Source organism: Cryptomeria japonica, chromosome 10 (assembly GCF_030272615.1).
Source record: "Cryptomeria japonica chromosome 10, Sugi_1.0, whole genome shotgun sequence".
NCBI lineage: Eukaryota > Viridiplantae > Streptophyta > Pinopsida > Cupressales > Cupressaceae > Cryptomeria > Cryptomeria japonica.
Window position 1 is genome coordinate 410,562,849 of NC_081414.1, and position 72,089 is coordinate 410,634,937.

The following is a 72,089-nucleotide window of genomic DNA, read 5'->3' on the forward strand; positions in this document are numbered from 1 at the left end:
TGGAGGGTTGTTTAAGAGCCACGTGGCGGGGTCAGGTGCTGACTGGATGTCAACGTGGCACTGCCGGAAGTCTTTGGCCGGCGGTGGGAGTCTGCACGTCGCCGGGCGGGAGGAGGTTACCGGAGCCGAGGGGCCGGCGGCGGCCGGAAGCAGGGAGGACGGGAGCTGCCGGAGCCGGCGGCGTGCAGAGTGGGTGGGGGAAACCGAGGCAGTGGCGCGACGTTCGGAGCGGCTTTGCAGGCGTTGGCGGCGTCAGGTACGGCTGCTCGGAGGTACGGTGGCCTTGCGAAACCTGCGACATGTAGGTGTTGTGTACGGGGGGGTCTTCGGACCCCCAAAAAAGCTTTTTTTTATTTTTTTTATTTTTTTGCGAAATTTTTCGAAATTTTTTTTGAAAAATAATTTTATTTTTTTTTTGTAAAAAAAATTTCGAAATCCGTACAAAATAGCCAAAATGGGGAAAAAAAAATTTCTCACCAAAATAGGTTGACTTTATAGTCGAAATTTATGGAAACGGCCTCCCAGATTCAACGGTGATGTCCAAATCGCTGTATGATGCCCCCCAAAAATGAAGATCCCCAAATCCGAAAGTAGAAGCCTTCCACGATGTCTCCAAAAACTGATCAATGAAGCCCCAACAGCTCTGATACCATGTAGGATTTTGCCAAGATCAAGGGCACAATGAAAAGCATAAAAGAGACAATAGAATGACAAGAACAAATTGTATTCTCATCAATATAAAAATGATCAACTGGATTAACCAATACAATGAATAGAGCCCTGCTTATATAGGCAAGGCCATATGGATGTATGAGCACACAAATATGACATGTGGCTCAATGAGAAACAAGGGTAGGTAAGAAATACTAAGGGTAGGTAGGAGAAGTAATATAATATTCCACAAGAGGTGGATGACCCACCGAATGTGGAGTGTAACAGCAAAATAAGACCACAAAAGGTGGAATTTCTCCTACAAGCTCTATCCCTAAGTACACACTTCCCTAAGTGTCTCAAATCCAAACTACGAAGAGATGCATTATCCTAAGTTAACTTAAGTAAGTGTAATAATATCCAAAATGAATATTTATTTACACCAACACTTCTTGTCATGAGTTAATTAATAACCCATTCATCTGCATTGTAACATCTTGCACACTCATGGAGACATATTAGACGAATTTTGGATCACATTTATTTAACTAAAATAAACCAAATATCTACTTTATATTCTACCTTAATCAAGCTAAAGAACTTTCAATCATTACTCAAATCCACTTTTACAACAATACACTAAGAAGAAATAGATGATTTTAATGGGTTAAATATGAGACAATTTATGGTCTCGTCAATACAAGTGACTAAAATAGTAAGATAATATACTGATAACTTAACAAAACTGAGACAACAAGTGCAGATTTGAGAATGGAATTCTATTGTGCACCTGTGACCAAAATCTAAGCTCAAATTGGTAGGACCAGGGTGTCCAACACCCTGGTCCCAAAGATTGGGTTGAGTTGCAAACTGGGGGGATGAAATCTGAGACTGCCTGAGAGCTTCCTGCCAAATTTGAGGTTGACTAAGGAGGACTAGGGCATTGGGTTCCCTATTCTTGGAGGAATAGGGCGTCGGGCACCCTGGTCCAGGCACTTTCTGCTTAAATTTGGTTGGATACTCTATCTCTGGGTCTTGATGTTGTCTTGATCTTCCCAGCTCCACTGGATACTTGTAACTGCACACAAGAAGGAAAGAAAGGGGGTTGTGGATAGGGGTTTACTTTAGGTCAAAGCCTATGTTTAGAAATAACCCTAATTGAAATGTAAATTGAACTTGAACTAAATTGGAAAATCTTTCCTTTTGAGAGCAAGGTTGAATTGCTTAAATGTAGATGATCATACCTTCAATAGGTGATGCAATTATCTTTAGGATAATTCCTTCATGTGTTGATTCAATAACATGATAAATCGCATAAAATCCATCATTAAATCATAATTGAAACATTATATGAAGATGTCTTGATGTAGTTTGTTGCTCCTTGAATCAAATCTACTCTCGAATTTTGTAAAATGTTAGCATAAAGTGTAATTATGAAAATGAATTGAGAGGGATGCCTTATATAGGGATTTAATAATTAAAATCACCATTAGGCAGACTTAGAATTGATATATTTTTGCATGATGCGGGATTTGAATTATAAAGGACCGCCAAATTATCATCCTGAAATTTGGGGGAAAAAGTTTAGGACTTGGTGGTGGTCACCATGGTCCTATCAAATTTTTTTTGAATTCGTAGGGATGCAAGAGAATGGAATTCTAATGCCGGATCCAACTCGGTGGCTCAAATCAAGATGTGTAGATATGCAAAATATGCTTTGAGAATTGAAAATAGGGTAAGATTAAGATTAAATTAGGATAAAAATAATAAAGGGCACACCTATAATTAAGGGCCCAAATAAGAGTGTGCTGATGTAATAAAGTGGAATAAGATCCATTGTATTAATTTAAATATTAATTTAAATCAATAAAGGTCCTATAATGTATAGAAGAAAGGGAAAGACTAAAATAGGTGCTAGGAGAGTGTGAAATTGGACACACTAGTAAAGGTGTACAATTTACGAAGCTACAAAAAAAAAAACACGCACCAATATTAACACCTAGAATTATTCGTAGATAACCAAAGTATCTAATTGACATTTACTAAAACATTTTGAAGTGAATACCTAATAAAATTCCCGAGCGCACTTGTAGAAGAATGACTAATAGAATATGAAAAAATATTTTGAGACCTTAAATCAAACTGGAAGATGTCAATTAATTGTTGAAATGATTAAAAATTTGAATTTTAGAGACATAAAGAAAATTCTTGGCTTAAGATCATCCAAAACTAATAGTGAAGAAAATATAGTGAGAAATTTATTTCATGTGTATCAAGCAACTGGTTCAACATCGCACACCAAATATTTCAACGTTAGTTAACGCGTTTTTACGTCACCCATAATGAGCAAGGAAGTTAAAAATATTGTTTAATAAGAAAAACAAGTAAGTCATTAAAAATAAGTAGAACACTACACCATGCCTTAGGGAGGTGTGAGAAAATTGAGGATCCTAACAATAATTTTGTACGGGCATTCTTGGGTAGACTTCCATGCAAGGAAAACGTTGTTGTTGATGCATTAAGAGGATTACCTTAATTTTGTTGGGATGACAACACAATATATTTTCCCAATCGAAGAGACGTTGTTAGAAGACAAATTGGATCTAGAAATTGTGAGCCACATCTGAAACACTCTTTAGATATGACTCAAACACAATTTTATGAGAAATTAAAATGGAAAAAAAGTTTTTATGTTAAGATAAATCATGCACAAACTACATGTTGTAGAATGCATATTGAATTTTGCATGCATTATGATATTTATCATCATATATGTTGTACTTTGCACACTAAAACTGTTTTGTAAAAAAGTGGTATACAAGTACCTCCAAAGTCATCAAGAGATTTTATTTCAAATGTGTTATGTAAAAGAGATGATATGTTTGAAAGGGCCATGTGATACATGTGGTGGTTTGTAACATTTGCAATGATGTGTACTTTTAGAGAGCACACATGAAATTGGAAGGAAACTAGTCTCTTCTGGAAAATACAAGTCAGTTAAATATGGAATTAAAGATGGAAAAGAGTTGAAGAGATGTGAACTAGTGAATAAGATATATTTGTAGCTGAAATTATGATAATTTTTCAAGAGAAACTAGTTTATGACGATGTAATGCATACACATAGAGCTCGGTGGTTGGATGAGTGATTTAAATTATGTAAGGATAAATTTCCTCTTCCTACCATCATCTCTATTATAGATTTTGTTGATAATTATACACTAAAACCTCAAAATGAAGTGCAATCTTAGTATTACCACTCTAAACAAGTTACTATTTTTGTACACATAGCATTCATGCATGCACATGATAGCATGAAGGAGAAAAAAAAACACTAAGAGAGTATCACTTCTACATCAACGATGACCATAGTCATCTGATAGAGTTTGTGCAAGGATGCTTTCAACTTTACTATGATAATTTAAGGGAAAGAAATATCTTATACAACCAATATATCATATGGTTAGATAATTGCACCTCACAATTCAAGAATGCAAGGATGCTTTATTAGTTGAGTAGGATGCATGTGATGAGTGGTGTACAAAATTTTTGGAATTTCACTAAGGCTGGAAATGGAAAGGGAGAGCACGATGGTGCAAGAGCATGTGTAAAAAGAGCCCTTTCTAGAGAATAATTTAAGTACAAAAGTGGCACTGAATTGATGGATACAATAACAATTGTTCAATGGTGTAACTCCACAATGGGACCAAGTAATGAAGGTAAGTCTGTTGTTTCTAGATTTTTTTTGTTGGTATGCGAATCTTATGTTGCAAACTATGTAGATTGTTGTACACTTACAAGATCGAGTGACTTGCACCCATTTAGAAGTTCAGATAAAAGTTCACCAATTATTTATACAAGAGAGATTGTATTTTTTTCTCTTCATGTATGGATTTTTTGTGGGAAGAATGTGAATCACGATAGTGGGTTGACAAATGCTCTTATAGACCTTTGGTTCCCATTGAAACATATCAACTTCCCAAAGCACTATAGTTGAACCAAATCAAAGTATTGGTGGACTTTGACCATGTATATGATCTAGTGGAACCAAGTATTGTGATTTATTACTTAGTTGAATCAAATTATCAACTCATTTTATTATATTTTATATTGTCTTTGGTATTAATTTATCATTCAATAAAACATAGGTCATGTTTACATGGTTATTTTTTATAAGAACAATGAAGAAGGAACATATTACTTTGTGTGTCGTTGTAGTGAGGCAAAAAAAAATGACTACCAAAATAATTGATGGAGAGGGTATTGAGTACCCAGTAGGGTCTATTGTTGTCACGTTAACATGGCTTAGAAGGTACCCTATCAAGAAATCTGATGTTTGGTTGTTCGAGGACTTTGACTTACATAGACATATTCTTCATTACTCTAGCCTTGTTGCAACAAATATTCAGTTGATTAAATATCATGGTAGATCGCTTAATAATAATTCATGGAAATTTCATGAATCTAACTACAAAGCAATACTTGACACAATAAGGGTTAGAGCTAATCTACAAGGTTCACTAGATTGAATTTACACCAACAACAAGTATTCAGTGTGTTGGAGCATTACAATGAAGATTGATTCTACGAAAGGGTAGATTGATTTTGGAAATTTTGTATATATCCTTGGCTGATTGACTTATCATCTATTCATTGTGCCAATCGTTGTAGATTCAATTTTTTTGTAAATATAAACTGGTATAAACTGATTTATACCTATTTAGAGGCCAATTTTTTCATATATAAACAACCATGAGCTCATTTGTAACTATTTAGAGGCTAAATTTTGTATATAAATGATCATGAGCTGATTCATACCTATTTAGCCTGCCAAAGTTTGTATATATAAACATCCATGAGTTGATGTGTACTATTTAGAGGCCAAATTTTGTATATATAAACCACCAATTGATTATAAATGCATAAATAAAATTTTGTGATAAATTTTATATCTATGATTCTACTTGAAACTTTGCGATAAATTTTTTGAGAAAGTTTGTGATAAATTATGTGCTTATGTATGCAAATTATGATGACCGTGATAAAAATATGCATAGACTAAAAAATCTTATGCATATGACCTACTTATGTATGCAAATTATGATGATTATAGTGAAATAGATGCATAGACTAACACAACATATGCATATGATCTACTTATGTATACAAATTATGATGATTATGATGAAAAAGATGCATAGACTAACAAATCTTATGCAAATGACCTACTTGTGTATGCAAATTATGATGATTATGATGAAAAGATGCATAGACTAATAAATCTTATGGGTGTCTGCAAGAAGTTGAGTTAACATTTTGGCCAAAAAGTGGAAATGTTTTTCCTAGTTTTTAGAATTCGTTCTGTTTGACCTAAAAATTTGAAGCATTTAAAGAATGAATCTTGAAAAAACTCAGCACTAGAAAATGTAGTGCTCAAAGTCTAGTTTCCAAATATGTAATTTATTTTAATACCCAGATCTTAAAATTTAAGTTTGAATAGGCATTACTAAAACCTACAGTTTAAAAGTCATTTTTTTCAGGATCATACCATGCCCGTGTACGCCAAACATAATTTGACCTAAACGAAAGTATTTTTCTGAGTCCTTTTGGGAAAATATTTTTAACTCACTCACCTTTGATGAGGATATTTTTTTGTAATTGTTTTTTGCATTTTTTTTTGTTAATTTTTTATTGGGTATAATTGTTGTTTTGAAAAAACCTTGTGTACAACAAGCATAATTTGATGGAGAGGCTTGGGTTCATGACTCGGCAACTTATAAATATTTCAATGCCAAATGGGCATATCTCACAACCATGGCTTTAAACCTTCTTCAACACAAGCAAGCAACCTTTTTGAAAACAAAATTTTTGACACTCATCATCTCAGAATGAATAGGGATCTTCCTAGGGCTTATTTCAGAGCACCCCATCACCAAGACACATAGTAACTTCATGGTTTTCCCTTCACAAAACACATTGCCTTAAAGGCTCCAAATAGAAAATAAGGGTCTTACTAATCCCAAGACTCAGTCTACTTCAAGAACATCTTGGATCCTTCCAAACACAATATTTCAACACCTTAGCAACTCTCACAAACATTGAGTCCACACACTTCTTGTTCTGGTAGCGACAAGAGCCTACACAGAAAAAAAGACAGTTTTCGGGAATGAGCCTGTTTGACCCCTCAAAAGACCTTACTATTTTTTCTGGTAAAAAGAAAGTTTTGTTTTAACATCATTAGCCTTCCTCTCATCCAAATTTAAGATCCGTACTCTACCATACATAGTTGTACTAACACGTTTTCTAACTGTAAATTCTGAAAAATATTTTCTGAATAGGTTGCCTTCACAAAAATGATCATAACTTACTCATTTCTCCATGAAAATCAATGAAACTTGAAGAAAATTAAATTTAGTTCATGTAGCCAACAAATACAAGAGGTTTCATACCAATACCAGGTCGTATATGTCCATAAACCTTGCTGCAATGTGACCATTCATGTCTTTAACAACCAACAATGAAAAATAGAGTCCTAGGGCATCATAGTAGCATAGACAAAACTTAACATTCTGACTTGTGACCTTAGGATCTTCAAGAGAATACAAAAATGAATTGTTTCACCAATTCCTAGTCTTTCCATCAAATATTTTAGGAGAAATACAATTTTCTTATCCACTGTATACCCTCATTGAGGGTTTGGACTGTCAATACAAAAACTTCAATAACTCTCAGAATACTCCATGAAATAGAACAAACTTGGGCTCAAATGAAAGTAGATTAAATTATCTAATGTCTATAAACAATTGTAGAATGAAAAGATACCAAATATGATCAATTTTTTTGCTACTACAGTCACAGTTATGAGGAAAATACAGGAAGATAACTGATTTTTTTTAATCTTCTCCACATTTACGTACAATCCTTCATCCCTACACCCCCTCTCCTCCAAAATGACTCATACAAAGATGTTATTTAACCTTTTACATCCCTTTAAACCGACTCCAACTAATTCTAACCACCAATTTTGCATTTTTGACAACTTTTTGCATTTCTTGCATTGACAACTTTGCAATTTTTTATCAAACTTGACAACATGACTCCAAAAGTTATCCTACTTACTCCAAATAATATAGGACCTCTACCTTCAATCATATACATATATACATATGTGTATATATGTATATATATATACATGTATATATATGTGTAAATTCAACATTAAACTCAAGAGGACTAAATCTATGAAACAAGTCCATGACATGAAACAAACAAACTATGAAATAAGTATAACATGTAGGTCCTGAAATGTAAAATAAGTCCATGATGAAACTGTAACTACACGAAACATGTACTAAATCTATATCTAGCTTGGGTCCTAAGATCCCCTTCATGTTGAAATAGTATGTATTTACATTGAAAGAATTTAATACTTCCTAGGTCATGTCATAATTAATGTCTTAAGGGACCTTATTTCAGCTCTAGAGACCTATCCTAATAAGATTCTAAATACATGTCAGGTACATGTGTACATTGAAAGTATATAATTGAGGGGTCCTATAAATCAGCTAGAGGTCCTAATGAAATCCTAAATGTTAGTTACACATTTCAAAATTTTAAGGGGGCCATGTGATAATGAATGTCTTAAGGGGTCATGTTAATTATGTTTTAAGCCCAAGTCATGTGTGTGATAATGAATGTTTTAACTTGGGGGCACATGTGATAATTAATTTGTCTTAAGGGGTCCTAGACAAATGATAGAAGGTAGAGGTCCTAATTATATCCTAAATTTACTTTAGGTGTACATATACATGTTGAAAGTACTTGTAAGGGGTCATGTGATTTAAATTAATGTCTTAAGGGGTTTCATGTTGAATTAATGTTGAAACTTGTACATAAGGGGTCACTATGATATCTAATTAAGATGTCTTGTAATGCTCCTCTAGGTCGGCTACAAATAAGGAGGTATTGTGATACATTTTTTAATTAAGTGTTGATTATAATTGAGTTTAATTTAATTAATTATTATCACCTTGAGTAATTAATCATTGATGTTTATGCTTGTTTGTATAAAGATATTCAAGGAGTTAATTTAACACCTTACCTTTTTGATTAATAAATTAATATTATAGTTGTAAATAAATTAATCATTAAAAAATAATTTTGTTTAAATAAAGAAATTAAAAAGCTTTATTTATTAATTTATTCAGTCATATTTTTATGTTAAAATAAATTAATTGATTTTTAATTAAATTTTAGGGGAGTTTTCTTAATTGGCATGCTTTTTGGATCTTCTAAACATGTATGAGTTTTGGGGGGGGAAAACCCCTTTCATATTCTAAAAGATTTCTAGATTAGGGTTGTTGTTTTCTTCTTGGATTTTGGAGGAAGTTCTGGAGAAGAAAGATTTTTGCAGAGATGGAAGTTTGGGGGTTTTATTTTATGGGGTTGTTGTGCATTGTCGGGGGCTGGATCTAGGAGTTTCGCCAACAGGTTCATTACCAGGAAGGCGATTTAAGGTAGGGGTCAAAATTCCTTTTGTTGTATGTATTCTTTTAATAAAAAAGAAATCTTATTTGTCTTTTGGGTGAAATTGGTTTGAATTGCCGGTATTCTTTCTGGTAATTTTAGATGGAGTATTTTGGGGTTTCAATGGAAATATTAATTCTTGATTTTTATAGATTTGGGGAAATTTTGGAAATTCTATTGCAATTTGGGAATCTGGGAGGAGTTTTAAATTTGCAAATTTCTTTATTCCAATTTGTTTTCTCTTAAATCTTTAAATATGTATATTGATTTTTTTTCAGAATCTTTTTGATTATTAGATGTTTGCCTATAAATTTTGTGGTCGTGCGTTTCTAAATTCATTGTCGAAGATATAAATTATGGAGGTTATTGTGCTATCTGTGAATTTCATTTTGTTTCAAAAGTAAAGATTTTTGTTTTAATTTTCAATTATTATTGTTCTATGTGAAAATAAATTCACAGAACTAGTAATTTTTATCTATCTTTAAAATTGGAAGTTTATATGGTATAATGGGAAAAGTTCTATGTTGGTATTTGTATTTGTTATGTTATCTTGAGTTATCAATTTTAGTATTGTTTTAAAAAAATAAAAAATTATAAGTTGGGATTTTTAATAGAAAATGTATTCATTGAGATTCTTAATTTTATATTTAATTAATAAAATTTGGAATTCCTAGTTTTTTATGTTTTTAATTAAATCTGTTAAGGCTGAAAAAAAAATCTTGCTTCAGATTTTTGGGTTTGTGTTTTTGTTGAGGGGGGGGGGATTACCGTGGGCATCTACAGTGGTGGGAAGCCCCACCCACCATGGCACCCATGGTGGTGGGAAGCCCCACCCACCATGGCACCCATGGTGGTGGGAAGCCCCATGCACTATGGTAACCCACGGTGGTGGACAACTCCACCACCACCATGGGGAAGCCATACGGTGGTTGTGCTGCCACCGAATAGTTTAATATATATATATATATAGATCAATATTATTAGATTTGAAAGTAGAGTTATATTTGAGAAATATATATGTATTTTTGATAAATATAGGTATATTTGGGAAATTAGATACAATTTTTGATAAAAATAAGTGTATTTAGATTAATATAAATGTTGTTTCATGTAATTAGCTAATCATGTGGTTAAGATATTTAATTATGAAATATAATTTTATGAATTATAATAGATTCTAATAATTGAATGTAAATCACATGATTTATGAAATCATAATACTAAAGGAAATTTAAAATTTAAGGAGTATATTGGTGATGCATATTTCATAATTTTAGATTATGGTGCTTGGATTAGTATTTAGAGGTTATTTCTTTCTCCCAACTGAGATTAGTATGAAAGTGTGTATGTATTTACTCGGAAGGGAATTTTTGTTACCCTTGTGCATTGAATAGTTGCATTATTAATAAATTGATTTGATTATTTACTAAACAAATGATACTTTTAGACAATCGAAATCCTATGTCAATAGAGGAGGCTTTATTAGTTTATTTTATACTTGTTATGGTTCTTTTGTTTATAGAAGAGTAAAATTGTAGTTAAAGACTTTTTATGTTAAGGATAATGTGTATATCAAGATAATCTCATTAAATAGGTTGATAATAAATTTAGGAAGGGATCTAGATGAATCTTTGTGGAATTATGGTTCTTTAGTATCGGGTTAAGTATGCCTTGTTATTAGGTGAATCTGTACCTGAATTCTTTTTGGTTATATGTAGTTAGCAAAGTATGTAAACCTTTTAATTATAGACATGTTACCTTTAGTTTAGCATTAAGTAATGCTTGTCCTTAAGAGGCAAAGAGTGGATAGGAACCAAGAGGAAGAGTGCTAATTCTTTATGATAGAGGCTATCCTTTAAAAGCAATAGCTATCCCATATATATTCTTGTATGAAGATATTGTATTGAAATTAAGATTTCTTTTTGTAGAATTAGGTGTGAGTGTTTTAGTGATGCTTTAGATTAGTGTTGGAGTCATTGTTTTGGGACCCTTTGTGTAGTTTCATAGAGAAACTGTTGTATAACAACCTTTATATCAAGTTATCTAGGACTTTGTCTCTGTTTCACCTAAGTGGGTGGCAGCTAACGAGAGAACTGTTTGGGGTAGGAGGCCCTAGAAAGGGTTGCATACCCTCTTTTGTTATGATTTTTAAGTCGAACTACGAAGTCTCTACACATTCACGTAGGCAAGGTCATATGTGATGAGCCCCCGAGACTGTAGGTCTAGCACTTAGGTCTAGCTCTTCTGAGTTGTCTGGTCATGTAACTCTTCCTATGTTATATGTTTACCTTACGTGTTCAATGGAGATGATTGAACCAGTTAAAGTCATTGTATGATTTATCCCATTGAACATATATCTAACATTTGATAGATCTAATGTGCGCATTTAGTGGTGTAGGTTTGTGTGCAGGAACGTGTACCAAGTCAAGTCATGTACTGTACCAGAAAGAGAAATCTCAGGTATGAGGTGACATGTTTATTAGTTGTGTGTTGTTTAAATTATAATTCATTATGTTATAGTGTGTATGATCATATTCCTTTTTAGTAATGTTGTAATATGTTGTTTTAAAAAAAATGTTGCTACATTTTAGTGGTGTTCACTTGGGTAAGAAGTGGGCATTACATGTCTTAACCTGGGCTCATGTGTGATAATTAAAGTCTTAAGGGGTCTTATTTAGACTACAGGTCTTAATGAGATCCTAAATGATGCAGGTATTGAAAGTATATTATGCATTCCTTAGGTTTGGGTTTGAATTTCATTTTTTGTTTTTGTTTTTGTTTTTTTTATTTCGTTTTCATTTTTCGTTTTCGTTTTTTATTTTGTTTGAACATTTTTTATTTTGATTTCATTTTTTGTTTTGTTTTTGTTTTCATTTTTGATATTTTTTTTCAACATTTTCATTTTCATTCATTAAGCAAAAAAAAGAATTTTATAAAAAAATTGCTTACATATGAAAACCTTAACTAAAATTTTGAAAAAAAACCTACACTAAAGAATATTTTTTCATTTTAATTTGGAAAAAATATTCAATTCAAAACAATTACTTTTCATTTCAAAAAAAAAAACTAAATGAAATAAAAAAAATTCTTTCATAAATTTTAAAAAATACATTTAAAACTAAAATAAGGAAAAAAAGGCAGGAAGTGACCTACTTGGAAAGCTTGGTGGGTAGGTTGAAGCTGCAAATCAGGATCCCAATTAGTAAAAATGACCCGGGGTCTTTTTTTTTTTTTTTAAATATATTTTTAAGAAATGGGATCCCATTTCATTTTAGAACAGGATCCCATTTCATTTTGGAATGGGATCCCATTTCTAAAATCAAGCTTGAGATCTTGAAGCCTACAGGATCCCAATTTGTTTTTAGGCTCAGGATCGCGTGGCTAATCGAGATCTCGTTTCGTCTCACATGTGCTCTGCTCAATTTGCCCTTTTTTATAAATGTAAAACTTCCACATTAAGTGGACTCAACTTCTTGCACTTACCGTTATGCATATGACCTACTTATGTATGCAATTTATGATCATTATGATGAAATAGATGCATAGAATAACAAATCTTATGTGTACGACCTGCTTATGTATGTTCATGGATGTCATGTATATGTGTAATGATGATTATGATTATGTATGTTCACGAATGACAATTCATTAGGATTGCCCTAAATTTGTTAGGGTTGTCTTGGGTTCATTAGGGTTGTCCTAGGTTCATTAGGGTTGTCATAGGTTCATTAGGTTTGTCTTAGGTTCATTAGGACAACCCTATTTTCATGAATGTTACTTGCTAGCCTAGAAGAAAAGAAGATTTTCAAGACCAACATCTTCATGAAATTAGTTTGTGAGAGTTAGGGTGTGAAGCACATCCATGCCTAGTGTAGATGTTCTCACCTAGATGTGTTCATGCTAATGGTTCATGCCCATGATGAAGAGAACAAAATTTAGGTTACCTTGCAACTTTTCGTTGCATGCATCTGACAATTTATGTATTAAAAGAAAAACTATTGCCTTAATAAAATGGCTTTGAGTCTCAAAAATATGAGATAGATTATTGTAGAGGGGCCTCAGGTGACCCTGTAGGTTCAAATAGATCATTTGTATGTGACCCAGATTTCGAGAATTGGCATGCCAAAGTTCAACAATTTTTTAACCTAGGGCACTTAAGACATAGTGTTGCTATAGTATGACCTTGAACATTTAGGAAAGTTGGAAAGAAAAACAAGACCATGCTTAGCATAAACTTGCCTACCTGGACATGTTTGCGCTGATGGTTTGTGCCCATGATGAACATAACAAAAATTAGGCTATCTTGCACCTTTTCATTGCATGCATCAGACTATTTTTGTATCAACCAAAAAATTCCTTAAAACCAATAATCACATGCAAATACACAAGCACAACAAATGTGTGGTGGTAGTCGACACTATGAAGGCTCACCCTAATCACCTTGAAAAAAAGACCTATTGTGATACATTAAGGTCAATGTGAATAAATTGATGGACTATAGGGTCTACACCTCAACACTCTCATTTCACAATACAAGGGCAAGTTATATTATGAATGGATTGGTGATAAAGTGGTCTCACTAGATAGTCATGGGCACGATGTGTCCCCTACCTATCCTAAGTAGATCCTTTATCTCTACCCTTGACATCATCCATATCAAAATAATTTAAAATTTTATCAAGGACAAAGTCACAATAGAGTTTCCTCAAACAATATAGAGGCACTTCATTTTTGTTGCATGGGGATGGTGGAAACCCATATACCACCTATCCTAGAAGTTATATTTTAGTCCTTGGTGTTGGAATCGATGAATACGATTTTTTTGCAACTTGTATGCATCATTGATTAGTTTTAGGGTCTACAAATAATGCACATGAATAATTTATTATCATCATTTTTACCTTTCATTTATTTATATAATAGTTTTGTTGCTTAGTATAGGTGAACATTGTCTCTATATTTTTGTCATGTACTTATTTTCCCACTAACTAAATCTACGTGAGATATTATGAACTTCAACAAACATGCCAAGAGATTTTCAATGCATGTTTATTGCATTTGGAATTTTCAAGGTATCACTAATGTTTGAGGCTCCCTTTTATCATATTCATTTTGACCTAAAATATTTGCTTGAGCATTATGAGGATGCATAAAAAATGATAAATGACTTTAAAGGGGTTTATATTTTGCATTCTCTTCAAAAAAAGTTTTATCAAGTCGACTAGGGTTTGGAGATGTTGAGGGGTTAAAATTTTGTAAATATTAAAAATAAATAAATCAACTCAAATTACATCTTGCATATTATGATGGCATGATTCATTGCATCAAATTACTTTGAATTTCTCAAAATATTCTCACATAATAATGATAAAAAGAATAAACATTGTTTATATGGTATCCTTATTAATTTGACCTCCATAACCCTAAAATATAACTTTAGGGCACCAAATCCCAAGATGTGCAAGAGGGCAATATTGTTGAATATCATGCTTTGTGCAATGTATATGAATCTTAAGAAGGAGATAAACTAAGTAACAAACAATGAACACATTGTTAGGGTATATATATATAAATAAAACTGCATTATAATAAAATTATTATTGCTTCTCAAGATATTATTATTACATGTTAAAATTGTTACACACTATTAAAATTATCATTGATATATTATAATTTATTTCTAAATTAAAAAGATGATTAAAATACCATAATTGATCGAAAAATATAATTTTACTATAATAGTTATTATTTGGATGAGTATGTTTTGACCAAAGAACACTTTGGACAAAACATATTGGATCCAAAAAAAATTTCTAACTAATTAATCTACCTAGCAATAAACCTACTTGTTTAGCCCTCCCTTATTTTTCAAACCTACATTTTTAGAAAAATCTAAAAATACCTATGGGTAGGGATTGGAGCCTTACATTTGATTTGATTTTATTTATTTTTAATATTTTTTTTGCTATTTGGTCAACATTTGATTGAAAAATTAAAACAATATACTAAATTTTATGAAAAATATGTTGTAATTAAAGAGGGAATACGAAAAGAATATAATTTTTTTATAAACAATTAAGACAAAAAGAGGAGGCTTGAGACCTCTCAAAATTGTACATTTTTTAATAAATTTAACTTAAAAAATTATTAAAAAAATGAAAAATCTAAATAGCTAGATATATAGATTTTGTATTAAATACTCAAATTAGCTAAGTGAAAAACAATATCTATATATATTAAAAGTGGAGGTCCATTGATCTCATTTCTTAAACATTTTCTAGCTATTTAATTACATTGTCAGTTTTATTAAATTAGTTTTTGATAAAAATAGAAACATAAACTGCACTAAATTTTTTACATTTTATTAATTTATATAACTTAAAAAAAACAATTACCTTTTTATGGTTTAATTTAAAAAAATAGATTTGTCTTGACCATTTCCTTTTTAAAATGTAACACAATTTCATACTCTGCTTCCTAATGCTTTGAAAGTTGTTCATACTCACACATCTGATGTGAACAAATCATGGGATGAGTTGTGTAATTTCATCTAAACTATCAAGTTATAGAAATATGCATTAAGATTTTACTACCTCTTGTTGACGATTTTTCTTGCTACCTCCAACCCTAAGGAAATCTTAATACTCTAGGTTTGGGAACTAAACCCACAACATCCAACTTGAGCTATCAACGGGTTGAAGACAAGAAAACACAACATAACAAGGCATAATTAAACCTTCTTCACTTCGAGCTCTACCTGACTCAAGAGGGTGTTTCTATTTTGGACTCGCAAGCATGATAAACTTCTAAAATTTGTAGTCATGTAGGTATATGGTTGGTAGATATTTCTCAGTAGCAAAAGGGATTTTTTATATATATTTTATATGTATCCCTAATCCCACAATCTTTAAAATTCGACTGAGAAAATTGCTCATGCAATGCACAAAAGGTACAAGGGAATACCAAGCACGCATTCAGAAATCAACCCTTTGCGGTTCTAAAAGAAAAAAAGAAAGGGAGAGGAAATTTATTAAATGAATGCTCATGAAACATTTTCTAGGCAAAATACACAGTCCAGTGCACATCTAAGGGAACAAAGTTACACCCACAAAATCAAAGAACAAACCCATATTGCAAAATAATTTGAATTAGGGAATATTCATAATGCTAATGTCTGACATTAACATAATTCCATTGGTTAATTGCATTCAACTATTTTTGTTAATCTTGTGAATATTTCTTAAATCCACTATGATTTGCATACAGAATATAATTCCCTCCTTGAGGGAGACCCATAAGCGTAATCACACAATAATAGAAAGATATCAAGACAAACTAACATATCCTTAATACATTAGCTTAGATGAATTCAAAAAATATACAAGGACACGGTATCTGCAACATTAAAGCATTTTTTCCATTACTAATTGATATTTACAACATTGAAGTAATGTCCTTTTCTATGAGACTACTAGAAACCCTAAATTAGCAAAGTCCTGCTTCTACCCACCCAGAATGCCAAAACTTCAAAATCCCTTTTCACATCCCTGGTATTCCTTTTATAACGGTGAGGAATATTACAAGCTTCAGGCTACTTACATGTGGCTCTTTTTTCCTTTTGACACGTTTCAGACCAAATACATAGAAGAGGAAATTCATCACCCATTCAACATAAGACAAAATGGGCCAAGGGTAGAAGAATAAAATTTCAATTAAGTCATGATGCTTTGATTCATGTCATCATCGCGCCAGTGGAGAACCTTCATGACAAAATATGGTGGAGACATTCATCAGGCCAGAGGAAGAGCTCTACAACTCTACAGAAGAAACATCCTAAAAAATAGAGGACGAAAATACAGAGATAAAGGAAGTGCTAACAAAATGGAAGGAAAAGTTTATAGATGAATATTGTAAGCAGAGAAAGGGGCGCAACTTCCATACTCAAAATGAATTTCAGATGCTTAGCATCTAAGCCATTCACTCTCTGCCATCACCGCTCTCGTTCCCCTTCCCACTTCCTCCTAGTCATTTGATAATGAAGGGATGAAGATAGGTAGACCATGAAAGGTGTTTTCTATTTGAAACCACCTTTTGATGTCCCTTCTGTTAATACATGATAGCTTCGGTAAGATAAATGATTGAATGAGAGATAAATGAAGTCTCTCATTCAATCATTTATCTTATCGATAATTATGATGAATAACTTCAAGACTTCATTTGATAAACCATTCTTCATTTATATATGATCAATCTAATTAGTTCGATCAAAATGCTTAACTGTCAATTATCATTCTATAGCATAGAATCCCGATTTAATATCGGTTACATTATTTGCGTTCACCGATTATTAAATCGGGTTAACCATTGCAATTCAATTTATATCAATTAACTTATTTAATGATAAACAAACAATTATCGGGTCAACCAAACATCGATTAGTATCGATGTTAATATATGTTTGTACTGATTGATGTTGGGTGATACACCGATTAATATCAGGTGGCAGAATAAACATACACCGATAAGCATACATCGATTGTTATCGGGTGTTAATGTAAGCATACAACGATTGGTATCGGTTGGTAAATAAACACCGTGTATTATTATTATGATTAGCGAAGGGGCACGATCAAGTAATGTCTTGATCGGCCATGTCTAAAAGACATGACTGGTCAAGGCATTGCTTGATCGTACCCAGCTTGCTATATATATCAAATGGCATTTGTGAGAAAGGACATTGCAATTAATAAATGCTCCTCTCACCTGCAATACAAAAGAAGATAGTCAGATTTATATTTTAAATCGGTAATACATAGAACAAGATAATATCAACTAGAATATAACTTGCATATTGAATGTAAATTGAACATCATTTACATGGTATCAGAGCCAGGTTAAATCGAACCTGAGGTTGTTCAATTTTGCAGAAATTCAAGTCAAGAATATATTTATCATCACAATTATTTCAATGGCTAGCGCTATCAGATTTGAAGACAAACTCGGAGGAGGTGATGACTTCTCAACATGGAAGTTCAGAATTCAAATGATTCTAAAAGAAAATAAAGTCGAATCATTTGTAAAAACTGAAACTGTAGAACCTGAGACTAAACCTAACAAAACAACTTGGAGAGAGGGAAATGAAAAGGCTATTAAAATCACAGTTGATGGGGTAAGAAACAATATAATGCCCATCATAAGGAAACATGAAACAACCTTCAACATGTTCAAAGCACTTAAGCACTTGAAGATGCATTTGAGATATCTAATGCTAGTAGAACCTTGGCTTTAAAAAGAGAAATAAATCACATAGCCATGATCAAAGGAGAATCATTCAATGCCTACTTCATGCGAATATATGCCCTAAGGGATGAACTGGCAACCCTTGGATATGAGATCCAAAGCGAAGAATTAACACTCATTGCTCTAGATGGGTTGCCTAGCATATGGGAAACATTTGTCCAAGGCATTAGTGCAGGGGATGAATTTCCAAAATTCGATAGGCTAAAGGCTAACTGTCTCCAGGAAGAATCAAGGCAAAATAAGAAAGGGATCAAGCAAAAGAATATAGATGAAGATCTCCAAGTTCTAAATACAAACTCAAACAGGAAAAGCAAGCAGAAACAGTTCAGGAAGAGAAAAAATTGTCACGGCAAGAGCACCTTCAAGAAGGACCTTTCTCAGATTCAATGTTACAGGTGTGACAAATTTGGGCACTATGTTGCCAAATGTCCAGAAAGAGCTAAACAAGCCACATTTGCCAAAACAGGAAAATCTAAAAGGGAAGAGGACCCCGAGAAGTATGTACTCTATTCAGCACTCACAAACCAAGCATCTAATAAAGTTAACTCCTGGGTGATCGATAGTGGCTCATCCAGACACATTACAGGATTTAGAGAAGTACTAGACTCCATGAAAGAGGAGAATGATGAGGAAGTAACTATTGGAGATGACTCTACACATCCAGTCAAAGGAGTCGGAACCTGCACCATCAAACTAAAGTCAGGTGTATCATTACAACTTAAAGGAGTACTATATGTACCAGGCATCAAGAGAAATCTAGTCTCAATATCAGCACTAGAGGGCAATGGATACAGAGTGACCTTCATGGACAATAGAGTATTGTCTTGGCCAAAGAACTCATCCATCAAGAAAGCTAAAACGATTGGTCAAAGACATGGCTACTTGTATGAGCTATGTACAAAGCCCAACCTAGCCCTAATCCATGAAACTACAGATGCTAATGAAGTCTGGCATAGAAGACTAGGCCACCTAAATTTTAGATCTTTATCATCAATGGGAGACCTTGTCACAAGTCTACCTAAGTTAAAGCAATATCATTCAGGGGCATGCAAAGGATGTGCCCTAGGTAAAAATACTAAGGGTGATTTTCAGAATAGTACAAAAAAAACAAGTAAAATTTTAGAGTTAGTTCATTCTGATGTATGTGGACCTATGTTCGTACCTTCATTGGGGGGATTTTTGTATTATGTAATATTTGTTGATGACTACTCTAGGAAAACTTGGATCTACCTTCTGAAAAATGTAAAGAATCAGAAGAGATCCTTATTAGGTTTACAAAATTCAAATCACTAACGGATAACTACTCAGGAAATAAAATTAAAACCCTAAGAACTGATAATGGAGGGGAATACACATCAGAATTATTTAAAGAGTCTTGTAAAAATTCAGGGATTAAGAGGGAGTTAACAATACCTTATAACCCTCAACAAAATGGGATAGCTAAGAGGAAAAATAGGACAATCGTTGAAGCTGCCAATGCTATGATTCTTGATCAGAATCTAAATGTCAATCTTTGGGCAGAAGCAACTAGCACTGTTGTATATATTCAAAATAGATGTCCTCACTCTCATCTTGAAGATAAGACCCTTGAGGAAGTCTTTACTAAATCAAAACCTGATATTAGCCACATTAAGATATTTGGATACCCTGTCTATATTCATGTACCTAGGGAGAAAAAGATTAAAATTAGAGCCTTATGGAAAAAGGGGAATCCTTGTAGGATATAGTGAAACCTCTAAGGCCTACATGATCTATATACCTGGTCAAAAGAATATTGAACTAAGTAGGGATGTGATCTTTAAAGAAGACTTAGCCTTCAAAAGAGTCCAAAGCTCTCTAGACCCTTAAGTCTATATCCCACCCCTAGCATAGAAAGAGATCCTACTCCTAAGCTTCAGAGGGAGAATCTTGAGGAAACTATAAGTGAAACTCAAAGTCCACCTAGAGAAAACCTCAAGAAAAGACCACTATGGGCCACCAAGACTGTAGAAGAAGCTCAAAAGTTTGTTGCTCCTTCAGGGAGCTTCAGGGAAAGCAAAAGACCTAATAAATTCACTAGCTATGTTGCCCTTATGAATGATCTCTCTAAAGTCAAACCAAACAATGTATCAGATGCACTTGAACATCAAGTATGGAAGGATACCATGTTTGAAGAGTATCAGTCCATTATGAAAAATAATGTTTGAGAGATTATTCCTAGGCCAACTAAGAAATCTGTTGTTTCATCTAAATGGCTCTTTAAGATCAAACATGTTGCAGATGGTAGTATAGAAAAACACAAGGCTAGATTTGTAGCTAGAGGGTTCTCATAAAGAGAAGGAATAGATTATGAAGAAACTTTTGCACCTGTTTCCAAGTATACATCAGTAAGAGTTGTATTAGCCATTACAGCAGCAAAGGGATGGAAGGTACATCAGATGGATGTCAAGACAACATTTCTAAATTGTGAGATCTCAGAAGAAGTCTACCTAAAGCAACCTGAAGGGTTTGAAATTTATGATGTTGGGTCTCATGTGTGTAGACTCAAGAAAGCTCTCTATGGGCTTAAACAGGCTCCCAGGGCCTGGTATGAAAGAATTGACACCTATCTCTCAAGACTAGGCTTCTTTAAGAATGATGCAGATCCTAATCTCTACTACAAAAGAAATAAAGGTGATATGCTAATATTGATTTTATATGTTGACGACTTATTAATCATAGGAAATGATCACCTTATAGAACAATGCAAGAAAGATTTATCCAAAGAATTTGATATGAAGGACTTGGGACTCCTTCATTACTTCCTAGGATTAGAAGTATAGCAGAATTCTGACAACATTATACTCAACCAAGGAAAGTATACCTTGGATATTCTGAAGAGATTCGGAATGCTAAATTGTAGGCCTATGACCTCTCCTATGGAAACCAATTTACATAAACTTAAAGAAGCAACAGCAGAGTCACAACCCACTGACCCTACTCAATACAGACAGATGATTGGATCCCTAATGTACCTAGTAAATACAAGGCTAGATATTTATTATGTAGTTAATGCACTAAGTCAGCTTATGTGTGAACCTAAGGAGATACACCTGGTTGCAGTAAAACACACTATGAGATACCTACAAGGTACCCTAAACCTTGGTGTTAAATATAAGAAAGTTGATATAGACCTACATGGATTTACAGATTCAGATTGGGCTGGAAGTATGACTGACAGAAAAAGCACTTCAGGGTGTTGCTTCAGTCTAGGTTTAGCTATGATATCTTGTATCAGCAAGAAGCAGTCTTCTGTAGCTCAAAGCTCCACTGAGGCCGAATACATTGCAGCTTCTATGGCTGCCCGAGAAGCAGTATGGCTTAGGAAGTTGCTTGTGGGGTTGTTTGGAGAGCCTATGAAACCCACTGTTATACATTGTGACAATCAGAGTTGCATAAAACTTTCAATAAATCCAGTGTTCCATGACAGATCCAAGCATATTGAGATTCCATACCACTATGTGCGAGATATGGTAGACAGGAATGTGATCCAATTAGAATATGTTTGTACAAGAGATCAAACTGCAGATATTCTAACCAAACCTCTTTCCAGAGTGAAGGTTGATCGCTTCAGAAAAGGTTTAGGTATGATAGAAAGGTAATTTACTTTGTAAATCTATATTTGCATATCAATAAGATTTTTAATGTGTAAAATTCTTTGTCATTAGAGGACATTTTGGATTTTATCCCCTAGGTTCTTATCTAAGAGGTGACGATCTCTCAAGATAATGAACACTTGTATGTAGACATTATAAGGTGACAATCTTATAATGTCCAAACCAGCTATCATGTTGGATCTCTGGTGTATCATGGATGTGCCATGATTGTGTTGTGGTAAAACACTTGTATAAGGTGTTAGTGCACATATCACAACTTGGATAAGATGAGAAATTAATCTCTCATATGATTATCCTTAAGTATTGTGTGTTTAGGCAATACTGATATCACGTGCTTAGTTGATATCCTGTCATCGCAAGATTGACGTGATGGACATTTTGTATCACGGTTTTAGGTGATACTTCATATCATGTGATTAGGTGATATGATTTTCTAGAGAGTTAGATTGTGTAAAGAATGCTAACTACCATTTGAATTATGATGCTTGATATCTTATTTGCATTTATCTTACCTAGCTAAGAGGGAGTGTTAATGCATGATAGCTTCGATAAGATAAATGATTGAATGAGAGATAAATGAAGTCTCTCATTCAATCATTTATCCTATCGATAATTATGATGAATAACTTCAAGCCTTCATTTGATAAACCATTCTTCATTTGTATATGATCAATCTAATTAGTTCGATCAAAATGCTTAACTGTTGATTATCATTCTATAGCATAGAATCCTGATTTAATATCAGTTACATTATTTGTGTTCATCGATTATTAAATTGGGTTAACCATTGCAATCTGATTTATATCGGTTAACTTATTTAATGATAAACAAACAATTATCAGGTCAACCAAACATCGATTAGTATCGATGTTAACATATGTTTGCACCGATTGATATCGAGTGATACACCGATTAATATCGAGTGGCAGAATAAACATACACCGATTATTATCGAGTGTTAAGACAAGCATACACTGATAAGCATACACCGATTGTTATCGGGTGTTAATGTAAGCATACACTGATTAATATCGGTTGGTAAATAAACACCGTGTATTATTATTATGATTAGCGAAGGGGCACAATCAAGTAATGTCTTGATCGGCCATGTATAAAAGACATGACCGGTCAAGGCATTGCTTGATCGTACCCAGCTTGCTATATATATCAAATGGCATTTGTGAGAAAGGACATCGAAATTAATAAATGCTCCTCTCACTTGCCATACAAATGAAGATAGTCAGATTTATATTTTAAATCAGTAATACATAGAACAAGATAATATCAACTAGAATATAACTTGCATATTGAATGTAAATTGAATATCATTTACACCTTCGACTACCTTATAAGCTTTCAATATCCCTTCGGCTACAAAGCAGCCCACTGAAATATTCTCCAACCCGTGTCACAAAATTTGCACCTCGCGAACTCACAACTCTTTGCATATGGATATTCTATCTCTGAGACTACTCTCAAATAAATAGAGAGAGCCATTACTGTAATTTCATTTAGCCAATGCGCTGATTGTCAATCTTTTAAAAAGAAAACTTTGAATGCTCTAAAAATAGCCTATCTCTATATTGTCGCACATGTAAACCATTATTTTTGCTTTATGCCTCTTAGGAAAATAAAAGCCATTTACTAATTCCTCAACCGTCAATTCAATTATTCCTTCTAGAACAAATCTTGTACAAGCGATTTTGTCAAGATTTTTCCATCCTTTGATCACAAAAATCATGCTTCTATGTTCCATACACTTTAACTTCCCTGATGCCAACCTTTTCACTCCTATCCATTGGTTCAGGCAACACATATGGCTGCCTGCAAAAAATTTCTTGATATTTGATCCAAACACATGTCATCTCTTTTGCACCCTTTTCGAATCCCTTCATATCCTCAGCGTCTCTTTCCTTTACTCAAGAATCGATGGAGTTGTCCCAGACGCTTCGCCACGCACCGAGCAGACTCATCAGACCATCGCTAATTTGCTGACATAGCATCCACTTTCTTTTATTCAAGACTCGGTGAGGTGAAGAAAGAACCCTCAATGAGTATCAAGCACATTATCAATCACTCTCCTCAGATACTTGTCGAGATGGAGGCAAAAAATTCATCGAGTCCCGAGCCCTTAATCCTTTGTGGGGCTACTTGGGACTTGGTAAAATGAGGAAAACTCTTTCGTTGAGTGCTGAGTTCTTTTTAGGAACATCAAATGACCACCATATTGAATAACAACTCAACATATTTGAAAAGGGGCCATTGAAACTTGGGGCCCACACCTAATAGCTTAAGATCACTTGCTTTGGGTTTAAGGTTCTTAGACATTATGCGGATAATGGTAAGAAAATCATATTATATCAGGCCCTTTGGTTTGGTGGAATAACAACTCAACATATTTGAAAAGGGGCCATTGAAACCTAGGGCCCACACCTAATAGCTTAAGATCACTTGCTTTGGGTTTAAGGTTCTTAGACAATATGCGGATAATGGTAAGAAAATCATATTATACCAGGCCCTTTGGTTACTAGTTGAAAAGAGAAAACTAGGAACTAGGGGCCAATTTTAAGACGATCTGAGGGAAAACTTAAGTTACAAGTGACCAGACCAAAAGGTTAATGATAAAAAATCACACCCACCAAAAGGGTATTTTGAACTCTTACATGGAAGCTTGATTTCTTCATTGGATCTGTTTTTGAGGGTACTAACACCTCTTATTGCTTCTATAGAGTTCAAATTTGCCTCTTCAAAGGTATATAATGATTCTTCTCAGCACAAGAATTCATGTCTACCAAAATTAGTACATTTGGATGCCTACTTGAGAGATCTTTCATACTATTTGTTAAATCTTTCTTTTTAGATCTAAAAGACACCATTAAAGACTTGGTTTTCCTCTTTAATGGCAAAGGTCCAATAATTGAATCATTATCTTCGTTGGCACCTTTTCTATCTTATCCTACACATGCCTTTAAGATTTCACTAGTTGTACATGAGACACTTGATCAATGATTAATATTGACACAAAGAATGACAAAAATGTTATAGAGTTTATACTTATGTTTTTCTTCTCTTATATGCCTTCATAGATTGAGAAGATATTCTACATTCACTTATGAGCCTATCTCTTTCAAAGAAAAGAAATGTTGTTTAGTGAAAGTAGATCATCATTTAAATTTAAAATCATTCATCCATTATTTGTTCAAGGGGCCCTAGCTAGCCTCTCTCTTCACAATCTCTTTTCTTGGGGGCGTCTCTATACTTCTTTGGGGGCATCTTTGTACATAAGTATTTAACATTGTATACTTGTCAAGACCCATTTTTTGTTTTCTTTAAATTATACTTAGGCCCTAATATCTATAGGGGCCATTTTGAACAAATTTGACTACTTAGAGATGCTCATAACGAAAGATCAAATGACGCTAGATTGAATTGGTGTAATATTAAATATTACCTAGAATAGTTTATATTGTGAGCATAATATTACACCTATTTATTACTTGTTTGCCATAAGATATTGTAAGGAAGCAAAGGTGTGCGGAAACGCTTCCTACGCTAATCTTGAGAGGACGGTTATGCAACTTTCAACTTAAATATTACTAAGATATCAAGAAATGCACCATAAAGCATAAACAAAATAGCAATGAACACATAACACAATGATTACCGTGGGGAAACCCTTCTGGGAGAAAAACCCCACCCTCCAAAACTGGCACAATGTATTATCAAATCAAGCTGATTACAATACACTTGCAATGCAAGTTCTTACAAGAGCGCATCACCACAACTCGAACTCAGAGAGACTCCTTCTAGCATCCAGTCTTGCAAAAAACTCAATTATCAAACTCCTCCCCAAGCCCTCCTTTTATAGTGATTTTACAACCTGGAAACCACTTGTGGTTTTACAAAACCATGGCTTAACCACCATGCCACTTGGTGCCTATTTTTGACATTTACATTTCCAAAATGGAAAAACAACCAAGTTAAAATAATAATCCCGTCCATAATTTTGTCCCCTAGCTTAGACCTTCTTAAAAGTCACAAAATGTGTCATTAAGGCTCTAAAAATGGCCCACCTATATTCTACTATGGACAAGACTCATTTTTAACAACTCACTAACCATTTTCCAATGCATAAACATGTGGAAAACTACCTCAAACAAATTCTGGAATTTTCCAAAAAAAAGACTGCAAGGTTGAGACACATGTTTCTCAACAGATATAAGATGTTTTTATTTGTTCTCGTCTAGGTAACAAATAAATGCATCTATAACTTTGATTTGATGTTATCAAAAATACTACTAGATGAGTGATAAGAATATGCATGACAAAATAAATGGATGACATAACATAAAAAATCTTTTAACTTTATACAAATTATATACCGAAGTCTTCTTGTCAATATAAACATGAAACTAAATAGAAAATAGTACAACTCAATCACAAAATTATAAATCAAATAGACATTACGTGCTAAAAACCAACACTTCATTTTTTATATTGAAGTTCAGATATTTATAGAATTTTTAACCGAGAGTAGACCAATATATTTTGGGAGCTATCTTTCTCAGGATTACTTACATACAGATTGCATCACGGTGAGTTTGGATTACAATCGAAATTCCTTGTCATAATTTTTAGTGCATTGCGAATTTGACTCACAGAAATGTCTGGATTTTGTTATATATCTCTTTACCCCAGCAAGAAAGCCTGCACAGGGCATGCTCCAGTTAAGGGTAACATAAAAATACCTTGGTTTCCGTCAAAGTTTCCCTCAAATGATCACCTCAAAGTATCGATGAGCAAGAAATATAACCCAATGTCATTTATGATACTTTGCCACCAAGCAAGGGAATCACATTTAGCATAAAATGAAAGAGACATGATACCCATCAAACAGGAAGTTCATATCACAAGAGTTGGTTTTGATGGGATAACTTTTAGAAACAGCTTGATGATTTCAGCAATTCAAAAACAGAGGTTGCAAAGCAATGCATTTGGTCCTTGGTGAACACAGGTGTAGCAAATATGAAGGAGATGCATAGATCAGGGCCTTCCCTCATAGATTCGCAGGCACAAAAGCAAGGACCCACTGCATGCATGCTTGCTACAGGTCCCAAGCTACCTGCTACATTCAGAGAATCCATATCTTTCCACTCTATCTTGCCTGGCTCTCCGAAGAACAGTGTGAATAACCCAGATCTCTTTGAGGAGTTAGGAGTCAAGCTAGGATGTTTCATGACCTGCATTCCACATTACTACTCAATCCCCAATTTTGAAAAATTGAGATGGAAGAAAATAATAGATGAAATTGAGAGGTAGATTTGATTATAACCTGTCTAACAAGCATGGCCAAGACTGGTAGCTCAGAGAAGTGTTTATGTTTTCTGACTTCTTTCTCTGTTTTTGATGAAATTAAACGTGCTAGATCCCAAAATGATATATCATTCTTTACTTGGGCTCCTTGGAGTATCCCTGCAGAGTAGTTTCCAAGAGCATTTTCTGCTAATGGAGGTTCAAAGTAAGGTCTGCAGTCTAGCACACTGTCATACACAATAGAAATCATTATTGAACTTATCCTTTCAGTGGTATACATAAAAAAGTATTATGTCCAGGTTGAAGCTGCAAATACTTACCCTGTGAAGCAAAACTGATTCAATTTCTTCTCTTTCAATTCCTTGATGTTAGAAGCTGTTTGCAAGTATGCTGAAGCAAGGGCTGCAGTAAGGGTAGTGTTTTCTTTCTTGCATGCAGAATAGAGAGCATTGGTTCCTTCATCAAGAAAGAATTGTATTGGAAAAAGAAGTTCAAATAATAAAGAGAAAACAAAATTCATTCATAGTAACAATTTAATTTGTAACAGACTCATGAAAAGAAAATAAATCTATTAAACAGTGCCTTCAAATACTCTAATAACCCTTATCTCCTGTGTCTGAAAAACAGAGCAGCAGTCCAGATGATGCAGACGAAATGGACTGTGATTTTGAAATAGGAAACATGATCCTACAACCAAGGCATTGAAAAGAGGAAACGAAAGAATGATCATTAGTGGATACTGGAAATAGTGTTTCAGATAAATTACCTTCTCTTCCGAGGTTATATGTGACAATATCAGACATGAAGCAACCATTATTGGGCATTTTTGTAAATTCTGGATTGAATGGCAGCAGAGAGTACTTCTTAGAGTCTAAAGCATATCCTAGAACATCTAGACCTTTGGTTAAAAAGCCTTTATCCGCTTTGCCCTTAGGTATCATATCTTCCATTGGGGATGTCAGTTCATTCTTTCCTGGACTATCAGGAAACTCAGGCTTTCTTCCTTCAACGATTGCATTCAAAGCAGTAAGAAAATGCTTCACCATTACACAACAAGAGGTCCTATCACAAGCACCACTATGGATTCTAATGACAATAATTGTCTGTGGCATTGATGAATTCCTGTAAAAGTGAACTTCTAGAACATCCAGAGGAGGAGCTGCAATTTTGTTTATGTTGAGGAATGGAATATTAATCTCAGAGCAGACAATTTGATTCAATGCTAAGCTTAAAGTATGATTTTCATCGTCATTCTGAAGTTCCAAAACCCCTGGATTAAATATAGAGTGATCTACATTAGGCCATGATTTCTCCTTTACCGTTGGTTTGGCTGGACTATTATGTACCTGGAGATAAAGCTTGCCTTTGTTATTCTCTACAATTCGAGCTCTTGCTATAGCATAATGATCCATGAGCTCATGCAAAGCCTTGGTTATCTGTATTTCTTCAACATAGCGCTTCAGAGCAATTCCACAAGCTGCGATACCAGTTCCCTGATCAGTTAACTTTGCCCAGTTCTCTTCCGATTGACTAAGAGGTCTAGACATCGTTACAGTATGTGATGAATCTTCTTGTTTTTGAGCCATCGGATGTTAAACCAAGCAACAAAATAATTTCTATCAAACAAACACAGAAAACAATTATCAGCTTTTCTTAAAAAAATTAACAAATATTTTCTGGAAATATAGTTGTTAATTTCAAGTGCCATCTCGATACAGCTCAATGAATTTCTCATTAAATAGGGAAAAACAGAATTTTTAAGCTTGACAGCCATATCCGCCCAAAAAGAAATTGAAATGCACAACATAGATCATACTGATAAACAGTCTCCTAGAACCTAATAAAATAATTCAATTTTGAGCTTCCCACAATGAATTTGTCACAGAACAGGACTAGCAGTCTAGCAGCCAAATCAGCTATAAATGACTTTCGACTGCTACAATGACGTACATAACAAATCCACAGTTAAAACCCTAAGTTAGAAAAAATGCTACATAATGCTAGTTCTGATCAAAGCATGAGCATAATGGTAATGAAAATCAAAATAAGATTAAAGTTTTAAACATATCTATGTTGTTGAATTATTAGCACGAGTTTTTCAAAGTTTATGTAGTATTCAAAAGATTTTTCTATATTAAACTGTTTATATTTTTATAAACAGATCACATTTAACGATTCATCTTCATAAAGAAGAGGCTGTGATCCAAACATCGATTCCAGAAACAATCACTTGGATTATACATCTGACTCCTGTGATCCAAACATCTATATAAAATTATTCCAGAAACAATCTCTTGCATTAGACATCTGACTCCCACAACAGCAAAGTGGTCATACAAAACCACGATATAGATGGATTCATTATGAGGCATGAAAAAAATCAAAGGCCCAATACACAAAAAAGGTCAGTCGCAACCAGCCCCTTGTTATTTAGTTCTGAAGATAGACGACCATAAAACTAAAACCCTTTTTAATCTTTTCTAAATAAGTGCTAATCCAATCTTATTACCCATATCAGAGTTGTAATCTCTATTCTAAAAACACAATATATAATTAGTTCTGTTAAATCTTTTATGAATCAGTTAGAAATCAAATTTAGGAACTCTCATTTGTTGTTCTACTACCGAACTATTGGCCTTCTTGATGAATTGTCCATCTTCGATTCAAATATGACTCATTTTCTAACAAATCTAAGTTAATATGCCTCAAAAGTATAAAATCTCATGAGAATCCAAAGATTACAGAGCTTGCATCAACCTTAACAAGTAAAACTAAAATAAATCATTGTACCAGTTCTTTGTTAAAGAGAAAAGAGAGTATGCCAAATATAGAGCTTTTGGATTAAATCTAAGACTGATATTTGAATAGAGAACCTGAATTAGATAGCTCTGAATCCGGTTCTTGAAGCTGGGTATGACCAGAGGCGCAATGTATTCTATTTATAACCGGTAGAACAGAGCTATGCACCGAGCGAGCTGCAATAATATCGAATTCATGACAGTGGACTGTGTTTGACTTGTATAATAAAGAAAACGGTTGGAAAAGATGCCTTGCTTCGTTGTGGGCATGAATGCATTCAGAGAGTAGTTGCCGGATGTTCTCAAAACCCAACGTTCTCTTCACTTTTCCACAACGCCATTTGTAGGATCACCATAAAGAGTGATGTCAACTAGATCAGTTCTTGAGATTCTATGGAAATTGACCAGTGGGTATCAGAATATGTTTTCTATTTTAAGTTGTAATGATTCAATGGGGTCTTCTCAAAATGCATTAGCATGCATATTGTACAGTGTGTCTCCTGAACACGCATTTCTATATCCAGTTGTAATGATTCAATGGGGTCTCCTGAACACGCATTTACATGGATATTGTACAGTGGGCCTGATAAAATGTTTTAAACATTCAGTTGCAATGATTCAATTGGATCTACTAGCCATGCATCTGTTTTCATTTCTTGATCTTGGAAGGTATGGTTCTGTTTTCTATATTTACTTTAAGCAGCACTCGATACTTGTATCTTGAGGAGGTGTAACGGATATATATATTTTTTATTAAATATTCATTATTCATTTATAATATATTATTAATTCTTATATAATATTAACAATTTAAATATGATTATATATCTAATATGAATAACTAATATATAAAGTCTTGTGAATAATAATAATTATTATATTATTGTAAAGAAAAAAGAAATATTTTTTTTAAGTGTAGTTTAAATTAATCAAATAAAATTATATAACTAATAATTAGTTTAGATTGTTGGTGTAGCAAGTGTGGCACAAAATTATTAAATTGATTTAGGAAGTTTTGATGGCAAGCTTGAAATTCAGTAGTTTTAGTGATATGCTTGTTATTTAGAATTTGAATATCTTTGGCCCTTTTTAAGAATAGACATACTAAAGAAAAGGTAGAGCGAGATGGTAAGTGAACTTCTCTGTCTTAGGAAGTCCTTAAGATAAACATTGATGGTTCTTCTAGAGGAAATCCTAGGCATGCGGGAATTGGAGGTATTGGCGGGGATAGTTTGGGAAGTGTGATTTTCCAATTTTTTTGTGTATGAAGGACAACAAACTAATAATTTCATAGAGGTTTTTGTTGTTGTCTTGCACTTGAAAGAGGATGTGCTCTTGGATGGTGCAAGATTATTTGTATATTTGATTCTTAAGTTGTTATGGATATGTTGAATAAGTAGAGGTTGGAGGATGTTGATTGGTAGATAGATTCTTAGTCTAAGAGACTCTTTGGAGTCCATTTCCTTTGGAGTCTCTGTAATGTGCTCAATCATTTGATAAAATTGTTATGGATGACATGATGGGTTAGTTGTGGCCCTTTTTGGGTCACCTTCTAGTTGGTGTTTCTTGTTTTGCTCTCTTTGTTGCATTGGTTGACCCTTTGTTTTGTACTGATATATTTGATTCAATAATTTATTTTAATTTTTCGATTGATATTGGGTCGAGGCTGATATTTAAAAGAGAAATATGAATCAACCTTACCTGGAGACCCCCGGATTACCTGCTTGATGCTTCAAAAATCTTGTTAAAATATTGCGAAATTCACATCTGCACTTATTGCTAATATTAGCAAAGTTTCTACCTGTAAACTACTCTACAAAACTTAACTGTCATAGAAACAATATCATAACAAATTTAACTCATATAATAGTAAATAACTCTAAGACTTTAGTTCATAGCCATTCAAGATTCCAACTTTAATCAAACAATCTAACAGATTAGAACATTCAAAGCTTAAATTTGCAATATCCCGTATTCATGAAATTCATCCAAAAGCTTAAGGTTATTCTATAAAACCAAGCTATATCAAAATAGCCATGAAGTCGTATCCTTCACTAATAAATCTGTTTCCGTCATGTTTGCCTCCGATGAGTTACCGACGAGACTATGGAATGGTCCTAGCGACGAGTTGATTTCAGTATAACATATGGGTTCGATAAGACTCTTTAAGCAGTTCGCAAAAGTCATACATCTTACTAATATTGCTAAGACAGTTGATGGGTCTTGGCGAAGACAGAAGTTTCAGCATGACTTAAGGTTTCGGTAAAACGTATCTAGCCACTAGCTGAAGTCATATTCTTTATGAATGAAGACCATATCGGTAAGACTTTCCTAGAGTCTAGGCGATAAGAAGAGATTTCGATGTGACTTCGAGCTTCAGTAAGGCTCTCCAAGCAGTTACTCGAAGTCACATCTTTCTCCGATGAGGTACAGTATCAGTATGACTTTCAAGTGGTCTTGGTGAAGAGATGTTTTCAGGGTAACTTTGGTGTTCGCGGAGACTTGTCAAGGAGGTTGTCGAAGCTGATATGTACTCCAATAAGACCATGTCCATACGACATGAGGATGGTCTTGGTGACAAAGGGGTTTTCGGTATAACTTTGATGTTCGATGAGATGCCTTAAGTCGTTAACCAAAGTCATATCCTTCACTGATAAAATTGTTTCCAATGAGACATTGGAGTTCGATAAGAGAGTTCTAAGACACTGCCAAAGGTGAGATCTCTAGTCGATAATGCTTGAGGTTATGATGGGACCACGATGGACTTGTGTTAACTTGTTGATTTGTCTGTTGGCGATTGGTCCAAGCTGGAGCATTGGGAATTCATTGTGACTAAGATAGCTCTGAGGCCTTGTAATCTAAATCTATATGTACATAAATCATGAAACTGTTAATCTCTCCTAAGGCTCCAAATCTAAAATTGATCACCCCCTTAGCTTCTGATCTACTTCCTTAATTGTGAATCCATCGGCTCCCATAATAGCTAGTTTGCCTGCCTCCCTATTCCTTCTCTATATATATGATTAATCATTATTTATTCAAAATATTCTAAAAGTTCTATAGCTCTCCTTAGTCTAGAATTTAATTTCCAATTAAGGGTACTTTTTGATCTAAGAGCATTGATAATTATATGAGGATCTCCTTCTATGGCCAATTTGTTGATACCTAGAGTTTTACATAACAACAATCCTTCTATTAGAGAATCCATTCCAACTATATTATTTGAGGCCATACCTATTGGTTTGGCTAATTCGGCACTAATGGATCCATCCCAATGATGTACGATACATCCTATCCCAGTAATCCCAGAATTCCCTCTAGAAGCATCATCGAAGTTAAGTTTGAACCATCCAAATTTTTGTTTTGTCCATATACATTGTTCTCTTAATTGCTTGCTCTCTCCCCCCCTTTCCCATAATGTGGGGATATCTATAGAGAAAACCATGCTTTTCTTATTTTACAGTCCCATCTTGAAAACATACAATCCTTTAGGTTACTATTTTTTAATCTGTTATTAGTTGTTTCTACTATGGATGCTTCTATTTTATTACATAGATTATCTACTTCCATTTTCCTATTTTGGAATAATCTCCTATTCCTTTCTTTCTAGATTTCCCATACCAAAATAGATGGGGCTAATTTCTAGATTATGTTGTAAAGGTTGTTCCTGCATAAATTTGGCCAGCCTTTTAGAGTATCTATTAAATTGTTAGAGAAAGTAGTCTTCCAATCTAATTTCTTGCACAACTATTTCCAACATTCAGAGGAATAAGGACAATTCATGAGTTGATGATTGATTGTTTCTTTGTTTTCTTCACATAATGGGCATCTTGAGGGACCTCCCAAGTTTTATAAACCAATCTATTGTCAAAATCTTGGATTGCAATGTTGCCCATAGAAACATTTATGCCTTCTGTAAGAAAGTTTTATCTTAGCACAGATGTAAAGGGATTTCTGACCTTTCCCACCGTTGTGATTTGATCAGTTTCGAATATCCATCCTTAACTCTATACTCTCCTGAGTTAGAAGCCAACCATTTTAATTTGTCTTCTCCTTTCTTTACTGTAATATCTCTTTCTGATAAGATCTCTCTAAGCTCTGTTTTCTCTTCTTCTGATAGAGGTGTCACATCTAGATATTTCCACCTCCATCCAAGTGTTGGGTCCCCATTAGGGCATACTATTTAGTCCTTCATAAAACCGCCCCAAAGATTTCCTAACACCTCTTTAATTCTTGGAGAAATAGAACAGTTATCCAAAGCAGTATACACTCCCCAAGAGTCACTCTAGAATGAAGCCTTGTTACCATCTACAACATCCCATGCGATATGGTCTGTAATAAGATTTCTGTAATCTAAAATAAAGTTCCACACCCTGGAACCTTTCAGTGGATTTTTTGTTCTAAAAATAGAGCTAGGATCAGAGCCATTAAGATACTTCTTTTGGAGTATTTTAACCCATTTCCTATTAGGCTCTCTATATATTTTCCAAACAAATTTTGCACCCAAAGCCTTACTTTGCCAACTCAAATTTTTAAGACCTATTCCACCTGCCTCTCTAGGTCTGTATATTTTTCCCCAACTAATAAGTGATGGTTTCCTATCTTTTGACACTCCCTGCCAGTAGAAAGTCCTCATTATTTTTTCCAATTTTTCTTTAGCACCTTGTGTTAAAGGTAAGAAGGACATTAGATATGTGGGAATTGCAGAGAGGTTTGCTTTCAGCATTGTATCCCTTTTAGTTGTTGATAACCATTTTCCTTTTCATGAGTGCATTCTATGTTCCAAAAGTTTTTCAATTGGATCCCACATTTTATTTACTCTACACCCTTTATCTAAAGGCAACCCTAAATATCTGCAAGGTAGTTTTCCTTTTTTAAAGCCTAATGTCTGACATATTTCATCTTCTAATCTGTTGTTAGTGTTCAAGAAGTAAATTTTTGATTTATTAGCATTTACCATATGTTCTGAAGCCTTGAAATATACATTTAAGATTTTCTTAAATTATTTTGCCTCTACCTTCTACCCTGCACCAAAGAGCATCCTATCATCTACAAATTGTTGACGGGTTATGTTTGCTACTCCCTCTGTTATCTTAATCCCTCTAATTTTATCTTGTTCTTGAGCCCTACTAATAGCCCTTCCAAAGGATTCAACCATAATAATGAACAAGAAAGGTGAGATTGGGTCCCCTTGTCTTTGCCCTCTTCATATTTCAAAACATCCCTTAGGGGTTCCATTAATCAATATTGAAAAGCTAGGGCTTGATATACAGTAGTAGATTAAGTTAATCTACTATCTTGCAAAGTCGAATGCTTCCATACATTTGCATAAGAATCTCCAATCTACTTTATCATACACCTTTTTGATATCCAATTTAATAAGTATACTAGGTTCTAGGTTGTGTTGAACTGAGTGTAATGCCTCATGTGCTATGATTACTCCATCCAGGATGGATCTTCCAAGAACAAAACCTGTTTGTTATTCTAATATGATAAACGACGGGACCTTTTTAATTCTATTTGCTAGAGCTTTTGAGAGAACTTTATACACCATGTTGCAAAGTGAGATAGGTCTAAAAACATCTAATTCTCTTGTTTTGTCTTTTTGGGGTATTATTTATTTCTCTCAGAATTCTCGTTGAATTCCTCATGTTTTCTATAGCTTCCAACATTTCCAATCCTAGAAAGTGCGAGCATTTATGAAAAAAACATGTTGGGAAACCATTGGGGCCAGGAGCCTTATTAGCGTGTAATTGATTTTATGCAACTTCTATTGGATAGTGTTGAGAAGTTTGTTGGAATGTGTTGTTGTCATTGATGTCAACATATTTCTCTATATGTTCCAGTGTTGTAGTCAGATTGAGTGAGTTGGTTTGGTCGGTGTGTTGCAGATTAGTTGTTTTAGATTAAAGGGTTTTCAGAGAAATATCTCTAGTCAATTCAGCTTAAGTTTCAGAGGTTTGCATGGAGATTTGATCGAGTTATGAGATTTGGTATTGCAGTTGGTTTTTCAGTTATTCAGTGTCGATCAATGTTCTGGATTTTGTTTCACATTTCTCCGCTTTGCAATATCTTGGTTTACAGGTTTGGCAGAGTGTTTGGAGCATTCATATGTGTGCTCAATTAAGATGGTTCATGATTTGGAGGTCCGCAAGTGAATCTTTCAGTTTGAGACTCAATTCAGTTAGTGTCCTTGAGGTTTGATATAATGATGATGAAGATTATAGTAAGTGGTGCTAGTGCGGTTGTTGTTGTGGTAATTTATAATCCTTGTGGATGTTTCTAGATCGTTTTCTATCCATGTTGATGGTCTACATTGATCGTTGTGCTTGTTATTGATGATTTTCCTTAATTCGGTGGTGTTCTTCATGTTCTTTGTCAGCATGATGATTGTAGTGTGTTGCAGATGTTCGAGGCATAATTCTTGGAGGTGTTTCATGTTTGAGATGGTGATTTAGGTCCATGTCATGTCTTAGTCAATATTGTTTTGGTTTGCATGAAATATTGTAGTGTGTATGGTTATATATTTATAATTTATGATGTGTGTTGAGCCGTCCTTGAAAGATAGGTTGATGGTATGTATAAATAAATGTAATACTCATGTGAGAGAGGTATATGTGTGTGCAAATAATGTATTAATCATTCAGTAGCAGAGAAGAAGTGCGAGGAAGTGTGAAGAAGTGCATAAGAGAAGAGTATGTGATATGTGTTTAATCGGAACTGTTACTAGGGATGAGGAGATGCTATTTTATTAGTTCATGATCTTTCAAATGGAATCCAAATATGTTTGTAAGATAGTGAGTCTTCCTAAGGGTTGTAGCCCTCCTTTTTTTTGTGTTTTGAGCAGTGAGCTCTAGGTAGTGTTCCTGAATGCATGTGCATTCCCCATTGTAATATTTCATATACTTCTAATAGGGTATTATCATATTGTGGGTAGGTTCCCACCATGGTTTTTCCCTTAACCGAATTTTCCACGTCAAAAATCTTGGTGTTATGCATGCTATTGATGTGGTGTTGATTTATGCTATCATTGTTAATTATCAGATCTGAAATTGTGTTTGAAGTTAAGTAATTTTTTTGAGAAAACTGATTCACCCCCCTTCTCAGTTTTTTGCATTGTTGCCAACAATTGGTATCAGAGCTAGATCCTCCAAAAGAAGTTTGACCACTTGAGGTGATCCGAGAAGGCAACCTATGCTAACAAGAAGGATAATCCGAGATTTGATGGAATGAATTACTCTCTTTGGAAAAACCAGATGGAGTGTCACTTGAGATGCATCGGTGAAGATTACTGGAAGATTACTAAGAATCTGCATAATGTTCCTCCGAATGGTCCTACAACTCCAGATGAGATAAAGGAAGTTGAATATAATATTAGAGCCAAGGAAGCATTTTTGAGTGCTCTAACTGATTCTGAGATGACTAATGTTATGGATTTGCAGACTGCTCATGAGATCTGGAAGAAGCTAGAGACTTTGTATGAAGGTGCCAACCATGTGAAAGTTGCTAAGTTGTAGAGTCTAAAGGGAAAGTATGATATGCTGAGAATGGGCGAAGATGAGAATATTACCTCCTTTATGCAGAAAGTGAATGAGTTTGTGTTGAATATCAGACGTGTCGGTGGAGTGTTGGAAGAATTAGAGATTGTTGTTGAAGTGTTGAGATCCTTGCCTCCTACTTACAATCACAAAGTTGTTTCTATTGAGGAGATCCGAACGGTGACTAATGTGACTAGAGACACGTTGATTGGCAAGCTTGTTGCCTTTGAGTTGAGTGAAATTGGTGAATCTCTTCGTAAGTCAGAATCTGCATTCAAAGTTGATATTTTTTGGAAGCAAAAATATGATCCGGGAGAAATTTCTACAAGGGTGTCTAGATATGAGAAGGAGATGAGAGAGCTTAAAGAAGAAGAAAGAGAGCTTGAGGATCTTGAAACCCTTATTTCTTAGAGTTTTCCTAAAGGAGTCGGTAAGTATGAAGGAAAGTTACATCTTAAATGCTTTTCATGTAATAAGGTAGGACATTTTGCTTAAAGGTGTCTAGAAAGAGTTCCTAAGTTCAAACCGTACAAGCCTAAATATTAGAAGAAATATTATTATCCTGTTGATGAAGGTGTGACAGATGATGAATCTAATAAGGGAAATTTAGGAGATGAATGGGTGTTTATTGCTATTAAGGAAGATGATCTGGTGACTACTGATTCTACTAGCTAAATTAATGAGGAGAAAGCTTTGGTTGCTAAAGTTGAGGAGAAAGATTAATGGGTTATTGACAGTGGTTGCTCTCATCATATGGCAGGTGATAAGAGTAAGTTTGTGAGTATGGAAAAGTATGATGGTCGTGTAGTAAGATTTGGTGATGACAAAGCTGGTATAATCCATGGTAGAGGTTCTATTTCTCTTGATGGTAAGCATAATACTGATGATGTCTTGTACATGTAGAAGGTCTAAAGCATAATGTTTTGAGTGTTGGACAGATGGTTGACAAGAGATATGACTTACAATTCAAGAATGACAAACCTAAAATCTTAAGTGGTTCCAAAATTGAGATTGCATTAGGGACAAAGACTAAAGGTAATATCTTTCACTTGAATAGAGGTGACAAAAGTTGTTTGATTGCTCAGATTGATGAAAGTCGGTTATGGCATAGAAGGATGTGTCATGTGAATTTTGATTGCATGGTTAAGCTAAGTTCTACCCAAGCAGTAAGAGATCTTCCTAAATTGGTAAAGCCTACTAATCTAGTATGCAAGGAATGTCAATTAGGGAAGTAGACAAGAGTTACTTTCAAAGGATAACAACATTGTTCTAATGGATTATTGAATCTTGTGCATATTGATTTGTGTGGTCCTTCTAGAGTGAGAAGCTTGCAGGGAGACAAGTATTTCATGTTACTAATTGATGACTATTTAAGGATGATGTGAGTTAATTTCTTAAGGGAGAAATCTGAAGCATTAGAGAAGTTCAAGATTTTCAAAGCTATGGTTGAGATTGAGACTGGACTGAAGCTGAAGTGTCTGAGATCTGACAAAGGTGGTGAATTCACTTCCGGTGAATTCAATGCATTTTGTGAAGAGCATGGAGTAAAGAGACAGTTATCTTCTCTGCAGACCCCTCAATAGAATGACGTTGTGGAGAGAAAGAAAATGACAATTTAGGAAGCTTCTAGAACAATGATGATTGAAGGAAATGTTTCGCATATCTATTGGAGAGAAGTTGTGAGTATTGTTGTATACACTTATCCAGGTGCATAGCAAAGGTGATAGCAGTAAGACTCCTTATGAGTTATGGTTTGGTCATGTTCCTACAGTTAGATATTTCAGAATTTTTGGAAGTAAATGCTATATCAAAAGAGATGAAGATTTAGGGAAGTTTGATGCTAGATGTGATGAAGGAATCTTTCTTGGTTATTCTACTAAGAGCAAGGCATGTCTATTATAATAAGAGATTGAGAAAGATAGTTGAGAGTGTTAATGTGAAAGTTGATGAAAACAATATGAGATAAATCAGATCTTGCAGATAATATTCAAGTGATCAAGATGTCAGTTCAGATAAAGGAAAGCAAGTGCAAACCCAAAATTAAATTCAGATTATTCCAGAAAAGCCTAAGAATGAAGGCGAAGGTACAAGTGCTAGTGCAGAAGGAAGAGCTCATGAGTTTGAAAATCAAGAAAATCCCAAGACTCCCAAGTATATAAGATTGAATCATTCAGAGAATCAGATCATGGGAGATAAGAATAAAAGTGTGATGACTAGATGAAGAATTGCTGAAGTGTATTGCTTGATTTCTAAAATTGAACCTAAGGATGTTAATGAAACATGTAAAGATGAAAATTGGGTTAAAGCGATGGAAGAAGAATTGAACCAGATTGAAAAGAATTATACATGGATTCTTGCTCCTAGACCTAAGGATAAGAATGTGATTGGAACTAAATGGGTCTTTCAGAACAAATTGAATGAGGAAGGTGAAGTTGTTAGGAACAAAGCTAGACTCGTTTGTAAGGGATATTCTCAGATGGAAGGAATTGAATTTGAGGAGACTTTTGCTCCGGTGGCAAGAATTGAAGTTGTTAGATTATTTCTTGCTTATTCTACTTACAAAGATTTCAAAGTTTATCAGATGGATGGCAAGTCAACCTTTCTTAATGGTGAGTTGGAAGAGGAAGTTTATATTGAGCAACTAGATGGATTACAATTGATAGATCAAGAATACATGGTTTGCAGATTGAAGAAAGCAATGTATGGACTCAAGCAAGCCCCAAGAACTTGGTATGCCATATTGGATAAGTATTTGCTGGAGTTCGGATTCAATAAAGGTATTGCTGATAGTAATCTATATTTCAAGATTGATCAAGATTACATTTTAATTGTTGAGGTATTTGTTGATGATATTATTTTTGGTGGAGATGATAGTTTGTGCAATAAGTTTGTTGATGACATGTAGAATGAATTTGAGATGTCTATGATTAGTGAGATGAAGTTCTTTTTAGGATTGCAAATTACTTAGTTAGATAAATATGTTTTTATATCTCAATCTAAGTATGTGAAAGAGTTGTTGAAGGAGTTTGGTTTGGATGACTCAAAGCCAGTTGGTACTCCTATGGTGACCAGATGTAAGTTGACTAAGGATGATGATTCTCTGAAAGAAAATTAAACTAGATACAGATCTATGATTGGTGGATTGTTATATTTGACTCAAACTAGATCGGATATTATGAATGTTGTGTGTCTTGTTGCTAGATTTCAAGCTTATCCTAAGGAATCTCATGTTACTGTAGTTAAGATAATTTTTTAGATATTTGAAAGGGACAGTTGATTTTGGTTTGTTGTATTCTAAAGATGATCATTTACTTTGAGTTATTTTACTGATGTTGACTGGGCAGGTGATGTTGATTACCGAAAGATTACTAGTGGTGGTACATTTTTCTTGGGAAAGAGATTGGTTTCATGGATGAGTAAGAATTAGAATGCTATTTCCTTATCTACTGCAGAGGCAAAATACATTGTTGTTGCTAGAAATTGTAATTAGGTGATGTGGATGAAGCAAATGTTGAAGGATATCAGAGTTGTGAGCCTACTACTATATACTGTGATAATTCAAGTGCTATCAACATTTCTAAGAATTTGATATTGCATTCAAATACTAAGCATATATCAATCAAGTTTCATTTCTTGAGAGAAAAGGTGAATGAGAAGGAAGTCGGATTGGAGTATGTATCTACAAAGGAACAAATTACAGATATCTTCACTAAGCCTTTGCCTAAAGATACTTTTGAGTATCTTGAAGAGAATTTAGGGGCAATTGCCTCTCCTAATGAGAACTAAGATGCATTGAGTTGCATCAGTCCGATGAATTTCATAGAGATATCTTGTGATCCGGATTGATGAGTGGTGACTATTACTCAGGGGGGAGTAGTCAGTGTTGTGGTTCAGATGTTCATATTTAGTAGTTTTGATGTTCAGTTATGGGGAAAGAGAGTTTGGCAAAAGGGAGAGAGAATCATGTGGAAATATGTCATATCATTTGCTAGGTCAAAGGGGGAGATTGTTGAGAGATTTGTGCAATATGTTCCTTTAGCATTGATGTTAAAGGGGGAGAGAGAGCTATGTGAAAAACCTGTGTTGATCTGTGTGTGTGATCTAAGGGGGAATTGATTATTCTCTTTCTTTGCATTGATTGTTTTTCACATTCATATGTTGCCATCAATGCCAAAGGGGGAGATTGTTGGATAGTATTGAGAAGTTTGCTGGAATGTGTTGTTGTCATTGATGTCAACATATTCCTCTGTGTGTTCCAATGTTGCAGTCAGATTGAGTGAGTTGGTTTGGCCAGTGTGTTGTAGATAAGTTGTTGCGGATTAAAGGGTTTTGTGATAAGTATCTCTAGTTGATTCAGCTTAAGTTTTAGAGGTTCACATGGAGATTTGATCGAGTTATGAGATCCGGTATTGCAGTTGGTTTTTTAGTTGTTTGGTGTTGATCAATGTTCTAGATTTTGTTCCACATTGCTCTACGTTGCAATATCTTGGTTTGTGGATTTGGAAGAGTGTTTCAGACATTCATATGTGTCCTCAATTCAAATGGTTCATGATTTGAAGGTCCGCAAGTGAATCTTTCAGTTTGAGTTAGTGTTCTTAAGGTTCGATATAATGATGATGAAGATTCTAGTAAGTGGTGTTGGTGCGGCTGTTGTTGTGGTAATTCATGATCCTTGTGGATGTTTCTAGATCATTTCCTATTCATGTTGATGGTCTACATTGATCGTTGTGCTTGCTATTGATGATTTTCCTTGATCCAATGGTGTTCTTCATGTTCTTGGCCGACATGATGATTGTAGTGTGTTGCGGATGTTCGAAGTATAATTATTGGAGGTGTTTCGTGTTTGAGGTGGTGATTTAGGTCCATTTATGTCTTAGCCGACATTGTTTTGGTCCGCATGAAATATTGTAGCATGTATGGTTATATCTTTGTAATTTTTGATGTGTGTTGATCCAACCTTGAAAGATAGGTTGATGATATGTATAAATAAATGTAATACTCACGTGAGAGAGGTATCTGTGTGTGTGAATAATGTATTAATCATTTTATAGTAGAGAAAAGCAGAGTATGTGGAAGAGCAGAGTATGTGATATGTGCTTAACTAGAACTGTAACTAGACACGAGGAGATGCTATTTTATTAGTTCATGATCTTTCAGATGTAATTCGAATATGTTTGTAAGATACTAGTGAGTCTTCCCAAGGGTTGTAGCCCTCCTTGTTTTGTGTTTTGAGTAGTGAGCTCTAGGCAGTGTGCTTGAATGCATGTGCATTCCCCATTGTAATATTCCATATACTTCTAACATGGTATTATCATATTGTGGGTAGGTTCCCACCATGGTTATTTCCTTAACTGAGTTTTCCACGTCAAAAATCTTGGTGTTATGTCTGTTATTGATGTGGTGTTGATTTATGTTTTCGTTATTAATTATCAGATCTGAAATTGTGTTTGAAGTTAAGTAATTTTTTTGAGAAAACTGATTCACACCCCCCCTCTCAGTTTTCTGCATTGTTGCCAATAACTTCTATTTTTGTTAATAAAAATTTACTAGTAAGCGTTTTGTTCTGCTCATCTGTTATGATTTTAGGTAGATTGGCAAGCAGTTGTTGTTGTGATGTTAGGTTTGAACAATCCCAATTATTTAGTGTCTTCTTGAAAAAATTAGAAATTTCTTAAGCTATCTTTTTAGGGTCATGTGTTAAGTTCCCTCATTCTCCTTTTATCTTGGCGATTTCATTGACATTTCTTCTAAATTATGTGCTATTATGAAAAAAAATTGAGTTTTTGTAACCATCTCCTAGCCAATTTTCTTTGGACTTTTGTTTCCAAAAGATTTCTTCTTTTGTTAAAACATCTTCATACCTATAAAACAACTCTTTTTCTTTGACATATTTCACTTGATCCATACCATATTTTATTACACTTTCATTGAGACTATCTAATGCTTCCTCTAAATCCTCTTTTTCTTTAAAAAAATTCTTAAAGTGTTCTTTGTTCCATTGGAGCATTTTCAGTTTTAAATTTTTTAATTTTGAGACGAAAAAAAACATTTTGGATCCACTAAAATGTTCCTCCTTCCACCAAGTTTTCAGTAGGTTTAGAATTTTTTTGTCCTGAAATTGTAACAGCCTATCTCACATATAGATAATACAACCCGGAATTATTACATGATTTTCTTTAATACATGGTTAGATAGATTGGGAGGTTATAAATGAGATGATTTTATGGAAATATGTTTGGTATTGCCTAGTAAAATTGATGAAAAATGATAGAAAATAACATGACTTATTATTGTGGTCTAACTATGCTCATGAATATGTTGATTATGTGCAGGAAGGCAATGAGGACTATGGGAGAAGCGAGTACCACTTATTGCAAATATATTTCCTTTATGAGAAGTCTAAGTTTAGCCATCTTTAAATTTAGAAAAAGATTATATTTACACCGAAGGCGTTTCCTTCTATGAAATGGACGAGTTAAATTTGCAAATCTAACGGTTCAAAACATAGAAACAACGTGCAAGATGATTGAGAGCTTGCTGGTCGTTGGATATAACAATCACCATTTTTTGCTTGTTTCCTGGCAGCATTACTTTATGCTCATTTATTTACCCGCGTCATCAGTGCAAGGCATTTCCGGTGAAAGATTGACAGAAGTCCGTAAAAAGCATTTGCACGATTTCACTAATTCGTTATGTACTTTTGTTAGAAGGAAAACCATATGTATCAATATTTTTATCAAAATTTATGTCATCGTAGTGGTCCCAGTAGCAACAATGCCATAATTTAAGTGTCATGCTTTATCCAAACAACATGGGATATTATTCACGAAAAAACTACTTTAGATAACTTTAAGAAAAACTTAAAAGCTTTCTTGTTCAAGTATCTTTATACTTGATTTTTTAAGTAAATATTTTAATATTATTAAATATTATTTTAAAAATAAAAAATTCTGAAGAATTTTTTTCAAATAGTATTTTAGGATGTATTTTATTATTTTTCATATCAATTATTTTACTATATATATATATATATATATATATATATATATATATATATATATATATATATATATATATATATATATATATATATGTTGTTATTATATTATATTATATATTATAAAATTGTATATTTAAATATATTTTTATTTATTTTAAATTAATTCTAAATAATATAAGATAATAAAATTCAATTGCATTACTATTATAATTTATATTATAAAATTAAATTAATTTTTTTAATCATTATATTAATTATTATACATAATAGTATAGTATATTATAAATTATTTAATATTGATGTGGTTGTTGAGGAACTTTAAGGCGGACGAAAAAGTAACGAAAGCGACATTGTACTGTCTTCACCGCCTTTGCACATCGAAGCCGAACAAGATCGATTTTGTTTGGCTTAATGTGGTCGAACATATGACGTAGACCCTTTGTAGAGAAAATTCTTGGTCTCCTGGAGTTTGTCCTGGTAGATGATAGAATTCGCCATGATCAGGTAGCTGCTAAGAGGAGGAAGACCGTCTAAGAGGAGGAAGACTGAAGATTACTACAATACACATCATGAGAAAAAGGTAAAATCAGAACTATGTTTTTCCAAAATGATGCCCAACCAAAAATTGCATGGGTCCATTCCTGCTCACTGAAATTTTGCATTGTGATTTTCTCACTAAGTAATTGAGACCCAAAATATCATTTTAGTAAATGATTGTTAGGTGTAACTACAGATTTGACAAATGATACCAAACACATTCAATATGAATTTTTTTTCTTGATTAATCTTGTAATGGGTTGCATGTTTTAGTGGCATTTTAAACTTTTTAAATCAAAGTTATTGTTTTAAAAAGAAATGATTTCTTGCAGATTTGTGTTGTAGTCTGAAACTTAAGAACTTGAATCAAAGATGTAAATACATGTCCTGAGAAGTAGTCTTGTAGTATTTCATTGTTCTTATGAAGGATGTTTTTTTAGCAAGTGTTTGACCATATGATCTATAGCACTTCTAGTATAATCTTCCTTCAATCGAGATCTTTTCGTATAGCTAAAAATCCCCACAACTATATATCTCTAAATCTGACTCTTTTTAGAGTACAAAAATTTGAAATTTTGAAAAGATTAGAAGGGAACAACAGAGAATATGGAAAATATCAACCTTAAACCTGTTACATATATTAAAGAATGAGAAATATTGACAATTCATTGTATGTTTTCTTTATCCCAATGTTATTGGAGAGGTTGATGTTACTGCTAATAATTTCAAGTAGTTATGAAGATTATTTTGACCAATCTTGTAAGAAGCTGCTTTTTTAAGTGTTGTGTTTAATTCTCTTTTTTTATGACATCTTTTTCATATATAGAAATCTGCTACAAAAGAGTCTGCTTGGGTTTCAAAATTTATCTGTCATGTTGTTAATAAACCGAAATTAAGGTGTATTTAATTCCGCGTGTGTGAGGTAATCTTGGATTTTTCTTATGATATGTCTCCTTTATTGCCTATTGTAATTCAAAATCGTTGCAAGTATATATTTAAAGGTCTAAGTTTTTAAATAATGAAATCTGCAATTTGAAGAGATCTAGACTATTTGAAAACCAAAGGGGAACGACACATACTTGAAAGGAATCCAAATAGAACCTCATTACTTTTATTAAATAATGAGAAATATTAACAAAGCCTTCTCATTTATTTATTTTTCCCTGAATCAATTGGAGTGTTTTATTTGTATTAAATTATTGTTAGTAGTTACTACAGTCGCTACAAATAATACTAAATATATTCAATATATAGATCTATTCATCTTGATTATAATTATTATAGCATTCTTCATATATTACTGTCATGCTTACTTTTTTTTTATATATCATTTCTTGTTTTACAATAAAATCAGCATCACCTAATGTTCATATTCAATATGTTAGTTTAAGATTTCTTTTCCTGAAATTAAAATATATATTTTTCTATATGTTGTATTAACAATTCTATGCAAGAAAAGAAATTTTAAAGATGCCCACTCATCACTCAGCTTTGGGACAAAGCAATCGTAGTGCTTGAAGTTGTGCAAATTTTCTACTACTACTTTTTCAAGCATGAGTCATTCAATATAGTTTGTACTTGTGTTCCTTGTGGTAGCTCAACAGTTATGCAACCTGATTCATCTTGGTCAGTATTTCATATGGCCTGTTTAATCTAGGTATTGTTTCTTTGTTCTTTTCCCCTAAAGAGATTTTTGCTTATGAGGCTATAATCTCATTAAAATCCAATTATCTTCCTCATCATTTAGGTCCATGGTCTTGCTTAGATGTTACCCATCTTGAGTTAATTAGAAAACACTCATTAAGATAACCATGAACTGGTAGCTCAAGAGTTATGCAACCTGATTCACCCTGGCTAGTATCCTATATGTACTATTTAATCTAGGATATTATTTCTCTGTTATTTTCCCTTTAAGATATTTTTACTTATGAGGCTATAATCTCATTAAAATCCAATTTTCTTCCTCATTCTCTTAGGTGTTGGTCTTGCTTAGATGTTATCCTATCTTGAATTTGTGGTTGAGAGTTTGCGAACAAAAATATATTTCTCTTTGGTCAAACCCTTAAGAATATAATCATAATGGATTTTAAAAATGATTGAAAATAATGTGTAGGAATGCAAAAGATGCCCTAGATATTAAACAAATAGGCAATGAATGGGTTAGGTTAGCTATCAATTCAAATTTGAAAACTAAAGGTTCATGGGTAAATTCTACATATATTTCAACTAACCTAATGCACTTTCATAGATTACAGAGTTGACCTTCAACAATTACTTGTGAAGTTACATAATCCAATACCATGGGATTTTTAATTTGGAAATGTACCCCAAGCTCTAATTTGCCGACTTTCTTTATAGATTTTGTGGGAGCATATTATAGGACCCTCTCCTCAAATAGAATATCCTCCAACTCCATTAACAAAGAAGCCTTGGGTACACAAGGGTGCATCAAAGGCATATCATCCTTGAGATGAGGAGACACATCCTTGGATCTAGAGTTGAAGTAGCTTAAATTTGTACCTCGCACATCTAAACATCTACATGTTGAGGGGGAGGGACCCCTTTCCACCAAGTTGCATTAATGGTAAGATTTTTTGAAGATTTATTAGAAACATTTTTGTGCATTCTTGGACAAGAAGAAGAAGGATGTCCTTATTGAAAACATCAATGACAGCTGAATGAAACATTAACATAGACTAGAGTTTGAAACCATAAGTGCACATCTTTTTTCATATGAATATATTTTGACTAGCCTCCTGAGAAATCTATTTCAATGTAGATTTGTGCAAATGTATGGTAGCATAATTCTTAATGTTAATAGAAGAATTTAGAAACTTTCCAATGAAGGTCCATTTCATTATAGGCTTGACTCACACTATAAATGTAATGGAAGGTACAACAATTGCACCTAAAGAGGACTAGAAGAGAAGGAATCACAAAGACAATTTAACTATGGCTTAAGGCATTGCAATTATAGATTGATTTAATATTATTTCGTAATTAGATAAATAATTTTTATTTTAGTTAAAGTGATCAAATTATGCAGAAGCAAAGTTTTTTTTAGAATTCTATTAAGATATGTTGTCGTGGCTTTCTATGATTGTAGAATATCCACACAATGGATTTGTTGAAAAGTCTTTGGAAACTTTCAAGCAAATGCAATCAACATTTATAAAGTTGGTCTCAAAAACCTTTCCTTATCTTCTTCTTAATTGTGCCAAAATAGGAGCTCTATAATAGGGCATGTCATCTAAAATAACATCATTGAAGTGGATTTTGTTAAATGTTATAAATGCAATTTTTTAACTGTTAATCAAGCTCATCTCCACTTATCTCTCTCTCTCTCTCTCTCTCTCTCTCTCTCTCTCTCTCTCTCTCTCTCTCTCAACATGCTTGTGTATCTCTCAATCTCCCTCTCTCTCTCTCTCTCTCTCTCTCTCTCTCTCTCTCTCTCTCTCTCTCTCTCTCTCTCTCTCTTATTGAAAACATAACACAAGCCTATTGCTAATGGAGTCTAAATATCTTCATCATTAGAGGGGTTTTATTTCAATCATATTTTGATCCCTATAAGAGGATGCATAGTTGATTTGAAGCTATCATTTCTTTATCAAGACCTTTATTGCACAAATATGATTTTCTAAATGACCTACCAATTGATCTCATGTATTCTATAAATGTATTCAAGGAATAGTCCCATTTTTTTCTAAATGACCTTCCACACCTTTTCGGCGTACCCATTGCACATCAAGGTGCAATTGCTAGTTTATTTTGTATATGGATGTGTTTGTGAGGTTTGTCATCGTGGGTCATTTATGTGAGTTTTTGAGTCAATTTCCATGTTTAAATTACAAAAATAGACCCCTAGGGTCTATACCCTTGAGGAGGGGGCCTATTACTCATGCAATAAAGGCCCTATGACTTTAATTTTCTCCCCCAAAGTCCTCATTAAGGCGAGTGACGAATTTGAAGGATAGATGAGTTGAGGGTACCAATCCCACCCCCATACGTCACTTATGAGGGAAGACTTGGGAGAATGGGGTGTCCTAATATTTGTCCCCTCTTAAATGAAGAAAAGACCTCTTAGAGGAGCGGATGGGAATGTGACATGTGGCACCTTCCCATCCAAGTCTTCCAAGTTAATCTCTCTTATATTGAGTTTGTGAAGGGAGAATGGGTTGTTACCCACTTCTCCATTTTGGAGAACTCTTGCAAGATTTTGAGAAAGAATATGTATTGGAGGGAAGGAAGGAGTCCATCCTTGGAGAGATGAAGGACAAAATACATAGGTTTAGAGAGATAAGTTCTCCACTTCCTCTAATCCATTTTATTAATGTTACAAGTCTGAGATGTAGTTGCAATGTCTAGTATGTAGTGTTTATGTGAAGAAAATTATTAGAGTTATGTAAGGGTTTTAGTTGATGAGTAAAAATTGGTGGAGTGTGTGAGACCCCACTATATTGGGTCTAAATCAATCTTCTTGCTCGGGGGTATGGCTATAGCTTACGAGGCTCCATGACGCCATTATGATTGGGAGGAGAGCAAGCCTTGTTTTTGTGTTTTTTCCCCATTGACAATATGATTGTTTTGACATAGTAGCTTAAAAGATATTTCATTATGTTTTGGTTAAGAGGTATATTGTGCAATAAAAAAAAACAGGTTTAGATCCATTGGTATACCTATAATGAAATAATATGAATGCTTTGATATGGCTGTTCAAGAGCTATCTTATTATGTTTTAATTTAAGATTTCCTTTGAGGAACACAGGAGAAAGCTTCTTTTCTGCATTTTTTATTTGGGCCACTTAAGTTTAACCTGATTAGTAATCTCACCTTGTTGGAATAAAATTTAATAAATAATCATCTAAATCCTGAACAGAGATATTTAACCCAATCTGTGCTTTTCTCAAATATCAAACTAAGTTATTCATTAGTAATAATGAACACATACATTAAGAATGGATAAATGTTGCGTTGAGAGAAAAATAAAATGATAAATCCGCAGTGTCCCTGGAACAATGGAAAGAGATAAGTTTTCATGAGAGTCCAAGTCAATATTGTAGGAAGTGGAGGAATCAAATTTACATGGGTTCTGTTCAGATATCTAAACTATTATATACAAAGCATTGCTTAGAAAATATCCATGTTAAGTTTGTGGTGATCATGAGTAGTATATAGTAATAATAGTGGAAAGGAAAATGATTAATGACTTAATTCATTGGCGGCTATCACAGAGATGTATTAAATTATGCCTCACTAATTAATTTGGGTGTGATCACATAAACTGTGCTTGAACAGGTCTCATTAAATAATTTATAGCTGGGAGACCAGAATTAAAATTATTTATATCAGGGTTTGAAATAAAATAAAATGAAAACATAGATGTCTGATAAAACATTTTATTCTTGTCTATTAGTTCTAAAATATCTTGAAAATAATAGTATAATAATAAGAAAAAATGGGTAACAAGAAGATTTAAATCAGTAGTTATGTAATAACAAAGATCTGGCATAATCTGTTTAGCAACCTACTATCTGGGGGTTGTGAACTTTGTCAAAATCTGTGCACCTTCCAGATACTAAACAAAGGAAACAAGTGCAGCAATATTCTTTTGTTTAACATGATCAAAGCAAGCTTACATACCTATTCTCCTGTGATAATGCACCCATCCAATCATCACAGTCAAATATAAAAGAAATTTCTGTGCTCCCCATTCTCACAGTTGCTCACAGAGATATTCTGCCATAGTCAAATAGAGGATTGATGTGTAAACAAAAAGAGAGACGAAACTTTTATCATCATCTTATGCAATCACCAAAATATAAAATGAATAATCATTAATAAAACTATGGAGGACGGTAGTGTAGATCTTTAAAACTCTCTGTCTCCCTGTACTATACTTCATTTATTATCAAACCAAACCTGGGATACATCTGAGGGGAGCTAGAAATATCGTATGATTCTAATTAATGCCTGCAAGTGGTAGTCAATTCATATTAATATCAAACTAAAGAAATTAAAACAAACTTTTTAGCCATAGACCAACGATCTATTCATGACTGCAATAGTTAATGGAGATGTGGCGTGCAGGTTGCTTCGATTTCCTTGAGATTTTCTCATTTCTAGACCTGCCACCGAAACTATTGTTGACCATTTAGTCCTTAAATGCCTTCAGTGACCAACTTGCACATTTTGGGAACCGTATCTGGTCTAAGAAGCCATTCTGTGAAAAGTATTAAACCCTAGCAATAAATGGAGGCAAAAGAGAATGAATCATTACTATATATATATATATATATATATATATATATAATTACGAATAAAATAAAATTAAATAGAAAGTTGTATTTAGAAAAATCAAAATGAAATTTAAATAGAAACTTTCTTGGGTAACACTGTGTCACGTTTCAGGCCAAGTGATTTTTAGTAATTCTAATTCATTGTAGCTAAGCTATATATGGGTCACATTTTTTCCAATTGGAAGTGTCTACTAAATGTATATTTTATACCACTTTGGGTCTAATTATCAAAAAATAAAATATAATACTAGAGAAGTTAAATTGGCTTCCATTTAAATTAGTGTAATAGGATCCTGAAGGTAATGTGAAAGATACTCTAAAACATAATACTAGAGAAGTTAAATTGGCTTCCATTTAAATTAGTGTAATAGGATCATGAAGGTAATGTGAAAGGTCATTTGTAAAATTTTATGGCCATGGGTTAAAGTCAATCCCCAACTTCTGATTTACGATTATGTTAAGAACCATGAGCCATAGGATAGACTCAAGTAGAAGATAATTTACTGTTTCAAATCTATAGAATTAATGAATCAAATTGTGTTTCACAATTAATTGAATCTTTAAAATTTACTTAATATAAATACCATTTGTTAGGTGTGGAGGATGATGTAAGGCATGCAACTAAATTATGCTCAAAAAATAATTGATTTGGTATATTAATTAGGTGTTTGGTACAATAGGATGAATAGTAGGAAATATTTATTAAGTGTTAGATAATCTATAAAAGTATAGTTATTATTTTGATTGCTAATCATAATTGTAGATCTTCTTAGTACTACATATTGTCACTTAATTAGCACCACCTATAGATCTTCAATCACACCAACCTAGTAGAGCTATGAGTATTCACTAAGTATTCTAATATCAAGTTACATCAAAGATTTTATGTTGTTGTATTATTAAAAAAAAAATAGTTGTGTTTTTGCCTTACCAAAAATTTGGGCATGACAAAAACCACAGAAGTCAAACTTGAAGGGGAAATTTCTTGGTCTAGATTCTTCTTCCACTTCTAGTAGAATCAGGAAGTGATCAGATCTTGTTGAGGTTAGGATTGAGGAATTAAGAGTATTACTAAACTCTGTTAAATCTCCTTTGAGGAAGAATTTGTCCAGTTTTTTCTGCAATGTTACTGTATCCCAATCTCATGTTATTCCAAGTGAAAGTTCTATTATTTATTCTGATGTCAAACATATTATTATTTCTTACCCATTCCTTAAAAAAAATTTGATATTGTGATTCTTATTGAATACCTCCACATTTCTCTAATTGATCCAAGATTGCATTAAAATCTCCTCCAAGTATGTAGTTTACATTAGGGTTCTATACTAGATAGGTTTCTATTTCTTCCCACGCCTTCATTTTACTATTAGCCCTGACTAGGCCATAAATGTTGATAAGAAAAAAACGTAGTGAGGTGAATAAAATTCTCACCCAGCCCCCCTGCTAGTGAGTTTTCTTAATGATACTCTCATAGCAAACCTTCCTAGGATCCCAAATAGTGGCTAATCCTCTAGTAGTCCCTAATGCTGGGATATTGTCCATCTTCCACATACCTAATTTCCTACTAAAGTTTATCTGATCTTCTTCACTGAGTTTGGTTTCTTGTAAGATGATTATTTCTAACTTTAAAATTGATAAATTACACCTGATTAAGTGCTATTTGTTAGGGGCATTCAGTTCCCTAACATTCCATGTTATGATTTCCATTTGTCCTAGGGAAGGCACTTCCCCTTCTCAGCATTCAAAAGTGAAGCAATCTTAGCTTGATCTTCTGCTTCTCCTGCCATAAATCTTAACTCATTGAGAGATTTCCTTCCTCTTTTCTTTGTTGATCTCCCACAATCCGGGGTATCTATTTTAGGGAAATTGAGGGTCAATCCTGAAGAAGTTGAGAAAATACAACTTCAGAGATCCCAAGAACACCTGCATGCAAATACCTATCACAAGAGAAGAATGGAGGCACATAAAGCAAAAAAGCATAAATGCTCTGAAGAAAGAAGATTATCATTCAGAAAGGGAATCGATTGAATTAACAAGTACAATACGATCCTTATAAAATGATAATAGCAACCCTAAATATGTGCAACCCTAAATATGCGCAATAGGGATAATGTATATTTAATAATTAGAATAATTATTAAATACCTACAATATTTATTAAATGCCTAAGTTTAGCTTAAGCGTAGAGTTTAATAGACTAATAATTAAATAAATAATTATTAACTAATACAAGATAACTCTAACACCCCCCCTTAAGATGAACTTAGGGAGTAGCTAAAAAACTAAATGCATGAAGCAAAAAATGCAACTACATGATGAAGGAAAATTTGGGTCCTGGCAACAAGGCCTGATGAGGTACCCAATCACAACCAAATCTCTGTGAACCGGAGAAATAGAGAAAACCACATGAGAAAAAAACTCTACTCCAAAAAGAGATAGAAAAGCAAGAAGAACACCACTGAAGCATGAAATAGTTGCAAACATTGTCAAAGAGTAACTGTTGATCTGAAGAACCTCCACTGAAATAGAACGTGACCAGGTAGAGAAGACTATAATCTGCATGAGTGCCCTCAAATGACACTACTCGAATCAGATGGCAAACAAAGGAAAACAACTCAACTCGAAGATACAAATGGCATGAGACACCAAAGTCTAAAGAGCTGATCAATCAAACCAAGGAAGCATTAAAACCAACATGACAAACCTCCCCATAATGTTGAAAAGGGAGAGGGATAGGTACACTGAAAAGAACGACCAACAAGAACTGCATGACGAAGAACCAAGAACATCGAAGGTGCAGAGAAAGTACATAGTGTCGGGGAAGGAACACTCACTTGACACACATCATGAGGCTAATGTCGTGGAAGGAACACTCACTGGACAAAGGTAGATGGCAAACAAAAGGCAGACATCAACCCCCTCATGGCACTTTATAAGTAGTGCATCTACAATAAGGCACAAGATGTGCAAGATCTCAAGTATACAATGCATGGTGGCACTTTATCTCAGTGCATTTGCATAAAAGAAGCTACAATGATAATAAGAATGGAAACAAAAAGAAGAACCAAAACCGAGACATCCTACTCAGAGAAGAGATCCCAGGACCTGAAACAACCAAGATATCCACAAAGTGCTGAAAAAGCAAAAAACTAAAGAATATATTCCTGGAGCAGAATCTGGAAAGAAAACTCATATGGCTAGAAATTACATAGGACAAGTTTTCCAACGATATAAATTTTTCGAAAAACGGAGTTCGGATGCTCATTCTATGTTTCCCGTAGTGCAAAAAGGAACTTCTGACTTTGATAGCAAAAAAAACCATCAAAAAAGAAAAATCAGAAGATCAAACCTCCAGATATAAAGAGAGCTCGGAAAGAGCTTTCCGACGATATAAGGTTTTTGAAAAAGTGCCTCCGTATGACCAAGTTATGGCCAAAAGAAAAAACCCCTCTTTTAGGGCATAAAAAGGGTTTAAAAAAAATAGTTTTTTTTTTTTTTTTTGACAAAAAATTTCTGACGCATTTGCAGGTAGCCGTATGGATTTTTGTGTCTCGTAAAGCATGTCAATGAAAAAATCATGGCCCAGATGCACTTGTCACCGAAATAGGTTGAATTATATATCAAAATAACTGGAAACACCCTTCGGAAGCCAACGGTGAGATCTTTTTTTGCCCAAAGTGCTCTAAATTTTTTTTTTTTAATGATTTTTTTGACAAATTTCTCAAAATTCGTGCAAAAAAAAAGGCAAAACCAAAGAAAAAATTTTAGAACCCAAATTTGTCAAAATTTGACAAATTTTATATGGAAATGGGGGTTTTGGGGCATTCTGAGCTCAACGGTGAGGTCTGTTTGAGCCCAAAATGATCAGAAACAAAATAGCTACCCCAGATCCAATAAAAAACTCTGAAAAAACTTGAAACCCTCCTTGAAAAAATCTTTTGAAAAATCAGGAACAAGCAGCAACAGATGCAGGCTCTGATACCATGAAGAAGTTGAGGAAATACAACTTCAAAGATCCCAAGAACACCTGCATGCAAATATCTGTCACAAGAGAAGAATAGAGGCACATAAAGCAAATAAGCATAAGTGCTCTGAAGAAAGAAGATTATCATTCAGAAAGGGAATCGATTGAATTAACAAGTACAATACAATCCTTATAAAATGATAATAGCAACCCTAAATATGTGCAACCCTAAAGAAACCCTAAAGGGATAATGTGTATTTAATAATTAGAATAATTATTAACTACCTACAATATTTATTAAATTCCTAAGTTTAGCTTCAGCATGGAGTTTAATAGACTAATAATTAAATAAATAATTATTAGCTAATACAAGATAACTCTAACAAATCCCAATTTAATTGAGTCCCTTATATCTGCTCCCTGCTTCTCACTGTCATCAATAAAAATTTATCCATTTCCAGCCAATTCCTTTGCATTTAATTCCAAAATTTCCCTTATCAACCTTTGATTTTCTACTATCACCTCTACATTATTCTCCTCTTCCAAGTCATACTCTATATCCATGGGGTGATTTAAGCCCATCATACCATAAACTACTTCTAATTCAGCAAGGATCTACTCCTCTTCTGGATCCTATAAATTACCATTTTTAAGGCTATCCTTTCTTAACTCTAATTCCTCTTGCATTTTGGTCTCAACCTCAATCAAATTTTCTCTATGAATTTCACCTATACAGGTTAATGATTTTCTTAACTCTTCCTGGAGAGGTTTTGTACCTACTAAATTATGGTTCAACATAGCTTTATTTTCAAAGACTCACACATATTCTTCCTTATGAGTATTAGTTTGTTGTAGAATATTCTCTAGGATAGGGTTTACAATAATAAATCCCCCAATTTCATTGTTAAGCTCTATGTTGATCCCCTCATCTTGAGGGGGCTTTGAGTTTGATTTTTCCAAATTGTCTGTAAAATCCTTTTTTGTTATAACATTACGATGAATGGGGCCATTGAAAAATTCTGGCCTGATAAAATAGGCTTCCTATGCTGTGATTATTTCCAAAGGTTTTGGGTTTCTATCATTAGTATCCACATCAACAAGAATTTTGACCTCTACAAAGTTGAGAAAATTTTCTTCCACTACAATGAAGGAGCTCCATGCATTTCCCATCTATGATAGGCTTTCTATATGCAATAATTCTACTGGCAAATAAGGGATTCTAATCCATTGAGGGAATGTTTTTGGCTTGTAATTTTTAGGATTAAAATTCATTTGCCAATCCAAAATGTGAAAACTAAAACTTAAAAATTACAGGAGCTCCAAAAAGTAATTCTCTTTTCAATGATTCTTCCTTGCAGTCTAAAAAGAGGAAATTGTCTAGAAGGATAGAAATACTTACCTAGTTTGGGAATGTTCAACACCACCAATTCACAATGTTGGTAATTGATTTCTCTAATCCACTCCATTTCGCAAATAATCCATGTTTGCCGCAATGATTCCACCTTGCCTCCATCGTTATGCTATGGATGACAAATGCTTTGTAATCCCCCCTATTGAGCTGCAAAGATATTTCTTTCTTTGTCTTGGAATCATTTTTTATTTGCCAATGTGGAGTGAAATGCAAAGAATAGATCCTTTTATTTCTATTGTGAACGAGTTTGGTGCTTGGATACCTTGAAAATTGAAATCTTGCGAAGTTACCTTGGTTATTTCAAATAATCCACCTAGGTTTCCCATTTGAAGCATCTTTATTGCCTTGATATATACCCTTTGCTGGTCTTCGAGGATGCCCTGGATGAGATTTATTTGATTCGGTCATGTGCCCAGGATTAGCCACATATTGACTATTTGCCCTTATAGCCACATAGTTAGAGTTTAAATGCTTTTGCAGGAATTTCTCTGTTCTTCTAGCTCTCTTTGATTTGACTATCTGCCATTTGTTTTCCTTGAGTGGTTTTACAGGAAATTGTTGAATCATGCGAGGATTATTTTCTTAGATTCACATCTTTGCACATATCAGAGCAGAGCTTTTTTTTTTTTTTTTTTTAAATGAATATTTTGTGATTCAATAAATTTTCACCTCTTTTTTTTTTTTTTTAAAAAAGAAAATAGTTTAGATTAATTTTATAATGAGTTTTACATATATTTTTTCTAAAACTAAATATTAGAAGTATAAAAACTAGCATACCTATCTTTAGAGGAATATAGGTAAAGTACGCTAAACAATATCATATTTGTTCACTATTCCACTTAAAAAATTATTATATTATTATATTTTAATATATTCTTATTATTATATTTTTATATTTCCATTAAACTCTTTACAAAAGTAAAATAACTTTTAGTACCAAATTAATATTATTATATTATTATATTTCTATTGACCAAAGAAAAAAATCTATTAACACTACATTTTTATTATTTTTATCATATTGTTATATTTTTATTCTATAAAGTAAATATTAGAAGTATTAAAATAACTATAATAAAGACAAGTATTTGAATGTGTTTTTGAAGAATGAATAAATTTTGATATTAGTGATAGTGTTGATATTTAGATGTTTTAATACCATGAAATGATCATGATAGTCAACAACTCACCGCAAGTTCAACAATTTAGGGGAGGTTTAAGATAACACTCACACAATATTCTTTACTTGTCAAAGTGATCTAGTAATATTTGATACTATTAGAATTTTAAAATATCTTTAAGATATTATCATTGTATTCAAAGAGGACATATTATCCTAGGTTAACCCCCAAAAAAAATTCAATATAAAATATTTGGGGACAACACTCTTTAGTCATATGTATGCTCCCAAGATGAATATGCAAATCTAGATTCAATTTGAAGCACCAATCAAAATGTTTTCTTTCCTAAATATGAATGATATCCAAATAAATGCTTGATATCCTCAAATGACTGCAATTGGATACCTTGAAATGCAAGAACATAGAAACACATCATGGAAATATTTGTTTGGTCAACTTTAGGTTGGAAAGGAATAAGTGAGAATTGACCAAAGTTTAAGAGTGATGGGGAGGTATACTCAAATATAGTCAATCCTTTATCAAAGGGCAGTCAAGTGTTGTCTTAGTGGGCTCCCTTCATTGTTCTCTGGTCTATCAATCAAATTAGGCATCCAAACTCTCTAGGAGTGCTCCCAATCAAGATGTGCTCACTAGTTGCTCAGGCATGGTTGAGATTCACAAGGGTAAATCCAACCTTACACTATCAAACTCCTAACAAATGCTTGCAGAGGTTGTAGTAGGTGTTCATGAGGTTTTCCAAGGCCAATCAATTAGTTTTGAGTTTGGGTTTGATCCATTTCCCCATCGCTCCTTCCTTTCCCTATTTTCTAGGCCTAGTAGCCCTAGAGCCCCAATTAGCCCTACCTAACCGGTTTTTGTGGATTTGTTCTCAATTTCCCCAAAGACCCACACAAACTCTTTGGTGATCTAAGTACCCTTTTGGAAGTACTTTCAATATTTATGAAATGAGAAATCTCAGTCTGACCGTACAAGTACGGAACCCGAGAATGACTTGTTTTAAGGGGTTTTAGGCTCTTTTTGGTCTTCTTTCAAGGGTTTGGTGTCTTCCTTGATTTGCCACACCTCCAAACTCTCACATATGCCCTGCCACACCCCACTTGTTCATTCCAAACACTCTACAACTCCAAAACTTCTCATCCCTGTAAGCACTTGCATAATTTCATTCATTTCCTAACCGAGCTATGACTGAGATCGCCTAGGAAATGATGCTCAATGGTCTTTCAATGACATCCAAAAGAAAAATAAGAATATGTACAATGTACAAAGGTTCCATGGCTCGATTCCCAAGGGTTATTAAGAAGAACTCAAAGGACTTCAAGTTGGAACCGTGTTTGGGCCTCTCAAACCCTTACTTAGGCTGAGAGCTTACAAAATTAAGAACTCAATTCAAACCTGCAAAAAAACTAATTAAAATGCTTCTTGAGCACTACAAGAACATTTAAAAAACAATGATCAAAGAACAACAATGCAATCAATCCATGAAGTACGGACTGTTGCTCTAATTCTTAGAAAACACAAGGTAAAAACTCAAAAATGGTCTCCAAATTGTATTCAAATCTGCTCCAAGATTTCACCAACCTCATTACATTCATGCTTAGGGAATCTATATGAAATTTGTGGCCTAAATAACTCTCCATCAGTTTGCTAACTAACCCTTTTCTCAAAGTTGCAAAAAGTTGCTCAACGTTGCAAAATGTTGTCAAGCAACTTTGACAACTTTTGCCAAAAAGTGCATTTTTGCATTACATGGTTTGTTTTCTTTTTCAAACCATCTAAGATGACTAAAAACCACTACCTTGACATGTCCCAGTGCCAAACAAGTCTTTTCAAGACATTTTACATCAAAATGCATGATTATGCCATTTTAGGCTTACAAGGGCTTACAAGCCAAAAATTGAGCAAATACATGGTCCTATGGACATCCAGCCTACCAAAGCATATCACCAACATATGAGGACCTATGAGAAGACTCTTATTCACTATCCAAAACCAAGCTATGAGAAAACACACCAAAATGAAGAAATTGCACTCAAAACTAGGTTCTCCTGCACCAAAGAGCCAAATCTACACAAAATTGTGCCACTTATCGAAGTGTACATGTGTAAAAATAATCCCTCAAAATAATCACAAAATAACTAGGAAATGACATGTGTGTGTACATACATATGGGTTGACCCACAATTATGATTCCCACTTTTTGGCCAAATCATAATAGTGAAATCAACATTTTACACCACATCTTCGCTTTCTAACACTTATAACAACTCAACCATTATGAATTCAAATATAATGCAAGCTATTGATTTGTGATGTTTTTTGCGTAGATTATAAATATATATTTAAAAAAAAAGAAATATGTTGTGAAATTTTTAATGTGTCTTTGAATAACTTATTTTTTAATAGTAATCGATATTTTTCAAAATTGGTGTTTATATCATACTGCATAACTTATTTTAATAGAAAGGATAACAATCTAATTTTTGAAATATAGATTTGTCACACCAATATCTATTTTATGGATATTTTTGCATAATTTTTGTTGAATATATTTTTTAATTAATTTTTTAAGTCAGAGTAAATATAATTTGAATAGAGGTTCATGTCATCATGCATAATTTTTTTTGTATGCATTTGAATTATCTTCATTTTTTGTTGAAATGAGGATATGAATACTTAGGAAAAAGATATTATAAATTGTTTTTCTCTATTTTCCTATTTTTTCACATGTGTGAAACAAAGACCCTAATGTTTGGTGAAAAACTTACATTCACAAGAAATAAAAAATAAATATAATAATAAAATTAAATATCCTTCAAAATTATACTCTTTTTAGAAAGCTTATAATAAGGGCTTAATACTTAAAAACATAACTTCTAATGAAATCATTTGATCCCCGCAAAGGTAAAGTAAAAGTGGTTTTTTCTTAGCATTTTGATAGGTTCAAAGGAGACTTCATTGTTGTCATTTGATATGGTGCTTTTTTGGAAAACTTGCACCAAGTATCAAGTACATACAATGATTTGTACTCCTCATGGACAAAAATCCATCTAGTAACCATTGAACATTATTAGGTGCTGAAAGCGAGGGTGAATCAACATAAACAAAAACGATCAAATCAAACTGCTTGAACCATTACATTCATCCAAACCAATGTGCAGGAAAATAGATAGTAGAAATAGTAAATGCATCCACACAAGAATACCATATTTTTACATGGAAAACCCAAAGTGGGAAAAACCATGGTGAGAGTCAATCTCACAATATATATTAACTGATTACAATGTTTAAGGCCATAGGCCAGGGAGCTCATTGCTCTAGAATTGCAGACTAAGGCACACAACCTTAGGCAAGATAGAAAAGAGAGACTTGCACAACTAAAGATCAATTCTTTAGGGCAAGATACAAAGTCAATTTTTCAAATACAATATGAGAAATAGATTGAACTGGATGAAGCATCTATCAAAATACATATAACAGTTTGCCATTTACGCTCTCATCTGACTGATCTGTAACACTTCTGGACTTCTATCACCTCACCATATCACACACATGATTACCCAACAATTCTAACATATATGTCATCCAGAACAACAATATTCTTCATGAAGTCAGCCTGATGAATATGAAGCGTGTATTCTACCATCAACCCAAAACAATCGATACTAATGTGAAACACACAAAAACGTGTAGTGACCTACACCCTGTCGGCTCATCATTCAAAAAGAGTTCTATACATTCCACACGCAACCACACAGTCAAAATATATTCAAGAGATAGGTCATCATACACCAACTCTTAATCTAAACCAAAACTAAGATAAGCGGACCACCAGAATGGAAATTAGGAACATGATCCATCAATCTGTAATACACTTTACGTACTATCAAGACAAGGAATGCAACACATTATTCTGCATCAACCTGAACCTGTACAAACTTTGTATCAATAATATGAACATAGATCCATTACAAACTAAACCAAAAAGGAGTCTTCATACATTCTGGAAACACATTATGCTAACCTTATTTATCATCATGAACACCTTCAGACAAACTTTGACAATCTGCATAACATCTAGCTCATATATACATAAACTATGCTTAATTGGACTACTCCAAATACATCTGAACAACTTCCGAACTAGAGAGTTGACATCAATGACAAACTAAAAGGGCATATTTGCAACAATCTCCCCCTTTTTCATTGATGGCAACACTTGTGCCAACATATACAATATATCATTCCCAACGATTTCTTCTAAAACTTCTCTGCATTTGACATCAAAGACAAAGGGTGCACTATACATTAAGCTTACCCCCCTATGAATAATACTTCATTAAATGAATTATTCAAGAAAATATGTACACAACAATAATGAAAGAAAATGCTCACAAATTCAACAAGGTACATGATATGATGTTTTTGTTAACAATTCTTAATTCTCGCCAAGCAGAGCTCCAATCAACATCCACAGATACCAAAATCTTGATCTATCTTTCTATATCCAGGATAAATTGTTCTACAATATTGTAGTCTGTCGGAATTGAAATAGATGCACACAAGGTTTGAGAATATTTTAAAACGTTTACCATGCCATTGAGATGCATATCCACAATGTCTCACAACGTATGAAAATATTTCTTCACATGCTCTCTACTTTACCAACTCATTCGACTATTTATAAAATTCCTCAATTACACATCTTCCTTTAGCATCCTCATCATTCTTCAAGTTAATTGTTTAAGAAGTCTCTAGGATTCTAGCCTCAATAGCTTCAATTTCCTTCTAAATTTTACTTGTGGACTTAGGCCATGTATGACATAACTTAGAGGCTTGATTTACGTTGTCCACACTCTACTCAAATTTTGCAATGTAGTCCTTTAGGCAGTTGTGTGTCTTTGCACACTTATTCTTTAGCCATTGCATATGGTTACTGTAAAGCGAAAAATCGCGATCGAACCCTAGTTGCTCTCCCCTCTTCCAACTCCAAGGAGAGAGAAGGGAGATTCACTAGGGTTGATGGTTTTCACTTAGGGGAGAGACTTTAAATTCAAAAGAGGGGTTGAAACCCACAAGATCCAATCCCACACAAGGCAAGATTGGATGCTAAATGAGTTTCAAGGGTTAAGAAAGCAAGGCTACCCTCTTTTGTAAAGAATATTGATAAAGGAATTGAGCTAGGAATGCATAGAAAGTGACAAAGATTTGCTTATAAACTGAGTTTGGATTATAGGATGAAGCTGCGGACTTGAAATTAGCAGTAAAATGTCGATACGGCGTTGTCCTGCAAATTTGAGCAAAAGTTGTCAGGACGATGGCGCCCGGCGCCACGGTCCTCCGAAAAATCCGCGAAACGAAGGGGGATCTGTTCGTCTCTGCACAAGGATTCCAGATCTTCGATTTCAGCCGCGTACCTGCAACCTACACACAGAAAAGCGAAGACGATTGGGGGGTTAGGGATTAGGGGTTTGCCTTTAGGTCAAACCCCGGTTTTGGAATTAACCAAGAAATGAGCAAGTGCTGTAAATGTAAATGACTGTAAAACAAGTACTAATACCTTGTTCTAAGGATGTTTGTATCCTTATGTGCGAAGGTATAGATGTTGTATGTTGTTGTAGTATGTTGTATGTAGTATGTAGTAAGTGATCTCCTCTTCAATGGTTGAATCCTTGTCTTGAATGCAACACTTAGCCTTGAATGGAGACTTAGAAGGAATGCTTGAATGTTTAAATGCTTGAATGCTTGAATGCTTGAGTATAGTTTCCACGCTTTTTCCGTCATGTATGTGTTATCTGTTATCTCCAAATGAGAGAGAAAAATGTAGTTTATATACTTGTCAATTAGGGTTGATAGACTGATTTTCCTGACCTTAGGCCGACCAGGAAATGTAATTTCCACATTGCAAACAAAAAGACCCGCAATCTCCTTAGGAGACCGGGCCCAAAATAGGACCCAGGGACCAGGGCGCTGGGCGCCATGGTCTTGGGGACCAGGGCGCTGGGCGCTCTGGTCCCACCTCCCGGGATAGCAGGGTGCAAGGAGGTTCAGGCCAGGGTACTTGAAAAATGTAGTTTTTGGTGTCGTAATCAGGTTTCGGGGTCTCCATTCAGGTTGCGTGTTGCGTCGCCATCGTGAAGACCGAAATGCAGTCGAAATTGCAAGTGTCGCAATTTTAGGACGCTACATTTAGCCCCCACTTTAGCGGGAGTATGTATGCTCATACTTCCGGTAAAGTACAAGGAAACAACATTGAAAGACTTTCACCACGTCAAGGAGGCAAGATACACCAAGCCCCCAGTGGACTAAGGATCTTACGACTTCGATTGACAAAGTAAAAGGGAAGATCACGAGGGAGAACCATGACTGTCAGTAGTAAGGTTCCCTCACTATGAGTCATGCAAAAGGAATACCGAAAATTTTCAAGGCAAAGCTAAGTTCGCCAAGAAATTTTCAAGTATCTTGAAAAGATATGAACGGGATGTATGCCCCCCTACGTTAAAGCGATCGCACACACCTCACCGGGGGTGATTGCTTTAAGGTAGTGATACATATAAGAAATGAGAAAGGAAAGGAGCACGTTATCGCAAGGATTTAGCCCCCAAGTGTGAGATAAGCCCAAGGATAATAGACACAAAACACAAAGCACGAGGTGACTTCGCTTTCCTTGGGGTCAGTATGCTGTATGATAAGTCATGTATATATATCATATGTATGTATGCATAATTGTTCTTCATTCCCCAATCAAGGAAGGTCACCTAGAAGAAGGGAACACATGTGTCTTTTGAGTCAACATGAGAGAGACCAAAAGAGATCTCAATGCTTTGCAGCGTCCTCAAGTAGACAACACTAAGGACAACAAAATAGAAGAATGAGATTTAACATATAGAAGAAGTAACACAAGAGAGGAGGAGAGAATCTGCTATGCTAATGTATCTAGTCTAGCACGTCATCTACCCCCCGATCTTGCTGATCAATGTTTCGGGAAGGCAGGGAACACGCTAGAGGAGGAACATCCAACACAGCAGATGGAGCTATCACAAGATCCAAACAAGGGCTATGTTCATGTCCCGAGCCACATTGTTCTTGTCTAGGAGCTAGGATAAGTGCTTTAGAAAATTCATTAGATAAATGGTTATCAATATCAACAAGTTCATATTCACTATCAGAAGCAAGAGAAGTAATATTTTCATCATGAATAACATTTTCATCTATATCATCATCAAGATTTATAAAAATAGGATCTTTAACTCGCACAGGATCAAGACCATCATGCATCTTATGTTTAGGAGATTTAGGCTCAATGTCCGGCTGAGGAGAAAATGGAATAATGCTTGTTGAAGGTGTTTTTGGAGATTTCAAAGTTTGAGAAGCGGCTGCTTGAGCCCTAAGACGACGCTTTCGTCGGCGTTCACGTGCAGAACGATTACGTCTAGTCTTAGTAGGAAGTGGAGAAGATTGAGGAGGAGGAATGTTCTCATCCCTATCACTTGGGTGTTTAGGTTGTGGTCTCTTAGGCTGGATAATAGGAGAAGAAGAAGGTCTCTTCTCTCTATAAAAGGAAGGAGGAGGAACTGCTCCATATAAGGGAGGAATTTTGGGTTTAGGAAGGAGACCAAGTCCATCATGACGATGAGGGATAGGTCTACTTTTAGGAAGTTTATTAGATATAGACATAGTCACATCCATAGGGATGGGTTGGGAATCTTCTTGAGGAAAGACATTAGTTTTATCTTTCAAAGGAAGAACTTCCTTCTCAAGAATGATAGGAATGTCAAGTTTGGGTGTTCTAGGTTCACTTAGAGATAGGATCATGTCTGTTTTCCACTTTTGATAAGATTTGAAAAGATGATCACTTCGCGGAGGAAGGGATTGGAATTGTTTAGGCCAAAAGTAATCAAGAGGAACACTAGAGGTTCTTTCAGCTGGTTTAAAGAGGCTATGATTGACAGTAACAACTTCACCATTATGGGGAAATTTCAAACACTTATGAATAGGAGAAGCAATAGCTTTCATGGAAGACAGCCAAGGATAGCCAAGCTTCACACGAAATTGTTCGGAAGATGGAATAATAGCAAAGTTCACATCAAGGGATTTGTTATGGACCTCAATAGGCAATGTAATAGAACCAATTGCAGGAGAAGAAAATGCATCAAATAGTTTCACAATCACATCTGTTTTGTCATAGATCACTTGATTCAATTACAAAGTAAAAAGAAATTCTTCAGTAATAACATTAACCATGCACGAAGGATCAATAAGCACTCCACGGCAAGGTGTATTCTTGACTTTTGCAACTATGTATAAAGGACCATCAGGTGCCCTAATGGTTTCACTGGAATCAAATGTGATAGAAGGTTCTTTAGGGTTTTCTTGCTGCTCTACAAAGTTAATCACATTCGGAGTCATAGACACAAGACTATCAGATGAAAAAGAGGAATCATTAGTCTCAATCGCATTAGAGGTATGAGAAGTATGAGAAGGTAATGGATCAGTAAAAATCTGAACATTTTGATTAGGAGGAGCTACAGATGTATTGCCTTTATCATTCACTCCAGAAACAGAGATAGTATTATTATCAATCAAATCTTGAATTTTACCCTTTAAAGAAAAACATTTTTCAGTATCATGCTCAGGCTGACGATGAAATTGACAAAAGGCTTTGTCATCAAAATAAGGTGAAGTAATCTTTGCAGGATCAATTTGCCTTATAGGAGGAAGAGTAAGCACATTTTGTTCCAATAACTTATTCATAATACTATGCAATGATTCATCCAAAGGAGTATACTTTCTTTCTTTCTTGAAAAATTTAGAAATAGGAGGCACACCTGATGCTGCATTCACATTGTTGTTGATGATGTTTTCATTGAATTTGATGGAATCTCTGTTCGGTTTAAACTTCCCAAATGGTTGTTGACTGCTATCACCCTTATCACTCAGAGCCATAGGATGTGATTGTTCCATTTGACTCACAGTCAGTTGATAATTGTGAAGAGTGGCACACAACTGTTGGAAAGAAGTAAACTCAGAAAACAGAAGTTTGTCTCGAATATCTTTTTGTAAATTAGAAATAAAAATTCTTTGAATATCATTGTCAGGCACTAGAAAAGAAATTTGAGCATACAAATGCTTATATCTACCAATGAAATCAGTCACTTTTTCTTTAACACCTTGTTTACAATGCATTAAATCAATCAAAGTAACTTTAGGACTTATATTGTTTTGAAATTGTTGAATGAAAGCATTTGCAAGTTGTTCAAAAGAAGTAATAGAATAGGAAGGCAACGAGCAATACCATTGTAGGGCTTTGTCTCTTAATGTTCTAGTAAACAGTTTTGCAAGCAAACTTTGGTCATAAGCAAAATCAGTACATATTGTTTGAAAGGTCTTAACATGTGTTAGAGGATCACCCTTACCATTATAAAGCTCCAAATGCGGAATTTCAACATGTTTAGGAGGAATAGCTCGAACAATGTCAAGAGAAAGTGGGCTCGCAACATCAAATGTGGGCACACTAAACTTAGATTGATTCATAGAGGCAATTTGTTGCTGTAAAGAAGAGACAGTTTGTGCAAGATTGTTAATGGTCGCTTCAGTCAAAGAATTCATATTAGATGTGTTAGATTGAGATGGAGGTGTTATGTTATTGAAAGAAGGCAAAGAATAAGGTGGTGGGACCCTATGATAATTAGTCATAGGAGATGATTGGACATGAGGAACACTACACGGAGGAATGGAATGGTTAAATGAATTGCCCCCTTGCGTCATGTTCATTTGTGAAGATGTAATAGGAACACTCATTGAAGGAGTGAATGAAGAAATTGGATTGAATGAAGGAAGAGGGTTAATTGAAGAAGAGGGATTGCCCCCATGACTGGTGATCACAGGGGGAATGGGGGAATGTCTTGTGTAGAAGTAGCCATTATGTTTGATGTAAAGGTAGGTATGCTAGCAATAGAAGTCATCAAAGGAATAGAATGATTGACTTGAGTAGGAGGTTGTGTATAACCTAAAGTTTTGGCACAACTCTTCTTAGGCATCACATTCGAATCCACAATGTGTGCAATACCACGCAAAATATCAATTCCATTCTTATCACTTTGAAGCATACGTTTTAGACCCTCAATTAAAGGAAGAGCTTGACTATCAGGGTATTCTTGAGACATCCATTGTCGAAAATCATCAAATTGGTTATCCAATTTCGAAATTTGTTCTTCAGGAACCTCATGGAGAGCTTCTTCATCATTAGGAGGATTAGAGGAATTACCCATGTCCTCGTTAAAAAGGCTATTCAAATTAGGTTCCATCTCCTCGGTAGTTAAACCTCGGAAAGACTTAATTCTACGGCTTTGTCTAACGGGAATAGTGTAAGTAGGGCTTATTGTTGTAAAACTCATGCACTAGAGAAGGAGAGAAAAATTTGATTTTAGAGGTAGCAATTTTCAGTAAAATCAGCCAATCTTCTGGATTTAAGCTGTTAAATGCAATCACAACAATCTCCCGAAATTTCGGAAAAAATGTCCAGGACCGTGGCGCTCGGAGTGCAACACGGTCCTTGCAACTTTTTTCGAAATTTGCAGGGATGAAAGGTATGATGATTTTAAAGCTAATCTGAAAAAATTGAGTGATTTTACGATCTGTAGGTAGGCCAAATTAAAGTTGCGATCTCAAAATTGAACCCTACCAAGATTGTCGAAAAATGCAAAATTTGAATTTTGAAAAAGAGAGGGAAACTGAAATTTTGAATTTTATGATTTTAGAGGGAATGCCAAAAGCAATGCAAGTTTTGAAATTCAAAAGTTGACTCAATTTCACGCAAAATTCAATTTGGAAAGCGGAAATCAAAGTTGTTGTAATTAAGCACTTAATTTCAAAAGTCACAAAATGCAAGAATTTGAATAAAGCACTGAAATTTTTAATGAATGTTAACACACTTTTCAGATTTAGGACAGTAAGAACACAATTTTGACACAAAATTTCAGTTTCAATGATTTTTGAATGTTTAAAAGCCTTAATCCAAGCAATTACAAGACCAACTTTGACTGTAATTTTGAAGGTGTTAAAATTGATAAAATCAGCCAAAATTCTGGATTTTAGCAGGAAAATACAGTAAGATCTTGCTCCCAATATTTTGGAAAAAATGTCGGGGACGATGGCGCTCGGAGTGCACACGGTCCTCGCAACTTTTTTCCAAATTTTCAGGGATGAAAGATATTGTGATTTTATTGCGGAATCCAAAGTTACAGCTGATTTGGAGATGTTTTGATCGGTCAAATTGTCGGACAAAGGTTGAATCAAGAAGGTTTCAAAAATTAGGGTTTTGACACTTAACCACTTAATTTTCAAAATTAAAGCATGGATATGAATTGATAATTTGTAATAGAAGGATAGATCTGAAACAAGCATTAACAATTAAATATTTCACAAGCTTAATTACTAAAAAGAAATTTTAGGGTTTTTATGCAATCACCTCTAAAATTTTGCAAAAGATCAAACATGGAAATGTAATCAATTTTTTCAGATCTAAGCATGAAAAATCAGAAAGGATGTTCACGTCGGGTTCACCAAAATGTAAAGCGGAAAATCGCGATCGAACCCTAGTTGCTCTCCCCTCTTCCAACTCCAAGGAGAGAGAAGGGAGATTCACTAGGGTTGATGGTTTTCACTTAGGGGAGAGACTTTACATTCAAAAGAGGGGTTGAAACCCACAAGATCCAATCCCACACAAGGCAAGATTGGATGCTAAATGAGTTTCAAGGGTTAAGAAAGCAAGGCTACCCTCTTTTGTAAAGAATATTGATAAAGGAATTGAGCTAGGAATGCATAGAAAGTGACAAAGATTTGCTTATAAACTGAGTTCGGATTATAGGATGAAGCTGCGGACCTGGAATTAGCAGTAAAATGTCGATACGGCGCTGTCCTGCAAATTTGAGCAAAAGTTGTCGGGACGATGGTGCCCGGCGCCACGGTCCTCCGAAAAATCCGCGAAACGAAGGGGGATCTGTTCGTCTCTGCACAAGGATTCCAGATCTTCGATTTCAGCCGCGTACCTGCAACCTACACACAGAAAAGCGAAGACGATTGGGGGGTTAGGGATTAGGGGTTTGCCTTTAGGTCAAACCTCGGTTTTGGAATTAACCAAGAAATGAGCAAGTGTTGTAAATGTAAATGACTGTAAAACAAGTACTAATACCTTGTTCTAAGGATGTTTGTATCCTTATGTGCGAAGGTATAGATGTTGTATGTTGTTGTAGTATGTTGTATGTAGTATGTAGTAAGTGATCTCCTCTTCAATGGTTGAATCCTTGTCTTGAATGCAACACTTAGCCTTGAATGGAGACTTAGAAGGAATGCTTGAATGTTTAAATGCTTGAATGCTTGAATGCTTGAGTATAGTTTCCATGCTTTTTCCGTCATGTATGTGTTATCTGTTATCTCCAAATGAGAGAGAAAAATGTAGTTTATATACTTGTCAATTAGGGCTGATAGACTGATTTTCCCGACCTTAGGCTGACCAGGAAATGTAATTTCCACATTGCAAACAAAAAGACCCGCAATCTCCTTAGGAGACCGGGCCCAAAATAGGACCCAGGGACCAGGGCGCTGGGCGCCATGGTCCTGGGGACCAGGGCGCTGAGGGACCAGGGCGCTGGGCGCTCTGGTCCCACCTCTCGGGACAGCAGGGTGCAAGGAGGTTCAGGCCAGGGTACTTGAAAAATGCAGTTTTTGGTGTCGTAATCAGGTTTCGGGGTCTCCATTCAGGTTGCGTGTTGCGTCGCCATCGTGAAGACCGAAATGCAGTCGAAATTGCAAGTGTCGCAATTTTAGGACGCTACAGTTACCAATTAATTTCTTCTTAAAGGCATTTGAAATATCTATCTCGAGGCTTGAAGCCTATCCTTTCAAACTTTCAAATAAGGCTCTTAATTAATCTTCATCACTAAAGGAATCATCAATCTGTACATTCAAAATTTTCTCATGGACAAACTTCAACATATCTTCAACCAATTCTCTAGACACATAGCTCTTCTTTATGGCTTCCAAATGTAGAAAATCACTTAACTAAACCATCTGTTGAGGAGTCAATTTACCTAGATCCAATGTTCCTTGAGCAACTGGTACTTGCAATACCTTGGATGAAATTCCTGGTTTAGTAATCATTTTCATTTTTACTAACTTAGAGAGGTTAGAAGATTCCCCTACAGGTGTTTTCTCTATCTCTCTCTCTTTTTGGATCAATATGAATATTTTTCGAACCTATTTCACCTTTCTCCTTTTCTCCATCTTCAACTAACTTATAATCTAGTTCATCACGTGACTTATTTATCTTAATATTTTCTTCTGCAATTACCTCTTTACCATTGTTCTTTGGTGTTTTAAATACTTCATTGATAAACTTCTCAACTTGATCTACATTCTCCAAAATACTATTATCAACATTTTGTTGTCCAAATCCATCCATCTACTCTTCTATAGCAATAGAAACCTATTCGATGTGCACTTGATTCGTCCATCTTTCTTCATCAATGTTCTAACCTTCTGCTCCCTTCTCCGGAGCAAGACTGCTTCCACTGGCTTCATTGATACTTAATTTTTCATTTATCTTTTCCAGAGGAGAAGATAATGAATTCATAACTTCCAAAGCAACTTCTACTGCAATACCATCACATTGTCTAATAATTTTCTTGATATCTTCTAGATTTCCATCCATTATTAGATTTACTCTCTCCTTCTTGTGAAACATTGCATTAAGAATATGCAAAATCTGGGTTCTATCCTCCTTCAACAAAGGGCTATAGACTTTGTGTATAGCAGTTGTCTGAATATCATTTTCTTTTGATAAGGCCTTGCATCTTTTCTTTGTCGATGCTTCATGCAAACTTTTAGGAATAGAATTTTGAATCACATTGATTTTGATCACAAATAATCAAATACTTGACTACAACATTCTTAATCACTTCTTTATCAATCGGATGAGCTTC

At 34.3% G+C, this 72,089-nt stretch overlaps 1 protein-coding gene across 2 annotated transcripts; it reads right to left on the reverse strand.

The window, feature by feature from the left end:
* Positions 1-26,579: 26,579 nt before the first annotated feature.
* On the reverse strand, positions 26,580-51,083 carry LOC131038564 (uncharacterized). Of its 2 annotated transcripts, none has more exons than XM_057971046.2 (5): positions 50,938-51,083; positions 28,191-29,040; positions 27,745-27,880; positions 27,444-27,651; positions 26,580-27,351 (listed from the first exon to the last, which is right to left on the reverse strand). In XM_057971046.2, the coding sequence occupies exons 2-5, from the start codon at positions 29,008-29,010 to the stop codon at positions 27,049-27,051; spliced, it is 1,467 nt and encodes a 488-aa protein (XP_057827029.2). In that variant the 5' UTR covers positions 29,011-29,040; positions 50,938-51,083; the 3' UTR covers positions 26,580-27,048. The 2 variants fall into 2 exon arrangements, with proteins under 2 accessions (XP_057827029.2, XP_057827028.2); XM_057971045.2 differs by lacking the exon at positions 50,938-51,083 and adding an exon at positions 30,298-30,916.
* Positions 51,084-72,089: the final 21,006 nt, after the last annotated feature.

Coding starts and splice junctions, on each gene's coding strand:
- LOC131038564 (XM_057971046.2), bottom strand. CDS start 29,010: ATGGCTCAAAAACAAGAAGATTCATCACATACTGTAACGATGTCTAGA. Junction 27,881..28,190: donor ATATAACCTCGGAAGAGAAG/GTAATTTATCTG, acceptor TTCTTGATGAAG/GAACCAATGCTCTCTATTCT. Junction 27,652..27,744: donor AATCAGTTTTGCTTCACAGG/GTAAGTATTTGC, acceptor TGTGTATGACAG/TGTGCTAGACTGCAGACCTT.